We start from the raw sequence: 68,294 nt of genomic DNA, 5'->3' as shown, positions 1-68,294 counted from the left end.
TAAGCTTTTATCTCCCCCTTAGAGAAGGAATGTATGCCGTTGTCTGAAGGAGTTCTTATATTCCACTTGGTTGGAAAAGAAATAACAAGTAGTTTCTCTTTCTTCCTCACTGTGAGTGTGTGATTCTATTTAGTGTACCTCACATGTGTTTCATTCTTCTCTCCACTCGTGTTTACACTCATTCTCACAAGTGTATCACTCCTCTCATAGCTCCAAAATTCAGCTGTACCTGCAAGGAAAATCACCTTAGCCATCCTTAAGGAGGTCACATGTGGTGCAATGGAAGTTCGCAAATCCCCATCCTTGTTAAACTCGTCAGATAAATCTGAGTCATAATCTACAAGTTGCTAGTTTCCCTTTTTGGGTTCCAGATTTGAACTCTGGGAAGGTAAACAATGATCCAACGAATTTAGCATAAAGATCAAAGTTCCCTTCTAATATCTGTGAAGACATTTCCTTGTGACTCATCAGGTAATATCTGAATCATTGTCAACAAGTTGCCGATCTGCGCCTATGTCAGATCCACTATCCGCAGATGCATCCAGGGGATTTAAGCCTGGGGAGGTAGACACTGACCACTAATATATGGCTATTGGATCAGTATCCTCTCCTAACACCTGTAAAGGCTATTGGTCCATTAAAGAACCTTGAACAATCGAATCTGACCTTAAAATGGTCAAAACTCTTGTTTTTGTCAATTCCTCCTCTGTGTGTGTAACCTTTCCTTGTGCATCAAGAATTGTTTATGTTTGAGGTGGTGACACTACATCGGATACCCCGGCCGACAGACAAATTTCAATAGACGCACCCTGTTGAGAGGATGAATCTAGTAACTGTTTTTGTGCCTTTTCAGCCATTACATCTTTTTGAGAAGATGTATGGGGGCTAGCAGTTGTCTCAGTTTAAATACTACTCATCTTTGTAGGAGACAGAGCTGCTGGGTTGAATTCAGAACCTTCCTTATGTGGTGCACTAAGGCACTATCTCCCTCACGCTCATTCATACTTCATTTTAGTGGTAAGAGAGTGTTGGTTGGTTCTGTTTCTGTGTTTGTCTTTACAGTCTGGGATAGAAGTTGTGGGTTTTCAACCTCATGACTGTCAATGAAAGAAGGCCATTGGAGGCTGAATCGGTATCACAGAACATATGGCAATAGAGATAAAATGTACTTAAGATCTATAATGAATGAAAATTATACATTTAATCTTTTGAGAGAAATGATGTATAATAGTGATTTCAAAAGATTTTAATGAAATAAGAAATCACTAATGTAGAAAGAAGTTTGATTTTCTCCTAAAACTGTTCGAATACACAAGTCTGTTTGTAGACCAACATATAACACTATCAATATATCACTGCACATATAAAACAATATATTTGTGCCTAGTGATAAGAGAGTTATTAATATGATGACTCTCCTAGTTCATATTAAACTGTAACTTCAGTTAGAGTGCCATACCATGTCCTTGACGATTTCTTGAGTAGTACACTATCCCGGATTCCCATCAAGGAGGGTTTTTCATTTTTCTTATGCAGGATTTGATACTTCAGCTTGTCGAATAAAACATAGTAGCCCGTGTCACAGAACTGACTGATACTAAGCAGAATGTGTTCAAGTCCTTGCACAATAAACACATTTTCAATGATAACATTTCCAGCTTGCAAACAGCCATATCCCTCAGTTAAACCTTTGCTATTATCTCCAAAGGTAACCACTGGGCCAGCTTTCTCAATCACATTTGATAGCAGGGCTCTATCTCCGGTCATATGTCTTGACGATCCACTGTCAAGAATCCACACTGCCGGTTCCACCTATTTAATGCCCTGTAATACAAATTGAATTAGACCTTCGTCGGAACCCAAGCTTGGTTGGGTCCGGCATACTTGTAGAATTGGCCTTTATCAGGCAAAACAACATTCTTAATTTTTATGTTCTCAAATTTCTCAACGACTGGACATTTGACCTTGTAAACAGACTTAACAAATTTCTGTTTAGGCTTAGGCACAAATATCTCCTTTCGAGCCTTAGGAGGACTAGCAGTCTTAGACCTATCATGCTTCCTATTATTCACATGCTGACGAGGAGTAGTCTTATCACTAGAAACATGCTTACCATTAAAATAAGCATACATCAAATTAAAAGTACAAGACATACAATTAGGAACACCACATACTTTATGAGAGAGATTAACAATAGGCAAATTATGCATGGTAGACATGACAATTTTGTTATCCAACTCATGTGTGTCTGAGTTAGTCTCAGTTGCTTTCACAACTTTGACTGGAACTTTCGACACACTTGGCTTGGAAACAACCTTCTCATTAGCAAGATTTTTAGCACGTATTTCTTCTTGAATAATAAAGGAGGTCTCATCAAATGGTTCAGCAATTGATTCTTTATAGAGGGGTTTATCAACACCCTTAAGCACATGTGGTACTTCCCTACCTTTAGCACATACATGAGGAGGGGAGTTTATGCCTTATTCTCCAATAGCAACATTGTAATCAAAACTTATTCCAGATTTTTTATTAATAGCTTGCTTATTGTAGAACTCTTTAGCCTTCCAACAAGAATTAAAGTAAGCTTTAACCTTAGTCTCAAGACCGGTGATCTTGTCTTTGAGAATAGTTTCGAGTTGTCTATAACAGTTAACTCTATTCTCTAGAAAAGATACTTGTTCTTTTAACTTGTCTTGATTAATGTGCACAAGTTTTAATTCATTGACCTCTTTCTCAAGGTCTTTGATCTGTTGAATTAACAGTTCATTATCACGACGAGCACAATCTAAGGAACCTCCTAGATGATAAACTAATTCAGCATCAGTAAATTTTACCTCTTTTCTTGACGATGAAGTATTTCCATCAATAGCCATAAGAGCAAGATTCCCATCTTCTTCATCTTCACTATTAGTATCATCCCAGCTTCTTCCCTTTTTCCAGATAAGCCCTTTCAGACTTACTCTTCTGACTTGAATCATAAGAGTTCTTCCTTACTTGCTTTGGCTTCCTGCATTCTGTGGCAAAGTGTCCCAACTCATTGCAGTTAAAGCATCGAATGGTGCTCCGATCAACCATCCCTGTTTTGTATCCACCACTGCTGGTGTTAGAAGATGAAGATCCACCTTTCTGGAATCTGTTTTAGTTGGACTTGTACTTGAAGTTGAGATTTCTCTAGAATCTGACATTGGAGAATCTCTTGACAGTCTGGGCCATTGACTCATCTTCCAATTGCTCCAGCTCTTCCAAGGAGTAAAAATCATCACCGGATTGATTTGTAGTAGGAGGATCATATTCTACTACTATCATATTTTCCTCAGCATTGGAAGACTGTACCATTCTCTCTGACTGTTGAGATTGTTGTTGTTGTTGTTGTTGTTGTTGACCTTCAGCTACTAGAGCAGTAGACGTGCTGACCACTCTACCTTTTCCGTAGACTTCCTTCTGCTGAATCTGCTCCAACTCATAGGTTTTTAACACACCATAGAGCCTTTCTAAAGAAATCTCACTCAGATCTCTCGCTTCTCTTATGACAGTGATTCTATGTTCAAGATGAGTTGGCAGTGTTAAAAGGAACTTTTTGTTGACCTCCCTGATTGAATAATATTTCCCATTTATGTTCAGGTTGTTGATCAATGCATTATACCTCTCAAACACTTCAGTAATTCCTTCTCCTGGATTGGATTTAAAATGTTCATACTCAGAGGTTTGGATCTCTAACTTGTTCTCCCTAACTTCTTCTGTGCCTTCATTAATCACCTCAATAGTTTCCCAGATGTGTTTGGAATTTTTACAGTTCATCACATGTCTGTTCATCAAGGGATCAAGGGAATCAACTAAAATTAATTGAAGGCTGGCATCCAAGGAGGCTTCTTCTTTTTCAGCAGGAGAAAAATCCTCAGGCTCTTTTGCATAGGTTCTAGCTTTGGTAATTACAACATTATCTTCTATAACCTCTAGTTCAATAACCATCGGAATTTTTGGGCCCTTCATTAACACGTCCAGATATTTGGGATTTGCAATTTGTAAAAACAAGAGCATCTTCTTCTTCCACATAATATAATTTTCTTTATCAAACAGTGGAATTTTAACGGTTCCAACTTTTCGTGAAGTCATTATGAATTTTTGAAGAAATAAAATTCAAGGAGTTGAAAAATCACAAAAGTCTAGGATCTTGATTTGTTCGTTAATCAGAAGGCTCTGATACCAATTGTTAGGTCCCAATATGTTTGTAGAGGGGGGGTTGAATACAAACTATACCGTTTAATCGAATTTAATGCGGAATAAAAAAGTGAAACAAAATTCAAGTTAAATAAAACTATTATTAAACTTGAAAGGTATTACAACAATGGTATCGTTTACAAGGGATTAATCTCAAATAAATTATCACAAATCTAGAATAAATTCGACATGAACTTTTTCTATTTTTGCAATAAAAAGATCAAATGCTAGAAGCAATTTGAGATTAAGTTCTAGGGATTTGATCCGCTAGATAGTTACACAAGAACAAGAGAATGATTTCTAGTGGTTCAGATTTAACTTTAATTGCTAGAAATATATGATCTTGAATTGCAACAGTGAAGAGATGAAATGTTGTGTTTTTGTTTTCTGCGGCTGCTGCTTATTTTCTTGAGTAGTTGAAGATTGATTTAATATGTTGTGTTGAATGTCGCTGCTGTTGTCTTTTAATAATTCAATCAACAGAGATCAAATGAACTGGCAAGAAAATCGGTGAGACAATCTGTTGAACTAGCAAGACAATCGGCATGACAATCTGTTGAACTAGCAAAACATTCACTTGTACTAGCAAGACAATCGGTGAGACAATCATTTGAACTAGCAAGACAATCCCATAGCTGGTAGAACTTTCGGTATGAAAATCCATTTGAACTAATATGACTTTCGGTATGACAATTGATTGTCATGCTGAATTAATATTGAATATAAATTCAAAATCAATTCTGAAAATTCATAATATTAATTCAGAATTAATTAATCAATTAATTCAATTAATCAATAAATTAATCTTTGCAGATATAATTTATTTTCTTAATTAAATTATATGACTTAATTAATTAATAGAGAATTAATACTACTCTTGAGCAGCAACCACTCTTCTGAAAATCTTATGAAAATCACTAAAAATTATGAATCAATTCCACCACTTCAATGTTGACACTCGGTGTACTGTTTGGTTCATGAGTGACTAACTTCCGTGACGTTTCTTCATGTCTTTACTTTGAAAACTTGATTTTCTTCAGATTAAATCCCTATAATTATTTGATACCCTGACAAGATATCTGTCACTTGATTAAATCCACAATCTTGATTTATATCACTGAGGCTTGATCAATTTCTTGAACTTCTTCCAGTGAAGTAATTCCTCAAGTCTGTAGATGAACCTTGTTTCTGAATCCTTTGACATATGTTACTTTGTGAGATCTGTTTGACGATAGATCCACTATTTACTTGTTACATTCTTATTTGAGTTGAGTTAAATCCTCGAATAAACAAATAGGTTATGACATATGCCTTTCAGGTACATTATCTCACATTTAAGGTTAATTTTCTGATTTGTCACATGTTTAACTGAATTTATTTTTTTTTATAAATTGTGTAGGTACATGTCAGTCCTTACTATGTTTCAGGAACTTCATTTCAAAATAATGAGGAGAATCAGGAAAAATAAGGAGGCTATGCAAAATGCTGACATTGTCATATGCCCAAGAATAAAGGGTAAGCTTGACATTTCAGTTTAAAATTCTAGAATGTGGCATGCCAGTTGGGATGGGGATAAAAAATATATGATAAAATTTGGCACAAAGACAATGACTGTTAACTTAAAAGACATGACTTGTGATTGTAGGGCATGGGACCTAACAGGGATCTCATGTTCCCATGTTGTGGCTGCTATACATGATATGAGACATCAACCTATCATGTATGTTTCCAAGTATTACACCAAAGAAATGTACATGAAGTCTTACAATCAGTCCTTGCAAGCTTTGAGAGGAGAGGATTTTTGGGAGATGACAGACAAAATATTAATGTTGCCACCTGAAATTCCTAAGAAATTAAGAGGGAGGCCAAGAAGATTTAGGAGAAGAGAGCATTGGGAGGGGGGGTCCGAGTAGGAGTAAAGCTACAGAGGGAGAGCCTGGTTTGCCGAAACTAACTAGTGGAAAGAAAATGCATTGCAATTTGTGTAGACAAGATGGACACAAAAAGCCTAAGTGCCCACAGAACCAACAAAATAGGGGGGGGGTGTGAAGGTGGGAAACAACATGAAGGTGGTGAAGGTGGCCAAGAGTAAGGGGAATCTGAACAGAGACAGAAAAATGAGGAGAGGCCTAAGACTAAGTTGCCAGTAAGGAGGGCCTTACCAGGTATTGTCATTGAAAAACCAAGGGAGACATCCAAGGATAAAACATTAAGTGGGAAAGAGAATGGGAAAGAACAGATGAAGAACAAGTCTCAAACAAAGAGAAAAGATAGGCCCTTCTGGATGGCCGAAAAATGTCAAAAAAAACAAATTGGAACCGGTGATTGAGGATGAATATTTTGCTGGTCAGCTAGAAGACATCCTTGCTAACTATGATGATAACATTCTTTATGAAACACATGATGACTTGATTGAGGTTTCTAAAGAAAGTAACAAAGTGCCTAGCAACCTTGAAAGCTTGACTACTCAACCTACTCCAAGAATTCAGTCATTTCAGGAAATGCTTTTAGGAGCTTGTGGAGGTAAACTTTTCATGCTTAATCCTGGATTTGTGTTAACAGGTCATCAGTCAAATAGGACTCCATGTGTTAGTACTCCACCTTTTAAACATGGTGATGCACATATAGCTCCTACTATGGCAGTAGTTGGACCAAGTATAGAGAAGGCCATGAAACTTGAAGCATTACAAATAACTGGGGAAAGCCTTGCTGAAGAAGGTGCTGAAGTAGACAGTGGAGAAGAATGTGATGAAGAATCTGAAGAGGTAGATCATGAAGAATCTGAAGGAGAAGAAGAGGATGATGAAGTAATGTCTGGAGAAGAAGAAGAAAGCGATGAAGATGAGGTGGCACCAGAACCAAGGAGGAGCAACAGATTATGGTTGAAGACAGAGTTCACATTTAAAAATACACCTGATGATCATGTCAACCTTGATGATGATTAAGGGTTTTTAATTATGAACTTTATATTTTTGGGTTTAGTGTTATCAGTCCCAAATAATATACTTTTGTGTTAAGTATGGTCAGTTGAACCATAACTTTGGGATGGTTATAATTATGTCTTAAGCAGGGTCAGCTAGACCTCATTTTGATATGGTTAAGTATGTAAACTTATGCTTCACAATTTGAGACCATGTAATGACTGATTAAAGTTATATATATTATTAGCTTATTGCACATTAATCTTCATAATGCTACAAAGGTAGTTTCATTTCATTAATTTAAATATTGCTAGTGCATGGATATTGAACCATACTAATGCATTACAAATGCACAAATTTCATAACTGACCACACAATATAGAGCCATCCACTAACATACCTTAACTAAAATTCACACCACTAACATACAAAATTACATAATATAGAACCATCCACCATTCGCATTCTTCTTCTGCTGGGACTTCATTACCAGCACAGCAATCAACACCACAATTAAAAATCCAAATATATTTAGTATCTTCCTATTCTTGTCAGATTCACCTTATTCTCCCTATTCGTTTCCTTCTTCTTTGCTACTTTTTCTTCAAGCATCACTATTTTCTCTTCGAGCAACTCTATCTTTGCTTCAAAGTAATTTCTTCGATTTTTTAGGTGAGTGATAACTTCACCATTCCTTCCCCGAAACTTCGTATCATACCATTGAAGATAGTCATACCTGTTATCCTGCAAGTTTCAGATATAAATTATTTAATTCATTTTAAAAAATAAATAATTGACTAACATCATCTTTAATACTATCAGAAATGTCTTACTTGAGAGTGAGAACATGTATAAAACCTTCGTCCTGGATTTTTCAAGTACCAAGACGTGTACATTTTTCCCATATCACCACAATCGCAAATGAACCCAAAAAAAAAGTTTCTTGAGGATATGGGATGAGAAGATTTGGTTGTGTTTGTTGTTGTCATGAGACTTTCACACTCAGAATTGTTCCCAACCTACGGCTGTTAAAATTTTAGATGAGGTTTTAGAGAATTAAGATGAAGAACCCTAAAATTGTGAGTCTTCTTTTGTTCTGGGTTGTATGTATGTATATAAAGATGAGATGTAGCCGTTGTAATGGTCAGGTCAGCTACAACTCAACTGATTGGTCACTGCTTTTGCCACATCAGATCTGACCGTTAAGTTTTTAATTGACTTTTAGTAGTTTGAACTTTTTAATTAGATCGGTAACTAAGGTGAGTCAAAATTGTAATCAGTGACTAAACTGAGTCATTTAGCTGCAAATAAGTCATGAAGTTGATATTTATCCCCTAATAAATTGATCATGAGACAAAGTTCCGAGTTCATTAATGTGTTTTAGAATGTGTACTGCTGCATGCATGAGTTGGTGACTGTACGGAATCAGAATCCAGAACATGCGCTGCACTTGAGCAATGATCATCGTTTACATGTGTAAAATTACTAATCAGGCTTACAGACTCACAGGAGTATCATCGATATTGTTTATATGTAAATATTATGGGGTCGCAAATTTCATAATGCTGTTTCATTTAATTAATTAGCTCAAGACAAGCTAAAAGTTTATGCCGCGCACTAATTATATGATCGTTGAGTAAGTGCTGACTGCTCACTCGTACTTTAAAACCATTTTTAATTTCTTATTTAATTTGTGTACGTGTGTGTATAGTTTACAAAATCACAGTACTATAAATTCAAGATAATACAATACATCATTATAATATTCATGAGAGCCGAGCCCCCAAAATTTTCTTTCTCCCTTCACAAGTACTTGTTATAATAAAATTTCTCCATAAAAATTACAGGCTTTCACAATTTTCTCCGAGTTTTCTAATTTAAATGCCAGCATGTTAGTTTATTTACACAACATTTTTGCATCTATAATTTATATTTACCTTCCCCGCAAAAAATTATAGGATGCTTAACTATTTGTTAATAAAATATGAATAATTAAGCACCCTCTCACAAGGAATAAAGTAGTGAGAATCCATATGTTTTCTATTATTTCACAGGGTGTTATGTATAATTAAGTATGAATAATAAAATTATTATTTTTTCCGAGGTCAGGGTTTCAAGTACCCTCCTGCCCCATGCGGTTCCGCCACTGTTTGTCGGCTCATTTTATTTTATATGAACCATTTCTTTTATATCAATTATTTATTTTTAATTTTTTTAATTTTTTATTTAATTTAAATAAAAATAAATAGTAAATAAAACTTTAAAATTCTAAAAATATTATCTAAAATACAAACTCGGAATCTTTCATTTGAATGTAATATCATTCATAAAAATTGTGTAAAACTCAATATATAATACTTTTAAGAATTTCGACTAACGATATGGTGATATTTTTTATACAAATTTTTAAATGAGTGACTCATTTAAATCAGTTTTATAATTAGTGACTCGATATATGTCACCTACTTGATAATTAACTCTATTAAAAAAATAAGAAAATTGTAAATTTGTAGAACTATTATCACCATTCACCAAGAACAAAATATTCTCTGTAAAGTGCATGTCTAAAAAAGGCTTGTAAATGTTTCCACTTTGACATGAAGATGTGCATTTTAAAGGTCTACACAGTGTTTAAACTGATTAGTTTCAAATAATTGTACAAGAATATGTTATTAGTTCATCAATCTCTCTACATTATTGATAAATTTTGATTACTATAACATCCGATTTAGTTAACATGCCTTCTTGTCTCTAAGATCACTACCTCTTTTACAATTAAGTGGCCAACAAGTACACATGGTTAATGATTTTTTTAACAAATCCATTTAAGAGTGTTCATGTGGTTAACTAGTATAAGCTAATTAATGGCTTCCAGGTTGGTGTTCTGTGACTTGCAGCGAACCCCGGCCCTTTTTTGAACGTTTAACTGTACGTGCCCTCCAGTATCACACCATAGCCGATCACCGTGTTTGATGACATTATACATTTCACTAGCTAGATACAACGCGAGGTACGAATCAGAGCTAAATTTGAGCAAATTCAGCATAACACGGCCTAGTCAAACATTTTGCGAGTTCTTTCGGATGATTATACTAAAATTGTGATATATAGTATACAGAAATCCATGTGTTCGTCACTACATTAGGAGTTTATTGACAAAGTTAACAAATGATTATATAATTAAGAAAATATAGTTTGTTAATGAATTATTTGTATATGAGGTTAGAATAGGAGGGGGGGGGGGCTAAATGCACAATCGGAAAGGTCTACATGTTGGTGCTAATGTGTGACACAAGAAAGTGACCGATAAAAAGATGAATGTTTATGCATACTTGAGATTAATTAAATGATAGTTAAACTGTATTGCTCGACAAGCTGTGACCTCCAAAACTTTAAACAATTAAAAAATTAGAGAATAAAATGTAAATCTAATCTGTACAGCTTAATTCCCTTGGTCAAGTGTTGTATTCCAGTACTGTCACTATCTTGTGTGTCTCTTGCAACTTTGGCTCATAAATTATATGCCTGCTGCAGGCTGCAGTGTAAGGGCTATCAGCCCTGCATATGTATAAATAATATCAATTTGTACATAAACACCTCGGATCAGGTAATTGTTACAAGGTTGGTAAAAATGCACATAAAAGAGGGGGAAAAAGTTTGATGTATCATGGAGTATATTTCTCGTATCTCGCTATTGTGCGGATTAGCTAGGTAACCTACTGTATAGGTACTAGCTAGACTTCTTGGTTAATTAGGTTAACAGCATGTATTCTTACTGTTAATTAGTTCGATATCCGTGCTAAGGTTTGGTCATTTTTCGTAAATGTTTCTATCGCTTAATTTACCAAGATGTGACATGCAATTTAATTATTACTAGGTTACACGCTCGTGCGTTATTTGATTGGCGGTGCACGATTAATTGGTTTTGTAAGCTGAAATTGGATAAACAAAGCAGTTTTTCTCAACCTTTGAAAATATTTAACAAATTCGTTTCTGTATCAATATATCCCCAAGAGATGTAGTAATAACATTCACAAACCTACAGAGGTACTACTAAGAACATATACAAGATTATGCAATGTATACAAGATTATGCAATGTATACGTGGACTGTAATTTTGTCCGAGTGAGTCGAGTTTAATTAGATCGAACTGAGCCGTTTCGTTTGATTAAACTGTTCTCTCTCGTTTAATTTTATATTAAATCGGACCTAAAATGTTACTCGAACTCCACTCATTTAATTTTACGAATTTTGTGGAATCTTAAATGAGCCGGAAGTTTTTATCAAAATCGAACTGATTTAACTAAAAGACCAGAACCCGGTAAAATAAGTTCGAGTTGCCCGAATTAAATTACAGCCTTTTGTGCATGTACAGATGTGCAGTTTGCAAATTTCATAACTATGTAGTAGTGTGATTTATGAATAGTTTATAGATTATGGTGTGCGTACGTGTGTTCTAGAATGTTAAAAGAATGAGATTCTGGGAGTACCTAACACATTGCACGAACAACTAAATGTGTGTACATGATCGATCAGTTGTCTGTGTACATTTATTATATATGTAAAGAAGAGAAAGGAAGATGAGATGAAGCGAGTCAAGAAGAAAGAATCGAACTAACCTACTAGTCTACTACTACTGTCTGGATGATAAAAGTATATGTAGTTGGGACTTGTGATATAGATACGAATTAACAAGTACTTATATATGGTTGGGATTGTTGCAGGCAGCTGCTCTGAATTCTAATCTTCCTCCCCTCTCAGGCTTGGGCAATTATTGTTTCCAACTTGAAGCACATAGGATACAACTGCAGTAAATATATGTGTCTATTACAAATTAAGAGCGTGTATCCAAGTTTCAAAGAACAACAGTAACATATATGACTACTCTAATACAAATCAATTTAGAAAAAAAATTAGAAATCAAATAATTTTCTTTTAAAATTAATTCAAAATATAACACATATGATATGTAAATCGATCGTTGAGAGATGTAAAAAAATACATTGAAATCGGATTTTTTAAAAAAAAATACAGCTTGACGGAAAATATCAAATTAAAAACAGAGGGGAAAAGCTAAAATTGGGTGTGGGAGAGTGCAGGGTAGTTGGGTGATGTGATTTAGGGGACCATTAAATTAGGTAGATCTAATGAAATGATCAAATACAAACTAAAATTAAAATAGAAACTTAGAATTAATTTAAACCATTAGATTTAGTTAATCTAATGGTCCCCTAAATCACACCACCCAACTACCCTGCACTCTCCCACACCCAATTTCAGCTTTTCCCCCATTTTTAATTTGATATTTCCCGTCAAACCGTAATTTTTTTTAAAAAATCCGATTTCACTCTATTTTTCTACATCTCTCAACGATCGATTTGCATACCATATATGTGTTATATTTTGAATTAATTTAAAAAAAAATTATTTAGTTTCTAGTTTCCATTATAAATTGGTTTTATTGGTATAGTCGCCTATATATATACTCTTTATTATAAATTGGTACTCACCTTGTACTTACATGACATAAGTTAACTTCTATTCTCTATAAACTTTGTTTTTAACACAAATCGACTTCTATTCTTTTTAAATTTTATTTTCTTTTTAGTTAGTACTCATCCAATCGTCTATATACTTCATAAAATAAAAATATTTTTTAAATGATTTATATATTATATTAAAAATTTATTAAGTTACGTTAAATTAAGTAAAATAACTTACATTTATTTTTAATTTTAGAAAAACTACAAACTACTAGGTAAACTACTAACACGAATTGACTTATATTCTATGTAAACTTTATTTATTTATAAAATATATTAAAAATTTATTAAGTTACGTTAAATTAAGTAAAATAACATATATATACTTTTATTTTGAAAAACTACTAACTATAAAGTAAACTATTAACACAAATTGACTTATATTCTCTGTAATTTTATTTACTATAACATTATTTTAAAAATAATTAAGTAATATCAGATGACTTTAGTAAAATTTATTAACTTTTAAACTGAAAATTATTGATTTAACGATCGTATTTGTTGCTGTCCATAACGTTTATTTACTTTAAATTAAAAAATATATTTTAACAGTAACAGATTTATGGGCTGTATTTAGATTATATTAAGTAATATTAAATTAAGTTTAATAACATTTATTTACTTTTAATTTGTAAATTATTTTGTATCGATAATTAAGTAATATTAAATATACTATATTGAAAAGGTTAATTGTAAGATAATTATCAAATTATATTAATTAATATTAAATTATCTAAAGAACATATATTTGGTTCATAAGATAAAATACAATTCGTTTCACAAAAATAAAACTAATATGTTAGATTTCTATATCAAGTAAAACAATGCAAAACTAGTATTATAGTGGAAAATTTCATAAATGTTTCAATTTTTTTTAACCACATAACTATTTTTTGCAAGTAACAATTTAATATTTAATTTTAATATATTAATTTTAATTCGTGTTTAGCACGAATTATGAATAATGCTCTACAAATATTAATTTGATATTTTTAGTCTCGGGCCCGTGTTTCGCACGGGTTATCAACTATCTATATAATTAAGCGTGCCAAATCTTGGTACTCACTAGAAAATTATACAACTATTTTTAAAATTTTATGTAATAAAATCTCAACTGAAAAAATTAACTTTTACTCTCTATAAATTTTATTTTACTTCAATTTTTATTTGTTGCTGAACATACAAGCGTCAGTTTACTTTAAAATAATTATATTAGTAAGTTAAAATATCAGATTTATATAAGTAAATAATTAGGTGCATACATAACTAGAACTATACGGTGAAATTTTAGAATTATACTTAACTTCGATTTGTTAACTACATATTTTATAGCATTTTATTTATTATATTTAGACTCGTATTTTGCATTGATTATAAATTTCAATTTTATACATAATAATATGATACTATTATTTTTAAATTTGGACCCGTGCTTAGCAAGGTTACCAACTAGTATATATAAATATATAGGGGAATGAACTAAAATTAAAATAGAAACTAGGAATCAATCTAAACTATTAAATCTACCTAATCTAATGGTCCTCTAAATCACCCCACCCAAATACTCTGCACTCTCCCACATCCAATTTCAGTTTTTCCTTCTCCTTTTTTAATTTGATTTTTCCTAGTTTTTTTTAAAATCCGATTTCACTATATTTTTCTACATCTCTCAACGATCGATTTGCATAGCATATGTGTTATATTTCGAATTAGTTTTCTTAAAAAAAATATTTTATTTCTAATTTCTATTATAATTAATTTCTATTAGAGTAACCCATATATATATATATTTCCATGAATCTATACTCATTATATAAATATATGTATAATGGACTATTTTCATTTCATGTATGATATATATTATGATCAATAAAGTCTTCTGTTAGACCGAACAAGTTGTCAGTTTTAAGTATACTTTTCTTACTACTTGTAGAACTTTTACTGTTCTTACAATTATTAAACCCTGCCTTTTGTCTCAATCATATCGGTGACTGTGAGAGATAATTTGGGAATTGATTAATTATCAATAATGTTTCTTTTAGCTAATTGCACGCATAATAGCTTTTTATTGTCATTTAAACATACTTACACATCAAGACAAGTTTTGAACAATGGACATTCGTGAATATAGCGAGGAAGATTTCGGTGCTAGGTCAGCACAGAATTGCTTTTATTTGACAGGTTTTAGTCGGTTTTTAGTGTGAGCGAAGCTAAGGTTATCGGTATATATATGTACTTGATATTACCACACACGTGGAATAAAATAATGAAATAAGCAAGAAACATGAAATCAGAAAATGAGCTGAAATGATCGAAAATCATCAAGCAAATAGAAATGGGTTTGGTTTTCTGTGAGCTATTTTGTCCGTTCAAGGATGCTAATGGAATCTAAAATTCTGAGTATAATAATTGGGTTCAAAGCTTATAATACTACAATTTAAAACAAAACTTCAATGAAATTTGTAGGCCAATAAGGGAACCATATATAATTAAATATTATGTATATTACCTTCCACCTCTCCCCTCTAGTTTATATAAACACGGTCATGATTATACTTCTTGCAACAAGCTGAGAGCTACTTAACACCAATCAAACTAATTAGACTCAACTAAGAAAATTAAGAAATAAACCATCATTAAGATGACTGGAACTGGTTCTCCTTGTGGCGCTTGTAAGTTCTTGAGAAGAAAATGTGCAAGGGGTTGTGTATTTGCACCTTATTTCTGCCATGAACAAGGAGCTTCTCACTTTTCAGCCATTCACAAAATCTTTGGTGCAAGCAATGTGTCAAAGCTCCTTGCTCATCTTCCTCTTAGCGAACGCGGTGAAGCTGCAGTTACTATCTCGTATGAAGCCCAGGCTAGAGTTCAAGACCCCATTTACGGATGTGTTTCACACATTTTTGCGCTCCAGCAACAGGTAAATACTTTACTTAACATTTGTAGCAGAAAAATTTCATGCTACAATAATAGTAGTCAGTAACGTTAATTAGGGAGGTAATTAATAATTAATATATTTTCTTTGTTCTAATTACATTCAGGTTGTGAATTTACAAACACAACTATCATCGCTGAAGGAACAAGCAGCACAGAATTTTCCTAATATTGGCTGTGGCAGCACAAGTAGCTTCACTAGTGGAAACCCTAATGATCACATGTCGTCCTCGTCTTCCTACGGGAATTTGAAAATTCCTTGTAATTACACACAAGATCCTCAGAGTTGGAGTCATTCTGAAATTGCAAACATGATGCCCCAAATTGACGATTTGAATATTGTAAGTGTGAAGAATGACTATTGCGAAAATGCTAATTACATGAATACGGAGTCTTCGGCAAATTATCATCTGCAGGAAGCAAATGTATCACTTGCTAGTAATTTCGAAGGGGGTTCAAATTATTCAATGGATCCTAACATTTATGGTGATCATAATGTGCAAACAAGCAACCAACAGTGGTGTTTCCGAGAAGACATTGATGATCTTCAGTCAGTGGCCTTTGGATATGTTCAGTACTAGGTTTTTCACCAAATTATATAAATGTTGCTAATTGAGCTTTGCCATCCTGTTAGGCCGCAAAACTATAATATTAATACTACCTCAGTACCATCCCCATTCCATTATATATGTTCACTATTCAGATGTATTTTCAGATTTCTATATAATATAGTTTCATAATGTTTTTTTAATAAAAGTTTAAATATAAAATTTTTATACAGAAAAAAAATTAAAAAAATATTATGAAATTTTTTTTAAATTAGAATAAAAAAATGTGTTAAAGATAATGTATACTCCCTCTGTTTTTCTGTTTAATATATGACGTTTGACTTTGTGGCACAAATGTTTAGGAGGTTTAACCATATAATTAAAAAAAATCAAAAAATTCTTTTTATGAATAAAAGTTTTTATTTTACATATTTTTATTTAAAAAAAATTTTAAAAATAATAATTCTAACTATGTGATTAAATATCCTAAATATATGTAGCAAAAAATCAAACGTCATATATTAGAAAACAGAGGGAGTAGAATTCTAACGGGAAAAACTCCTCCTTGTCAAATTTTAAGTACCGGAAATTGCGATATTGTCTCATTCAACTCCTTTTCTACAATATATATACATGTGTAAACTGCAAAATTTAGTAAGCCTGCAGAAGTTTAGCTTGGCAGCTATAAATGATCATTAAGCGGGCTGAGAGAGTACGTATGCATGCACCCCACCCAACCCAACCCAACCTTGCTAGAGTACATTTAATTATTTGAGTGTGCCAATGATTAATTAATTATTTGAGTGTGCCAGTGATATTAACTAGTGCCAATGATCTTAATCACAGTAGCTGTAACTGTGATAAAGTTAAAATGGTTTATTTTTTTTGGATTTTTCTATTTTATATCCATATGTACGTGTTAAGGGTTAGTACTTTCTATTTTATATCCATATGTACGTGTTAAGGGTTAGTACTTGACCAGGTGTTTACAAAATATTAGTAGAGTTTATTAATAATGATGGATCTCGTACAAAAATCTCCACTAATAAAATTTTTACAACTCAACAATCACACTTTTTTAGCATGTGCCCATGAGTACAAACTAGATAAACCATTTTTTTTGTCAGAGTTAAAATGGTTTATTAAATGAAGTAAGTTAATGAAATGTTATATATAGAAAAGTTACTTTTATAAAAAATAAATTGGTCAATTTTTTAAAAATCGTCGATAAATTGCTGATAAATCAATTTGAAATATTTGACAAGATTCACTAAATCGTTGATAAAAAATTAGATATTTCTTACCAATTGTTTAGTGCTATACTGTTATTGAGAATTAAAAATGAAAATAATTTTGACTTATAGAATGTTCAGTTACCAATGAAATCGCGAGAAAAAATTCCTAATTATAAGACTGTAAGAAATTACTATTTGCTAGTCACACCGGACGTCCAGCCAAACTACGTAACCTATTTTTATTACAGAATCGGCTGGGGTTAGAATGTCCTAAATAACTCTAATTAACAAAGTTTCATCGTTAATATTTCGAATAGAAAAACAATTAAAAGAAATTATTATTTTTGACAAGCAGTGTTGATCACTCAAATATAATTGATAAATAATATATATCTATAATAAATAATCAACTCACCTGAAATTGTTTCACAGAAGTGTCTAAATTACATTTAGAACCGCATTTCTTAAAAAACGACATTGCAAATTGTAAATGGACAAGATATAAGATAACGGGGGTAGTAAAGCGAACACATATAGCCGTAAAGTTTGAAACTTGTGTACTTGTCTTGGACGTTTCATTATTAGGTAGTCTTTGTTGGAACTGAGATCAATGTCTCAAATTTTGTGTTGCCTTATTTTTAAATTACATATACATAGTATAATGGATTCTTGAAGTGTCTTTACTGCAGCAACGGCAGCCGTTTACTGCATAAAGTTTGATAGTAGTATATGAAAATAATGAACCACTCGGTGTTCTATTATATATGGTGGAGTCTTAAAAGTGGCTCTGGTAGACTGGCAGTACAAGGGGGCTCTAAAGCAGAAACGCCCATTGCCCTTTTATTCGTGTGCAAGTACACAATATAACATTATGTATACTTTATCACATGAGTACATAACTTTAAATTGTATTTAAAACATTTCTGTAACAATCATATTGTGTGGAAACGTCATTCGTGAGTCACTTATAATAACTTAAATCATTTTAGATTGTTGCATTATATAATGCAGAATTATATTTTTTTTATATAATATTGCATATATGATATTATAATATAAGATATAATATTTCAGTATATAATGCAAGATTACACGATTGGTCTGAGATATTTAAGTGGTCTTTACATAATACAACTCAATACGCCTTTAAAAAAATTATATTCTAAACTATTACTTATAAGATATTTAAATGATTAGCACATAATATAACTCAATACACGGTAGAATAATTCAATATTCTAAAACTATTACTAACGGTTAACTCGTGTGGGTTATTGGCTAGTAGCTTTGTTTAAGCTGGTCAGTTAGGAATGAGGATGATAGAAGTATGGACAAAAGGCTTTGATGAACTCATAATGAACACCGGAATAGAGGAGGGGCCACTTTGTCTATTGATTTGAGTACATGAAACCATTTTATACTTTAAATTGGTAATTACTATTATTTTATGAAAATATACTACAACTTATGTTGGGTGAACCTGAATAATTCTATAAACATATAATTTTCTAGAATAGAGACAAGAACCGTAATCATCATATTTAATTATTGAGATTAAACCGAAGGCGGAAGCGTACCTGAATCCATAAGCCTATAATTGTAACGATATCTGAATCTGAATAATATTCTTGATTATTGTTTTCCTCAACCAAGTACTCCTTAGGATTTCCCAATAGCTCTCTCTGATGGGTAGAAGATAAACTGATACGTGTACTTGATATATTGGAGACTTATAACCCTTTTTATATACCACCTACAGTAAAACCTCTATAAATTAATATAGTTGGGACCGGAGAATTCTATTAATTTAGAGAGGTATTAATTAATCGATAAATTAATAATTATTAATTTATAGAGAATTTTCGGTAGCAAACAAAATTAACTTTTGATTAAATTTTTATTCACATAAATTTAAATAAAATGAATTGTACAATTTATATTTTATACTTAATTCAATTAATTCAATGTATATGAATTTAGAAAGTCAATGTAATGTACAATATATTAGATTCAAAGTCCATGTAGTGTATAAGTTAAATTCATTGTATTTTACATAGAAAATATTCAATGTATATTAGGAAAATTCAAAGTACATGAATTAATTTAATTCATTGTATTTTACATAGAAAGTATTCAATGTATGTGTAGTCATAAAATATATTATATATACTGTATATACAGTACTAGATTGGGGGAAAAATTATACAAACAAAATAATGGCTTCTCATCTAAAAGGTGTCACAAAATCAACAATGACGGATGAAGCAAGAAAAGCATTATGTGAGTATAGAAGAGATTGCAAACACCATCCTTGAAAATAGTGTTGAAGATGATCTTGAAGACGATACAACACCGTTGGAGCCGGTTACACGTAAAGAAGCATTCAAGGCATCAAAAATGCTTAATAACTTTTTGATGCAACATGAAAGCACCACACCCGAGCTTTTGGATGCAATAAGGAAGATTAGGGATGTGCTTTATGTTGATTTAAATTATATGAAAAAGTAAACTACAATTGAATCATATTTTACAAAGATGTAATAGCTATATTTTTATGAATATAAGGGAATTATTAATTTATAGTTTTATTGGGACCATATTTTTATACAGGGTTTTCAAAAAATTTATTATCTTATTATCTTATCGAAATTGATCATTTTTTGAACTGACCCAAGTCGGGACCGGACAAAATTATTAATTTAGAGAGATTATTAATTAATCGAGTATTAATTTACAGAGGTTTTACTGTAATTAAATCTCCCATTATAATTTAATTGGGTCTGGTATTAGGTATCCACTTATTAGGTCCATACAATAAATTAAAATCTAATTGAGTTTCTTATTTGATCACTTAATTTAACCCAATATAATAAATAGCAAATATAATTGATATATTTATATGTAGCCCATAAAATGATTATTATTATTAAAAATAATAATTACAATCTCCCACTTGGGCTTCATACGAATCCAGAATCAATTATACAAAACTTTAGTGCGCAACTTTATGCTATTTATCGTCCTTAGATTTTACCAAAACAATTCGGTCCGTCTACTATATATGTATGATATTCTGGCGGCATTCGTCACAAACTTTACGTGACTAAACCTTCTAGGGTCATCACACAAATATATTCAACGATATGAATCAATGCCTGAATAAGTGGCATGGAAATTACATGTAATGTGATCTATATAATGTCTATTTCCAACTAGTCCTTAGGCAATCTCTAACGAGATTGATTCCAATTTTCTCAGCTCAATGTTAAACCACAATAAGAAAATTGAACAAAAGTAGAGTGACATTTAATAAAATTCCATCAACTGTATTCTGCAGAACATAAACAACTCAATGTTTATCACATAAAACACCAAAATACAAACTCCCACTAAATCAAAGTATCACATAAGGTAACACCCATATGAGCAGTATGCTCGTGAAAGACCTTAGGTGTTAACTCCTTAGTGAGCGGATCCGCAATCATGGAGTTAGTGCCAATGTGTTCTATCGAAATCTGTCCACTCTGAATCTTTTCTTTAACAACTAGGAACTTAATATCTATATGTTTTGCATGTGTAGTGCTCCTATTGTTGTTTGAATACTCCACTGCTGATTTATTATCACAAAATATCTTTAATGGTCTTTCAACACCATCAAGGATACGCAAACCAGTGACAAAGTTTCGCAGCCATAAAGCTTGATTGGATGCCACAAAACATGCTATATATTCTGCAGTCATGGTGGATGAAGCTATGAGCGTCTGTTTGGCAGACCTCCATGAAATCGCTCCACCAGCCAGTAGATAAACATAGCCCGAAGTAGATTTTCTTTCATCTTTGCATCCTCCAAAGTCAGAATCTGAATATCCAATGATTTCTATCTAGTCTTTTGTTTTCTTCAAATACCGTAAGACTCGTTTCACTGCCTTCCATTGCTCCATTCCCGGATTACTCAAATATCTTCCCAACATTCCAACAATGAATGCTATGTCAGGACGAGTACAAACTTGAGCATACATTAGGCTTCCCACCGCCGATGCATATGGTATCCTTTGCATTTTCCTTATCTCAAGTTCATTCTTGGGACACTGTTAGAGACTAAATTTGTCTCCCTTAGACACGGGTGTATCCATTGGTGCACAATCTTTCATGCCATACCTTTCCAGGATCTTTTCGATATAGCTTTTTTGTGACAATCCAAGAATACCTCGAGAGCGATCTCTATGTATCTGAATTCCTAATACAAAAGAGGCTTTACCAAGATCCTTCATCTCAAATTGATTATCTCAAATTGATTAGTGAGAAATTTCTTGGTATCGTGCAATAAGCCTATATCATTAGTAGCAAGTAAGATGTCATCAACGTATAAGAGAAGAAATATAAATTTGCTCCGACTGAACTTGTGATATACACAATGTTCCACCAAGTTCACTTCAAAATCATATGATGTGATTACATGATGAAATTTGTGATACCATTCGCGAGAAGCCTGCCTGAGACCATAGATGGACTTCTTTAATTTGCAAACCACAGTCTTTGGATCTCCAATGATAAAGTTTTCTGGTTGCACCATATAAATTGTCTCGCCAATGTTTCCATTGAGAAACGCCGTCTTTACGTCCATCTGATGTAGCTCTAGATCATAATGAGCCACAAGTGCCAAAAAAATTCTAAATGAGTCTTTCGTGGAAACCAGAGAGAAAGTCTCATTATAGTCGATACCTTTCTTTTGAGTGAATCCTTTAGCGACTAGACGAGCCTTATATCTTTAGATGTTACCACTCGAATCCCTTTTGGTTTTAAATACCCATTTGCAACCAATAGGTTTTGAGCCTTTAGGCAACTCGACAAGATCCCAAACGTCATTGTTTTTCATAGATTGCATCTCTTCATTCATGGCATCAATCCACTTTTGAGAGTTAGGACTCTGCATGGCTTGTTGAAGATTTACAGGATCATTTTCCCCAATTCCAATTCCATCTTCATGTTCTTGTAGAAAAACAACATAATCATCTGGAATTGCGTTCTTTCACTCTCTAGTAGATCTCCTTAGTGGCACTTCTTGGGATTCATGAGGTTGTTGAGTTTGCTCAATTGGTTCCTCATGGTGAATTTCAGTATTGTCTTGAACCGGAGGACCTTGAACAATGATAGGTATCATAATCTGATCATTGCTCTCGGCATAGTCATAAATAGGATCATGACTATCTTCTTCAAAGACAATACTTTTACCTATATCTTCCCTCCCAAAATCAACATCCTCAAAAATCTTGCATTATCAGTCTCAAAGAAGGATCTAGTAGCGGGATCATAAAATTTAAATCCGCGAGTACGTTCCGGATATCCAACAAAATAGCAACTGATCGTCCTAGAGTCCAGTTTCTTTTCATTTGGCCTATATGGCCTTGCCTCAGCTGGACAACCCCAAACATGTAAATGCTTAATACTAAGTGTTTTCTTAGTCCAAAGTTTGTAAGGAGTTCCGACCACTGCTTTAGTTGGAACCCGGTTAAGGATATAAATTGCAGTCTTCAGTGCATCTCCCCAAAGTGATTCAGGCAAGGAAGAATGACTTATCATACTTCTCACCATATCTTTAAGAGTACGGTTTCGCCTCTCAGCAACACCATTCATATTTGGTTTTCCTGGCATAGTGTACTGAGGGACAATTCCACACTCCTTTAGGAAGTTAGCAAAGGGTCCTGGACGTTGCTCATCTGATCCATCATATCTACCGTAGTATTTACCACCACGATCAGATCTGACAACTTTAATACTACTGTTTAGCTGAAGTTCAACTTCAGCTTTATACTCTTTAAATACGTCCAGAGCTTGTGACTTATCATGTATCAAGTAAAGGTACCCATACCTAGAGTAATCATTTATGAACGTGATAAAATATCGTTGACCGTTCCAAGAGGCCGTGGGGAAGGGTCCACATATATCGGTATGAACCAGTTCCAAGACACTCGTAGCTCTATTGACACCTAACTTTCTCGAATTTGTTTATTTTCCCTTAATACATTCAACATAGACTTGAAAGTCACTTAAATCTAAGGGATCAAGAATTCTATCATTCACAAGCCTCTGAATTCTCTGTTTAGAGATATGACCTAATCGCTTGTGCCACAACATAGCAGAATTCTCAGTTAACTTACGCTTTGTACCTCTTGCACTTGAGTGCAAAATTTCATTATTAAAAGCAACGGTATCAAGCATATAAAGATTATCAATCAAAGAACCAGTGGCAACCACATTTGAATTTAAAGAGAAACACACTTTATTATTTCCAAAAGAACAAGTGTAGCCATATTTGTTCAAACAGGAAATAGAAATAAGATTCCGTCTAAAAGACGGTGCAATAAATGTCTCAAATAAATCCAAATAAACACCAGTTTTTAATAATAATCTAAACGTTCCAACAGCTTCAACTGAAACTTTATTGTCGTCACCCACATAGATGAATCTTTCGGCATCAATTGGCGGTCGGCTCCACAGACAACCCTGCATAGATACACTTATGTGAGTAGTAGCACCAGAATCTACCCACCAAATATCCTTAGGTACAGAAGCCAAATTAACTTCAGAACAATCAAAGACAAAAGTCTTACCCTTCTTCAGACGCCAAACAGCATATTTGGAACACTCTTTCTTCATGTGTCCAGCCTTCTTACAAAAGTAAGAAGTTGTTCCCTTATCCTGCTTCTCTTGTAACTGATGTTTGGGTTTTCCATTTGCAATATCCTTACCTCTCTTTCTTTTCTTGTCATGAGAGCTTGATGTCAAGTGAGCACTCTCGGTCTTTTCTCGCAAAACCCTCTCTTCCTCTTGCACACAGTGTGAAATGAGCTCATTAGGAGTCCATTTTTCCTTTTGAGTATTATAACTCACCACAAAGTGTCCGAACTGAGGAGACAGAGAAATAAGAACCAAGTGAACAAGTAGCTCATCCGAAAGTTCTAACTTGAGTTCCTTGAGTTTGCCAGCAAGATTAGACATCCCAATGATGTACACCCTTATGTTCCCCTTTCCTTTATACTTCATGGTCACGAGTTTTGACAGAAGATTACTCGTTTCCACTTTCTCATTCTTAGCAAAATATTGCTCAATCTCGGAGAGGAACTTATTGGCACTTGTGCTCTCAGCAATAGAGCCCCGAAAGCCAGTTGGAATCATTCGCTTCATGATCTCCAGACACATGCGATTAGAGCGTTCCCATTTCTCAGTTTGATCCGTCTTGGGATCATCCGTAGTGGGAACTGGTTGTTCTTTCCTTAGCGCAAGATCAAGATCCATACACCCAAGAACGATTTCAACATTCTCTTTCCACGTGACATAGTTTGTACATTCAACATTGGAATCATGCTCAATTGAGCGGAAGCAGAATTAATAGAAGTAGTAACTGAAATAGAAAACAAATATACAACATAATGCTCAAAACTAGTATATACAATAATGTGATAAATTTTAAATATTGGTAACACCATCACAAGATACCTAGCGCAACATTAAATTTTAGTTTTTGGACAGAAAAATTAATTTGCAATTGATACTCTCCACGCAATAATCAAGTATTAACAGTTAATTTCTGTCAAATAATATGCCTTTTTTTGGACCGACTTATTATTCACACGAAAAACTTAATATTGTTACATACTTATTATCACAAGAATATATAAATTTTGGCCAAACATTACCTTCCTTTGGGCCGATAAAATTTGCATAAAATTAAATATTCTATCATCACAATAATATTTTTTAAATTAATTAATCTACACAAAAGAGGTCACTTTGGCGACATATTGCTTCAATCAATTAACTTAAAATATTTGACCACCTAAATTAATAGGTTAATAAAAATTTGCCAATAAAAAAAAATATAACTCACAAATATAATATAATCAACATTATTAAAAGGCATCCTAGTTGCTAATTGTAACGTTAATACTAACATAGGAAAAAACCTGCCTTTTAATTGGTTCAAGCAAAAAAGCTACTCTTATTTAGTCTCAACAATTTTAGTGCTTAAATATTATTCAAACAAGAACAATCCTACAATACACAAGCACTGCCAATTTTACAGACACATTTGATAATCAATCTCACTGCCAAAACCCGGTCAAAAACCTCAACCAATTAGTGCAAAAACAAAAACAAAACAACGCAGAAAGACAATCATAGCGCATATGTATTCAACTCGGAAAACAATAGCCGAATTAATTATAAAATACTAAACATCACAATCTCAAAACGAATAGTATCGCACGAATAATATCCCGATAATCAAAAATACGAAGCGGCTCTGATGCCAATTCATAGAATTTAATAATTCTATAAATATATAATTCTTTAGAATAGAGATAAGGACCGTAATTATTGTATTATCAAGATTAAACCGAAGGCGTAAGTGTACCTGAATCCATAAAGCTATAATTGTAATGATATCTGAATCTGAATAATATTTTTGATTATTGTCTTCCTCAACCAAGTACTCCTTAGGGTTTCTCAATAGCTCTCTCTGATGGGTAGAAGACAAGCCGATACGTGTACTTGGGACTATAACCCTTTTTATATATCACCTAATTAAATATCCCATTATAATTTAATTGCATCTGGTATTAGGTATCCACTTATTAGGTCCATACAATAAATTAAAATCTAATTGAGTTTCTTATTTGATCACTTAATTTAATCCAATATAATAAATAACAAATATAATTGATATATTTATATGTAGCCCATAAAATAATTATTATTATTAAAAATAATAATAACAGAACCTACTCATTAGGCATGCAACATCCCCGAGCAAGTGTTTTCCTCAATTATTTCTTTACAGATATTCATCCTCAGCTTGTAGTTTTAAGGATTTCAAAACATAACGCAACAGCACCACACAAGAACAGGAGGATGCTAGACTAAATTTTAATCAATCTTCAAAATTAGTAATGATCTGTCGCTAGTTGTTATCATAATTTGGGTTGGGGATCCTAGTTTACACCAAAAAACGCGAATAACTTGTTCTCTAGTCTGCTTCCGAGTATGTTTAAGATGGGGAAATGTGGCTGGAGCTGCTAAACCATATCCTATATACTCACTCCCTTCCGAGTATAATTTAGTGCAAAGCAGTATATATATGTGGTTTGGTCAGGTGATCAATTATGATATTAGATGAAAACTAGTTAAGCAACCCAATTAACTTATTACTGGGTTATTTTACAAATCACACAAACAAAAAAAGATATGATACTTTCTTATTGTCATACCCATGGTTGTAAAAATCGGTAATCGGCACTAATCGGTTTGGGTACCGATTAAGGATTAATCGGTCGGGGATTAATTGGAATAAAAATCGGATATATTTAAATATTTTAATAATATTTAATATATTTACCTTATTTATTATGAAATATATAATTTAAAAATAATTTATAAATATTAATCGGATTTCAAAAAATAGATCGGCCAAATATTTTTTAAGGATTAAATTAGCTCATTTTGTTGAGTGTGGCTTTTGTACATGCAGTAGACCTCATCACTATAAAGAAAAATCAAGTCAAACTAACATAAATTTAGGCCTGCATTTCTTAATACTCTCTCGTTATCATTTTATATAACCTCTTGTCATATTTCGATACGCTCAGAAGAGATACTTATATATTATATATTTTTAATTTTTTTATTTTTTATTATGTATAAAATCTAAAATTTGTATTTTTATACAAAACAAAAAAGTTGAAAAAATATAATGCAAAAATCTCTCTTTCGAGCATATCAAAATACGTGAAAAAATTAAAAAATAGAACGAAGGGAGTATTAAGTAATTCAGGCCCAAGTTCAAGGGGTGTTGAGTTCTTATATTCTTATTTGTATTTTTATACAAAACCAAAAAGTTGAAAAAATATAATGCAAAAATCTCTCTTTCGAGCTCATTAAAATGCGTGAAAAAATTAAAAAAATACATATAACGAGGGAGTATTAAGTATTCAGATCCAAGTTCAAGGCTCAAGTTCAAGGTGTGTTGAATTCTTATATTCTTATTATAAGTGGGGTACTTGTTATTTATTATTGTATTTTGAAATTTAAAACAGACCAAAGATATACACTTAAAACACTAGTAACGAATAACTTGATTTATATAAAATGCATTTCATAATTAACCTGCCGATTACATTAAAAAAAGGGTGATTAAAATTTGACGAAAGGATTGCACGCTTGTAATAAAATTACTTTAAAAACCAAAAAAGGAATTCCTTTGCGACAAAACACGTTAGAATGTAGGAACTGACTTAATGCACACACACAGATCACATATACATGTTAAAATTCAGATTTGAGCTTTGAGACCTTTCAATTTATCCATATAGATTATAATCAGATCGCCAGAAACAATAAAAATGGCGAGAATGGAAAGCTTGATAGGACTGGTGAATAAAATTCAAAGAGCTTGCACTGTATTGGGTGATCATGGTGGAGAAGGAATGTCCCTGTGGGAAGCTCTTCCTTCTGTTGCTGTTGTTGGTGGCCAGGTCTGTCTTTCATTTTCTAAATTACTCTCTTATTATTTCAACATGCAAATGCATCTTTATACATGTTGCATGTTTTCTATTTTCTACAGAGTTCTGGGAAATCCTCTGTCTTGGAAAGCGTTGTTGGCAGGGATTTCCTACCCCGTGGATCTGGTAATTCATTCTTTTCATATTAAAATTTGATTCGCGTGTCCTTTTTAACAGTGCATAGATGAATAATATGCATGTTTGTAATCCAATATTTCTCGTGCAATGCTACGTATCCCAAAATATTTGTTGAAATGTGTTCGAAATTATGCAAGGCTATGCGAATGGATGTAAATTGTTATGTACTACAACTTATCGATATGCGAAATACGGGTAAGTAATTAGAACATGATAGATAATTTTGGTACATATTTTGGTAATTGTTTTGGAACATGTAACATTACTCATTGGCATTTGCTTTACTTGCGAAGAGTGTCTCTGAAGCAGATTAATTACCATGGAGTATCTTAAGTTCAACCATGTCAAAAATGTGTTAAGGAACTAGTACTATAACCATGTAAAATATTCCTTTTGACATCAAGCAGTTGGTATATGGACATTACCATAGTGTCTGATAACCCTCTAGCATCATTTTTACTATCTTGTTTTATTTCTTATTGAATTAGGTAGATATTAAATTCATGATCATTTGTCAGTTTTGATCTGTTATGGAAAGTTTGTTTTCATTGTTAATTTTTCAAATGTAAGGCATTGTAACAAGAAGGCCACTGGTTTTGCAACTACATAAGGTGGAGGGGGGTTCAGAATATGCAGAGTTTCTTCATGCTCCCAAGAAAAGGTTCTCTGATTTTGGTATGTTTTATGTAATCGAGAAAGGAAATGCTCTCATTATCAACAAGAGTTTCCTTATTTCTTCATGTTCTGCTTCCTAAATTTTTTTCGTTATCGGTCATGTCTATATATATTCAGATTACTTTCCAGCTACTGAAAATTGCTAACTGTCCTTAATCAACTATACATGAAATTGTTTTAATCCAAAATGCAGCTGCTGTGCGTCAGGAGATTTCAGATGAAACAGATCGTGTAACAGGGAAATCCAAGCAAATTTCCAACCATCCAATCCAACTTAGCATATATTCTCCACATGGTAAGTATTGCTAGGACATCTTTTGTAAAAATAGCCCTAATCTCCAAGAACAACTCTTAAACACCAATACAAGTTATTGGCCAGTATGCATTTGGTGTGATATCTTCCCCTATTTTTCTTCATTATGCATAATTGTTATAATCCGTATAAATTATAATCCATTCTTCTTAACCCGGTCTACTGTTTTTGACATTGAATATAAATGTCATTCTATTATCTTTGTCTGGTTGAATACTTGTCTGTTCATTTAGGTTAACTCCTTTAGCACATTTTTTGGTTACAGTTGTGAACTTAACCCTCATTGATCTTCCTGGGTTGACAAAGGTTGCTGTAGGTAAGCACGATGGATTTACTTTTTCCTATTCAGAATTCGCAGCTTCCCTGTTTATGACAACATAATGCAAGTTAACGGAATTTGCAGAGGGACAGCCAGATACAATTGTTCAAGACATTGAACAAATGGTCCGTTCTTATGTTGAGAAGGTGAGGATGTTATACTTAGTATAACCAACAGCAGCTAGGCGCGGAGCTTTGTAACATTAGTTAGGACCACTCACTAAATACACAAGGATCTGTTTCCCCTTCAACTTCAGTCCACTGCTTTATATTGAGCTAATGTAGGACCTTTCTGATTCGTGCAGCCCAACTGCATTATTTTGGCCATTTCGCCTGCTAATCAAGATATAGCCACTTCTGATGCTATAAAGCTTGCAAGAGAAGTTGATCCTTCAGGTATTCACTACCTTCCTTGTATCAATCATTAGAGAACTACTGTATTATATTTTTTTTTCTCTCTCAAAAATTTAACTTTACTGAAATGCCGATATATAAAAATTGATATAACTGATTCCCCATTATAAATCGATGTTATCAGGTGAAAGAACATTCGGAGTGCTTACAAAACTTGATTTAATGGACAAGGGAACAACTGCAGTAGATGTATGGACTCAATATTATTCATCAATTTGTTGAAATATAAAAGAACTTCCAATCTTTGCTCATCTTCCAATATTACCATCTTTTACATGTGTACTGTGTTGCAGCTTATCTACTTGTAGGTTTTTCTTTAAGACCAGATAAATATAAAAATATTTATTTATTTAGGTTCTTGAGGGAAGGTCATATAGACTTCAACATCCATGGGTTGGAATTGTGAATCGTTCACAAGCTGATATTAACAGAAATGTTGACATGATAGCTGCTCGCCGCAAGGAGCAGGAATATTTTGAATCTAGCCCGGACTATGGACACTTGGCGCATAAAATGGGTTCAGAATATCTTGCAAAAATTTTATCACAGGTTTCTCCACTACGCTTGAAGCATTTAGTTGCGGAAACTGGACAAAAAACCATACAGTTGTGATATATTGTACATCTAAACATTGACATATATGTATCTTTTTGTGAAAATCAGCATTTGGAAATTGTAATCAGGCAACGAATACCTAGCATTATTGCTCTAATTAACAAGACAATCGACGAGCTTAATGCAGAGTTAGACCGCATTGGCAGGCCGATTGGTTCTGATGGAGGGGTATGTATTCAACATGGCTTACACATTAGAAAGACTGGTTTAATTTAGGTACGGCTCTGATTTGATTTCTATTGCACTTACAGGCGCAGCTATACACCATCTTAGACATGTGCCGTGCATTTGATCGTGTATTTAGAGACCACTTGGATGGAGGGTAATGCATTATTCAAGTTGTTATCCATGAGTTCATAACAAAGATTGTTTTCTTATCTATCAAATTTGAAATAAAATTTGCATAATGATTTACAATTTGCACTCTTTTTAGGCGAGCTGGTGGACACAAAATATATGGAGTCTTTGATCACCAACTTCCAGCTGCCTTAAAGAAACTCCCATTGGATCGCCATCTCTCTGCAAGTAATGTCAAAAAAGTAGTTTCTGAAGCAGATGGTTATCAGCCCCATTTGATTGCTCCTGAACAAGGATACAGAAGACTAATTGATGGATCTCTTGGTTATTTCAAGGGCCCTGGTGAAGCTTGCGTTGATGCTGTAAGATTTCTATTTTGCCAAGGAAAATGTTGCAATGCATATATCATGTGGATCATTTTTCCTTAATTAGGTTTATGACATGGACAGATGACTTACTATTCCACATTTTTTAGGTTCACATGGTTCTCAAAGAACTTGTGAGGAAGTCGTTGATGGAAACACAGGTATTCAATCTTTACACGGTGTCAATACTTTTGCGTGAAATAAGAGAGGATACATAGTTGTATTCTACACACAATGAAGAAATCTCTCTTGCATATGTGAAAACGTTTTCTTTGAGGAGAAAGGTATGGAATACGTTGGGGGTTTATACATTGTCATTTTCATTTAACTGTCATTTGATGGTTGATACAGGAACTAAAGCGATTTCCAACACTTCAATCCGATATAGCAGCTGCTTCAAATGAAGCATTAGAAAGATTTCGTGATGAAAGTAGGAAAACAGTTATAAGGCTAGTGGATCAGGAGTCTAGTTACCTGACAGTCGAATTCTTCCGAAAATTGCAAAATGAACCAGAAAAAACTCAAGAAAAAAATGCAGACAAAATTCCGAATCAGAATGCTCCAAATTCAGAAAGATACACAGATGTTCATTTTAGAAGGATAGGTAAGCAATCCACATTATATTTTGTACACTAGTCGGAAAGTGTACTGTCTCACTTACACAACAGAGATTCCAAATTGTTAAACCTGTAGCAAATTAAGAATCTAAATATCCAAAATCTACTACTATTTACAAAAGCTCCAAAGTAAGAATTTTTGACATGACATTATGATATCAAAATGAGGGAGTTGGGTCCCTGTGTTGTATTAACTTGGGTGTTTTTGTAAAATAAAATAAGCACAAATGGGGTATTTTCTGTGGAACAGCAGGAGTAAACTATTAAATTGATAAGTTTATTCCATGAAGTCCCGAGCCTGAGTTTAATGAACTTATTGGTTTATAAATATCAGGATCAAATGTCTCTGGTTACATTAATATGGTTTGTGAGACCTTAAGGAGTTCTATTCCAAAGGCTGTTGTTTATTGTCAAGTTCGAGAGGCCAGACGCTCGCTGCTGAACCACTTTTACGCACAAATTGGAAGAAAAGAGGTAACTCTACTCTTCATCAGTATTCAGCAGATGCTATGCATGTCTGTGTTTTACCTTCTTCTGTCTACTACCAATTTCTAGGCTTCTTCGCGATTTTAACCCAATAAATAAATAAATAATAACCCTCTCACCTCTGCCTCACAAGTTATCAGTTTAATGTCATGACTAATGTGCAAAGAATGGACAAGAATTATTTGACATATGTTTTGTTTAATTCTTCTGGTATCCTGATCTTTTAGAAAATATAACATAGAGATCATCAAATATTCATATTCTTTACGTGCAATATGATCTCGCTGATATGTCCCTGCGCGCACACAAAATTAAGTTGTCTGAGCTCTTCCTCAGTCACAGTATTTGTCATACACAATGTGTATGCTGATACACATAATTGTACTCACACAGAAAGAGCAGCTTGGGAAAATGCTCGACGAGGACCCTTCCCTCATGGAAAAAAGAGAGACTTTAGCCAAGAGACTGCAGCTATACAAGTCTGCAAGAGACGATATTGATGCTGTTGCGTGGAAGTAATAGCATGCCTTGTTTCTCCGCGTAGATGCAGTACATATTCTTCATCTTAGCAAGTTGTTTTTTGTTAATAATGGAAATCCAGTTGGAGCAAGAAGTCATGATTAGTTCATTTACATATCCATTCATTACTTCATTCTTTTATGAACAGATTATTAAGCCCGTATATGTGCATTTTGTATACTTGTGAACATTGGGTTGCAATAGTCATACACATGATATGATGAAGATTAAAGACATTCAAGTAATATTAGTTCATATAACTTCTAAGCATTTCTGTTTCCGGTCTTCTGCATTTACTTTTGTAACAACAAATAAGAAAGTAAGAAAACTAATGTCACTTTAAGAATGTGTTAATAGATAGCTTGTAGACAGGCTGTTACATATTTACTTGCACTATGCCAGGACCGGCCCTGTCTACCACCGTCGGTGGTTCTTCTACTCCACTTCCTGTCACGCTGTCTATTCCTCACTCAAACTATAATTATTAGATCAGGGACCTCTCCTACCACCTGTGAAACTTGGATTTCCATTCAAACTCTTTTTAAGGATCATGTTAATGCCAAATACATGCAACTTCAACTTTCTTTCGATCAAGCCTCAAGAGGATCTCGTTCTATGTCTGAATACCTTCATTTTAATTGATTCACTTTAATTTAAATTGGACCTTTTTACGCTCCATTATTAATTATTTGATGATTTGATAAGGTTGACTATAGTTATTTAGGACTCAAATATAAGACTAAGTATTCATTTAGAGCAATTCCAAGACATAACTATATTTGATCTTATAGTTATAATATAAAACCAAAATCATAAAATTCCATTGCAATGTATGTATAGCTATACATTGATGAATAAATGTCTAAATTGATAATTAGTCCTATATATGGAATCAAAGATAACTATAACCATTCTTATCACATCATCAAATAATTAATAATGAATTGCAAATTATTCCACTTTTAAATTAAAGTGAATGAGTCAACAAAATATTACTTAAATATGATTTTTTTTTTGTTATAAAATAGAACTAGCATTGGAGTATAAGAGTTATTTTAGCACCAAAAAACACATTTCATGGGAAATTATAAAAATAGCTATAGTCATTTTATATTTAATATTAGACTTGCTCTTATGCATTTATCTATCAATGTATAGTTATGCATTAAAGTTAAATTTAATAATTTTAGTCTTATAATATAAATATAAGACTAAATACACTTATGCAACATGAAGGCTAAAAATCATTTATCCACCTTTGAAGAACTACAATCCTTTTAAGTTGCTCACGAGACTCGCATTCAAACCGACTAATATAAATTCTAAAAATCAACCTCTAAGTGGTGGATATCCTTCAGGAAGAGGCAACTTTCACGGTAGCCAAAATACCTAAAATCGAGTAATTACAATACTAAAAAATATTCTGCGTGCCTCTATCGTGGTGGTGGATTTTGTGGCATTACGTCCATCTAGATCTTATAAATATTATGTTCGTTTTCTGGATGATTTTATTGGTTACATGTGAATTTATTCTTTAATCACAAAAAATTGAAGTTTTTGGGTCTTTCGCGACCTTTAAAACGTTAATGCAAAATCAGTTTCATACAACAATTAAGCAATTTCAATGTGACGATAGTGGTGAATATCTCAATCACAAATTTGAAAAATTATTACGCCAGGAGGGTAGATGGTTCTAAATGTTGTTCGTACTTTATTGTTTCAATCATCTTCACCTTTTTAATTCTGGTTAGAAGCTATACAAAGTGTCATTTATATATTATAAACAAAATCCCTCGTGCAGCCTTCAACTGCCAAACTCCTTTTGAATCGGTGGACATATCTATGTTCAAAGTATTTGGTTGTCTTTATTTTCCCCATATAACTAATCCCATCCCTGGAAAATATGAATCTCCAGCCAAAACTTGCATTTTTATTGGTTATCCTTCTAACGAAAAAAGATTTCCATGTTTAAAACGGACAACATCCTAGGTGTATATATCTCGACATGTTACCTTATTTGAAGATATTTTCCCATTTTCTCAACATCATTCACGTGATACATATGTGAGGATATTTGAATTTAATCGTTTCGAAAATTTTGAAAATCAACCTAAGATAATATATATTCCTTCTCCATCAACTCACAATAACCCTAAAAACTCTTCATCATCGACTCAAAATACACTCCAGGTCTCTCCACAAACGGGCCCAAATAGAGATGTTTCCACTACCCAAACTCCATCCAAATTTAGCTTCATCTCAATCTACATCTACCAGCACTATACTCTACTCAATATTATCAATCACCACTAGATGATCACGCGTATCAATGCCGGTATTACTAAACCCAAACAGATACGTTTGCTCTTAGCTCAGTCCACAACACCTGTAAATATTGAACCACGTTCCTAGCTCTACTTGATAATAACACATTTGAACTGCTTTCACCTGTTTTTTTGTAATGTCATTGGGTGCAAGTGGATGTATCGCTTGAAACGTCATTCTGATGGTACTATCGAGCGTCATAAAGCTCCATTAGTTGTCAATGATTACAATCAAGAAAAATGAGTAGACATTGACGAAATTTTCAGCCATATTGTTAAGTCTGCCATAATCTGTACTGTTCTTTCAGTTGCACTCTCTCATAGTTGTCCAATTCACCAATTAGATGTCAAGAATATACCTTCTTAAACGGCTCACTTGAACAAGTGGTTCATATGAATCAACCACCTGGTTTCATATGAAACTCCAATTATCCTGATTATGTTTGCAAGTTAAAGAGATCAATTATGGCATCCGACAATCTTCTCGTACTTGGAACCAAAAGTTCATTTCTTTTCTTCTTCATATTAGGTTCAATCATTGCAAAATAGATTACTCGATGCTTGTCTATAAAGGTGTTAATGGTAGGGCTATACTCCTCGTGTATCTTGATGAAATTATTCTAACAATTTCTTCTAAAAATCTCCTTCATCTTATGATAAGTCTCTTTACAAAGGAGTTCTCAATGACTAACATGAGTGACTTACATTATTTTTTAGGCATTCGGGTTGAGATAAATAAAAGTGGGTTAATCTTGTGATATGCTAACTATGTCATTGAAATTCTTCTCAGGGCTAAAATGCAAGATGGAAATTCCCCTCCCACTCCTCTCACACAAAAGCTTTCTCATCCACCATCTTCAATTCTTTTCTACAATTTTATCATTTATCGAAGCATTGTTGGTGCTCTCCAATACCTCACTTTCACACAACCAGAAATAACCTTTATTGTAAACTAAGTTTGCCAATGTATGCATCAAACGCATCTTACGATATGTTAAGGGTACCTTATATGCCATTCAACTTATCAAAGGTTCATTAGACCCTCTTGTTGCTTATAGCGATGTTGACTGGGCTGGCTGCCACGATACTCGCTGCTCTAGCTCGGGCTATTGCATCTTTTTAGGAAACAATCTTATTTCTTGGGCATTAAAGAAATAACACACAGTGTCGTGAAGTAGTGCTGAATCTAAATGCCATGCCTTAGCTGCTGTCGTTTCAGAAATATGCTGGCTACGTTCTCTTCTTCGTGAGCTCCATATTCATCTAAAACTCTCTATTAAAATATATTGTGATAGTATCTTTGTCACCTATTTGGCTCGAAATCTGGTCAATCACGCTCGTACAACGTATTTGAAGATTGATCTTCACATTATACATGAAAGAGATCTTTGGGGTCACATTGTTGTATTACACATCTCTGCGAATAAGTAGTTGACCGACATTTTTATGAAGGGACACGCACTGGTCACTTTATTTGTTTGAGTAATAGTTTTGAAAGTAAAATGCACGTTGTGTGCCTGAACTTTACAAATGGTGCAATACGTGTACCTCAACTTTAGAAATGGCAAGATGTGTACCTGAACTTAGGAGAGAGGTGCAGATTTTGTACTCTTGTTATGTCTCTGTTCACACTGTTTGTCTGCAGTTTTTTTTGTCATTTCACTGCATTTGTATTATTGATATAAGGAGCAATGACATTGTCTTGATCAGTTTTGCTGCCATCTCCATTAGTGTAAGAGCAGTATTTCCCTCCTAATCAATGTCTTAAACTTGTTGTTTTGTTCCTTTTTTTTGTTCATTTCAATGACATGGTGTGTACGATCGTCGTTAGATAATGAAGTCTTTCACCCACATGAGACCCCCGATTATAGTCGTGAGTTATTCATCCCATCTTTGATTTTATTGAGCTTAATATAGGTGTAAATAGTAGTGTAATGAGCTGATTGTATGATGATAAGTGAAATTTATATCCACTTGAAACGCTTCATATCGGCTTAAGTTGGTGTTTTGGACTCGAGTATTTGGTATTTTTGATGTGTTTTGTGTTGAGTCGTTGCAGGGCACTAGTCAGGAGGTGGAAAGGAGCTTTACAATGATCTTATGCTAATAAGAGGTCAGGAATGGAGTTGCGGAAGATCGCACGAAGAATGGAGTGCCAAAAGAAGAAACTGTAGAAAAAGAACAGAAGGACAGGGCGCCCGTGCTTGGTCAGGCGCGCCCGCGCCATGTATTACAGTAGGTCAGCGCGCCCGCGCTCCAGGATTGCGCGGTTGCGCTAGTACAAAACTGCAGAATCCTGTTTCTACTCTAATTTGAAGATTTGGAGAGTATAGGTGATCCAGGGGCTTATATATAATGAAAAGAAGACATTTTTAAAAACAAAAAATCCAGGTAGAACATTAAGAAGACCTATAGCACATGAGACGGCTAAGAAGAAGAAAAATTAGTTCATTCTTTTGTATTCTTCGATTTAGGCAATACTTTTGGATGCTTATTTTTGATTTATTCTAAACCCTAGTACTTCATATATTCATGCATAGTACTCTGAACTTATTTATTATCATGTTTTCATTGGAACCTATGGTGACGATGCGTTCGATCATGAACTAATCGTTGTCATGGGTTCTAGCGGATTTATTTATGGATTTTAATAGTTGATTGTTTTAATTCTTTAGTGTGTGGTGATTTATGATTTCCTAGTTTAGTTGTGCTTATTCGTCTTTGATGCGTAGCTAACATCTAAGATTGTTTGTTAATCTCTACTGAAGTGACAGTGAATATAGAGGTTTAGAACTTGCCATGCTAGCATAGGTTTATGTATGAATTGACATGCATAATTCGTAGTGTAATTTTAACCATCTTACACACCCTATGTAATCATAATTGATAACTTGTTCTTAAACCATTGTGTTTTTAAATCTTATAGACATATATGGTCTAAGCATAATTGGTGTCTACTCAGCTTCTATCTTGATTGTGGATGTTTAGTAGTAGGGTATACGTATATCGAAAGATAGCGTATGCTAATATCGTGTTATCTGATTAGTTATCATCACCATCGCATACTATTGATAAAGACATAAACTTTGAATGAAGTAATTAATGAAGTTAGAATCCTATGTTTTATTCTCATATAAGTAATTCACTTTTAATCTCTTAGTTAATGCATGCTAGTATAATCTCTTAAGTAGTTAATCAACTCAAATTTGTTACTTGTCTTAGTTGTGAACGATAATCATACATTGTTGCATAAGTGCATAATCTGAACTTAACCTGAACCAGTCTTTATGGGAACGAACTTGACTTAAATCTTATATTACTTGTGATCGTGTACGCTTGCGTGTATTTTCACGTGTGTTTTATCGCAAACAAGTTTTTAGCGCCGCTGCCAGGGATCGGTGTTATATTTAGTTTATGTGCTTGTCATCAGTGGTCGTTAAAGTTCACTGATTCAGATTATTTTCTGTTATTCCCTAACATTACAACAAGAATTACAGAAGGGGGGTTGAATGTAATTCTCGCTTCTTTTTCAAGATTTTTAAGACAGTTCTTACTTGATAATATATAAGTGTTTGATTTGCAGAATGCGGAATAAATACTTTAAATGAATCAAAACACAAAGTAATAAAAACACAAGCTTTTAAAACTTTCTGGTGAATTTGAAAGTATCCACCATATATATATATATATATATATATATATATATATATATATATATATATATATATATATCGAGTGAGAACTCTGTGAAACTTGAATAGCTCACAGCTGCTTACAAGTATGAATAACTAAACTTACAGAGAAATGCTACAGAATACAGCTTGAAAATGTTTCTCTGAAAATGTGTGTGCTTAGTTCGATAATTGTTCTACTTGCTACACTTGGTTTATATATCACCAAGTTTACATGACAATAAGATAAAATAATAAAATAAAAAATATCTAGTCTAACTCCATGCTACTTCACTACTCTATTCCAGCATCTTTGAATATCTTCATAATAGCATGTAAATGGTAATGCTTCTTTGTTCTCAAATCCCTGCTTAACAGGCTGCAACATTCCTTTTGCAAATACCCAATGCATGTGACTGTGTTGTCACTGTCAACAGATATTTAATTTGATCATCCGTCGGGTACATGCTTGTCATTCGTCGGGTAGCTTTGTTGATCATCCGCCGGGTAGCTTTGTTGATCATCCGTCGGGTAGCTATTTGTCACTTGACTCCATTTCACTTATGCAAAATTACAAGACATCTCATATTTACAATTAATCAACCTATTATGCATATCTAGTAGTAGTCAACACGACTCATATGCTCCTACAGAATCTACACAAAGTTGTTTACAGAAATGTGCTACAATACTTATTATTACATAAGCTATTCACTCGATGAATGTCAAATCATCATCCGTCGGGTCTATATTGAATCATCCGTCGGGACTATATTTGGTCATCCGTCGAGTGCTACAAAATTCACTAAGTTAAATCTACTAAGGTATTTTATTTAATTTATCATCAAGTTCACAACATATTCCTAACAATCTCCCCCAATTTATGTCTACTGGAATTGTAGGCATAAATTAAGAGAAACTTGATGATAACAAAACATCCAAAAGATACAGAATAAAAATAGTAGATGAAACTGATAAGTGCTGCAACATTTACTGAAAATTGAACAAAGCCAAATATACAAAGAAGTTGCTCACAATCATTATCAAGGTGCTCCTCTAGTTTGAGCAGATAAGTCTATTTCCTTGATTGTCTGGGTTTCTTCCCAAGCCTCATGTTGTTCTCTTCTATCTGATTTTGGAGTCGTCTGTGGAACTCAAGTTCATCAACTTCTGAGAGATCTAGCATTTCTTGCATTTCCAATAGAGTCTCATTGCTAGAGATACTCAAATGGTCCTCCAATATGAAGAATCTTCTTACTCCCTTTTCATCCCTAAATTCCATCATCCAATAGGGTCTCAAATGCACTCTTTTTCCCGTGAAGGGAATTGACAGAGTTTTTGGTAGTGCATCTTTGGCTCTATTACTCCTTAGCTCCTCAATCTTCTTTAGAACTAATCTCCTTGCAGTCACATTGTATCCAAAGTTCTTTTTGAAGGATGCGTAGATCTTTATTAGAACAGATTGGCTCTCTAGAAGAATCCTGTGAAGTGGCCAGATTATCTCTTTTCCTCCCTTATATTTGAACACCGGCCTTTCATGAAAATGTCTGTGAGCATCAATCCCTCTTACTTCTTCCAATTCATCTAAGTAGAGGTTTATGTCAGAGAACTCCTTGATGTCACAGATGTATAACAAATCTCCCTTGTTGACTGTAGATTGAGTTTTGGTTAGGGTCTTCGATCTGAGAGTCACATGCTTTACTTTCTTGCTTGCTCTAGTCTTTGTCTTCTTTGGCTTGTTGAAGATATGAAAATTTAGCTCAGTAATTGGAAAACTATCCCAGTCTACTGGCTCATCCTTAGGAATAATGGGCTCACCATGAATGTTCCTAGTTGGATCCACCACCTTGAATTCTTCAAATACCATTGAGGGTTTCGATGTCTTAGTTGAAGTTGTAGGCTTTTTGGGAATATAGTCTTCCATTTCCTCATCACTAAAGTCCAATTTTCTTTTGGAGTGGAGCTTGTATCAGAATTTTCTTTTATGTTGTGGTTCATCTTGCACTTTTTGATCTTTAGGTTCAGCAATTACAGATGGTTGTGCAGAAATTTTAGTTGTGGTCTTTACCAGCCTTGAAGTTTGGCCCAGATAACAACTTGCTTCTTCTTTTGTTTGAGTTTCTTAGCATCCAGAGCAACTTGCTTCTTTTCTTGCCTAATTATTTCCTTCTCTTCCCTTTTAGCTTCCACAAATATAGGGTGTCCAGCCACCACACAAATTTCCTTACCATTTCTGTAAATCTTGGCTAATCTTTTTTTTAGTGCTGAATATGCTGGATCTTTGTAAAATGCAATTGACCTAGCCAACAGCTTCTTCTCATCTGGCCTAGGTGTCTCATACCCAATATCCATAGGATTTTTGTTTGAGAACTTTGAGTATTTCCTTTTAGGATTTATGGTCAGATTTGCCTTTGAAGATTTGATACAAGATGTTTGGCCTTTTTCCAGATAATTCATACTCATTTCATTTACCGAAATATTCTTGACTTAAGAGTGATGAATGAATGTTTTGTCTGGCTTCTGAATTGGCCCAAACTTTTGTTGAATTTCTGCATCTATCTTTCTCCAATTATCATCTAGTTCCTTCTCCACAGCTGCAATATCAAGTATCTTAGGAATTGACTTTGATTCAAGCTTAGCAGCTGCTATGTGGATCAGATCAATGTTTTCCTATACTGGTGGATTTGGTAGAGTAATTTTTGGAACAATTACTTGGCTGATTTGTACATTTACCACTTTCTCCCCCTCACTAGATGGCTCTTCTTGACTGACTTGAGATAATGATTTCTCCCCCTTTTTGTTATCATCAAGTAGAGTGGAGGAAGAAGATTGTGCAGCCACCAGTTTTTCCAGCAGTTGAGTTTGTTGTGCTCGATGTAGATGTATAGCTGTGAGAGAAGCTTCCATAGCAGTCATCCTTTTGTCCAAGGACTCCACCTTTGTGGGAAGATCAGAGTTCTTCCTTAGCTGCCTCTTAATATCAATCATTGTAGCTTTTGGAAGTTTAGCATCCAATCTATCAGAAATATCCTTCTTCATTTGATCAACCTCATTTTTGATAGAAGTGACATTCTGACTATGTTGAAAGCCTTGGATTTGTTATAACTGAAGAGAAGCAAGGTGTGCCTGTAGGAGCTTCTTGGTGCTGGCATTTGTTGTTGATTGAAGAGCATATTGTGTCTGACTGATGAGTTGAATGAGGGTGGTCTTGAAATAATGTTCATTAAATTTCTTTGAAAATGCCCAAGTTGGCATACCAGATCTGGAACTAGGGCCTACTTCTCCCCCTATGTCCAGTGACTCCCCTTCACTATCATCATCCTCATTACCAAAGAATTCTTCTGACCCACCAGCCTCATAATCTATGTCATCACCAACTGTAGAAGGCATAGGTGTGATGTCATCCTTTGCTCTTTGCATGGATTGAGTAGTGTGCACCAAATTGAGCATCCTTTCTGTATTTTCATTGCCATGTCCAGCCAAAAGTTGATATGCTGGAATAGGATGAGTAAATGCCTCAGCATCCAAAGAGGTGGAATCTATAACAGCTTGACTATGCTGAGATATTTCCTCTCTGTTTGCTTCATTGACATTCATTGACTCACTAACAATGATGTCCACCCTTATTTTTCATGTACCTGCACTTCTCTCATGATCTCTCTGTTCTTGCATCAAGGACTCCCCTTGGCTTCCCACCCTCACACCCTCACCTTCACCATCTAAGGTGGGACTCCTCTCACTCACTTTTTCCAGACCTGAAGAAATGGTCTGCATTAGATCACTCATTTTCTCTCCTTTTTCCTGGGAGCAACCTAGACTTTCACTAAATTCACTCCCTTTCCTTAGTCCTAAGAGTTATTGCACTAACATTAAGTCTTTTGCACTTGTAAGAATTGAGGAGATTTGAAGTTGTGCAGAGACACCCGACGTATGATGAATATCCATCGGGACAGTAGTATGGCTATCTGACAGATGACTGGTGTTAGGCTTATCCATCGGGATACAATCACTACTCGATGGATGATGAATATCCATCGGGATAGAAGAAATGAATGAGTTTGGAGTGGAGACTATTGTAGACTCTGTGCAGATTGATGAATATTTAAGCACAGATGTCTCAACAGACTCAGAAAGAAATGGCAAGTGAGCCAACAAATCATCTAAAAGATGATGCTCACTTGCTTGGATTTTTGGCTTCTCCAAGAGAGTTAAAGATGGAGAATTTGGAAGTGATGTATTGATCATGTCAATATCCAGTGAGTGTGTGGGTGAATTCGGTGTTTCAGGTGCTTCAATTGTTAAGGATTTTGGTTGTGACTCCACATTTATTGGAGTCACGTCAATCTGACTTTGAGAAGGTGCAGTGACTGAGTCTATTACTTCAGTTTGCACTGTGTGTTCCCTGTGCATCCCTAGTTGGTTTAGATTTCTTCTTTCTGGCATAAGTTTGGGGTGAGCTAGTGTCCCTTACCCTCTTGGCCTGTGCTCTTGGCTGAGAGTTTTGTCCAATAGTCACATCCTTTTGGGAGGATGCAACTAGTAATGAGCTTAAGTCCTTTTTAAGCACTGCAGTTTGTTGAGAAGCTGCAGTGTGGCTAGGCTGAGAAACACTCACCTCTCCAACCTTATTCTTAGGGCATCTTTGATTTTCACCCTATCCCTCACCTTTCTTACCCTCCTTCACACTCCCCTATTTGGTTTTAGTGGATTTTACAACTGGTTTCTTTTGAAAGAAACCAAAGGGGGCTTTCTTAGACTTGGATTTTGAAATTTATGGTTTAGTAGCTTGGGTAGGCATCTGTTGGATCATTGACACAAATGTCATTGTTACACTAGAAGGCAAAGAAATGTGTGAGGTTGGAAGAGTGGAGACAGTATAACTTACCTCACTTACCTGAGGTCCCTCCATGATTGGAAAATAAAGGAGATGCACCTCTTTGTGGTGATTTATCATGTTGAGATCTGCAATGATCCTCCTTTCTTGAACCCAGCAATTCAATTTGTTGGTTGGGTTCTCAATTTCAATATTCTCAATGAGATGGTTAGCAAGCATCATAAAAAATCTAGCATAGTAGACACCCTTACCTCTCTTATTCAGTTCTCCTAACTTATAGCCTAACTCAAACAAGACCAAGTCACTGAAATTAAAGTACTTATCAGTAACTAGCATGTAAAGCATGTTAAGCATAGAAATGTTAACAGAATCAAAGTTACTAATCTTACTAGAAAATACCTTAGTTACCACATCACACAAAAAGCTCCATTCCTTTCTAAGACCTAACCTCCTAATTTCACTTAACTTAGAAGTGGAAAGTGCATAGCCCATGGAATTTAGCATGTTAACTATATCTGTGTCTGTTTATGGAACTGTAGCAGTATTATCAGGAATTTTAAAGCATGCTTTGATAATGTCACTATTAATACAAAACTGTTTACCTTTGAGAGTGAAAGTGATGGTCTTGTCAATAGAGTTGTACACTACAGTTGTCCATATCTCCTCTACAACCTCACAGTAGATTATGGGAGATTCCAACATCGCATATTTGAGTTTACAGCTTTTCACAAAATCCATCATTTTGTGAAACTCTCCAGACTGTTGAATCTCCTTGTTTACAAGAGCTTTGAAGTTGTTATTTTCGTAGATATATCCAGTTTGAGACATAATTTTGACGACTGGTGCCATTGTTAGAGACTGAGTAATTTGCAGATAAAATATTTGCTTTGGAGAAGAAAGAAAGTTAGAGCAATTGAATTGAGAATGAAAAAAGAGTAGAATAAAAATGAATTATGCTTTTATACTATCTCAGTAATAAACTGTCAAAAATAATAAAGTGAAATAAAGTGACCAATCAAAATAGCCCAAAATAGCCGTTTAAAAATAAATAAACTATAAAAATTATGCCACTTATCTGTCGTGTCATGCTTACAAACTGTAAGTATACTCGATGGATAATGAGCGGAGATTTAACGGTTAAGATTAAGACAATTCGATGGATGCGGATAAATCAGTTATCCGTCGAGTTATGGAATAATCCAGAAAAGTAATTGATTCTTGTTAACAAGTAACATTCCGACGGATGACCAAACCCGATGGATAATGAGCATCCGTCAGGATGTAAATTTTGACTTAGCCAAAATTTCATCCAAAGCTTAAAAATCAATTAATTTTTTGGCTGCATTAAAACTTGTAAAAATATTTAAAATAATTCAAGAATAATTAAGCATACCTAACTCACTTACCAACCTTGAAAAGGTGGATTCATCAAGTGGCTTGGTAAATATATCTGCAAGCTTCTTTTCACTTGGAACAAAATGAAGTTCCACAGTACCATTCATCACATGCTCTCTAATGAAGTGGTACTTGATGTCTATGTGCTTTGTTCTTGAATGTTGCACTGGATTTTCAGTGATGGCAATTGCACTTGTGTTATCACAGAAAATGGGAATTTATATCCACTTGTAGACCATTATCCAACAATTGGTTTTTCATCCACAAAATTTGTGCACAGCAACTACCAGCAGCAATATATTCAGCTTCAGCTGTAGAAGTAGAAACTGAATTTTGTTTTTTACTGAACCAGGACACAAGCTTGTTCCCTAGAATTTGATAAGTTCTTCTTGTGCTTTTTCTGTCTATTTTACAACCTGCATAATCTGCATCTGAATAACCAGTTAGATCAAAACCAGAATCTCTAGGATATCAAATGCCAAGTTTTGGTGTTCCCTTGAGATATCTGAAAATTCTCTTAATAGCTACTAGGTGAGATTCTCTAGGATCAACCTGAAATCTAGCACAAAGACAAGTAGCAAACATTATATCTGGCCTACTAGCTGTTAAGTACAAAAGTGAGACAACCATGCCCCTGTAGCTTGAAATATCCACAGACTTTTCAGTAGTGTTTAATTCAAGCTTAGTTGCAGTGGTCATAAGAGTTTTTACAGATGTGCAATCCATTAGATCAAACTTCTTTAAAAGGTCATGAATATATTTAGTTTGACTAATGAATATTCCATCACTAACTTGCTTAACTTGTAAACCAAGAAAGTAAGTTAGTTCTCCCATCATGCTCATTTCATACTTACTTTGCATCAATTTGGCAAAATTTTTGCAAAGTTTTTCATCTATGGATCCAAATATAATATCATCTACATAAATTTGAACAAGTATATTAGAGCCATTAACATTTCTAAAAAATAAAGTTTTATCAACAATACCTCTTGTGAAGTGATTTTCCAAAAGAAACTTTGTTAAAGTTTCATACCAGGCTCTAGGTGCTTGCTTCAATCTATAAAGTGCCTTCAAAAGATAGTAGACATAATCTGGAAAATTTGGATCTTCAAAACCAGGAGGTTGACTAACATAGACTTCCTCCTCCAAATCTCCATTAAGAAAAGCACTTTTGACATCCATTTGATAGACCTTGAAATTGGCATGGGCTGCATAGGCTAAGACGATTCTGATGGCTTCAAGTCTTGCAACGGGAGCAAAGGTTTCATCAAAATCTATTCCTTCTTGTTGACATTAGACCTTAGTAACCATTCTACCTTTGTTCCTGACCACTATGCCATTTTCATCCATCTTGTTTCTGAATACCCACTTGGTGTCAATTAGATTCTTTCCTTTAGGTTTGGGTACCAGCTTCCATACCTTGTTCCTTTCAAATTGGTTTAGCTCCTCCTGCATAGCTAAAATCCAATCAGGATCCAACAAAGCTTCTTCTACCTTCTTTGGTTCTTCCTTAGATAGGAAGCTACTGTATAGACATTCTTCTTGAGTTTCTCTCCTTGTCTGAACTCTAGAAGATGCATCACCAATGATGAGCTCAAAAGGGTGATCTTTAGTCCATTTTCTATGTTGAGGTAGATTAGATCTAGATGAATAGGCCTCATTGTTGTCTTGATGTGTGACTGAGTTTTGATTATTAGAAACTCCCCCTAAGTTTGTGAATCTTTGATTTGAGAAAGGGGAACTTTCTGTAAGTGATCTATTCTGACTTTCAGCTTCTCTTAATGTTCCGACGGATGATGCACTTTGTGTCCCGACGGATGAAGCTGATTGTCTCCCGACAGATAAGGCAGATTGTCTCCTGACGGATGAAGCATTTTGAAACTCGACAGATGTTGAATTATGTGCTTCATTAGTTGTAGATTTTTCTGCATTATCCTTATTCACTGTTTCTTGATCACTTTCATCATCACTGTCATCACTAACCATCTCCACATTATCAAACTTGAGGCTTTCATGGAAATCTCCATCTTGCAGTCCTTCAATCTTTTTGTCATCAAACACAACATGTATTGATTCCATAACAATGTTGGTTCTTAGATTGTAGACCCTATATGCCTTTCCCACAGTATATCCAACAAAAATTCCTTCATCTGCTTTAACATCAAACTTCCTATGTTGATCAGTTTGATTCCTCAAGATAAAACATTTGCAGCCAAAGACATGAAGAAAATTTAGAGTTGGTTTCTTGTTCTTGAACAATTGGTAGGGTTTCATACACTTTGCTTGATTAATCAAAGAAATATTCTGAGTGTAGCAGGCAGTATTCACAGCTTCATCCCAAAAATATGTTGGTAACTTTGATTCTTCAAGCATTGTCCTTGCAGCTTCAATAAGAGATCTATTATTTCTTTCCACTACTCCATTTTGTTGTGGAGTTCTTGCTGCAGAAAAATCATGCAAAATCCCATTCTCTTCACAAAATGATCTCATCACAGAATTCTTGAACTCTGTTCCTATTGTCACTCCTGATTCTTCTTACTTTAAAATCATGATGATTGTTGACTTGCCTTATGTGATTGATGATGATTTCACTAGCTTCATCTTTAGACTTTAGGAAATATGTCCCAGAGAACTTTGAGAAATCATCCACAATTACTAGGCAAAATCTTTTCCTTGAGATGGACAACACATTTACTGGTCCAAATAAATCCATGTGTAGCAATTGCAAAGGTTATTCAATTATTGAATCAAGCTTCTTTCTGAATGATACTTTGATCTGCTTTCCTTTTTGGCAGGAATCACACAATCCATCCTTAAAAAATTCCACTTGAGGAATGCCTCTAACCAGTTCTTTATTGACAAGCTCATTCATGGTCTTGAAGTTTAGATGGGACAACTACTTGTGCCATAGCCAACTTTCATCTTGACTTGCTTTACTGAGAAGACAAGTCACAGATTCTGCATTAGATGAGTTGAAGTCAGCTAGATACACATTTCCTTTTCTCACTCCAGTGAGAACCACTTTGTTGCTTCTTTTGTTTGTCACAACACAAGCTTCTGAATTGAAGGTTACTGAATTGCCTTTACTCACAAAGCTGGCTGATACTCAACAAATTGTGCTTGAGACCATCCACTAAGGCAACCTCTTCAATGATGATATTGTATTTTGAAATCAAGCCATATCCCGCAGTATAACCCTTGCTGTTATCTCCAAAAGTAATACTTGGGCCAGCTCTTTCCTTGAACTCTGTGAGCAGGGTAGAATCTCCAATCATGTGTCTTGAAAAACCACTATCCAGGTACCAAAGATTCTTTTTGTTTCCCTGTACACATCAAAACCAAATCAAGTTAATTTTGGTACCCAACTTTCCTTGGGTCCTTCCTTGTTAGCTTTCTTCTTTGGTTTCTTAGGTTTAATTTCATTTGACTTGGGAATTTCTGATTCATCCTTAGTCATTTGAGTTGGACCTTTAAAACCATTCATTAGAACATAATTATCATGCACATTTTGATTAACAGGAAAAGGCATGTTGTTTGCAAACATGTTATTCCAGTAAGGCATGCTAAATGGCATTTGTGGCATACTAAATGCAGCATAATAAGGATTAGGTGCAAATGGCATATTAGCAAATTATGCATTCATATTCTGAGTACACATAGCATTCATAGGCATGTCAGTCATGTTGGGAAAAGAGTGAGGCACAGACATGGGAGTAGGCATAGCAAGTTTGCAATTAACAGACAGGTGATTAACATTACCACACTTAACACAGATTTTTCTTGGGGCATATTTATCAGGTGTGTAGTTGTTATGCTTGTTAATTCCTACTTTCCCATTTCTATTATTTTTCTTTTTAGTTTCTGTTTTAACCTCAATCTTTTCTAATCTGTCATTCAATTGCTTGATGGACAGATGACCAACATTAACTTTCTTATCTTTCTTCACTTGACTTGATTCTCTTGGAATAAAGTTTTTGGAAACTGATCCATATTTCTCATTCAGCTTGGCAAGCTTAGCATTGCTCACAGGTTTACTCATAGCCGAAAAATGTGGCTCTTTGTCACTCGATGGATAATCCTTTTGATTATTCGATGGATGATTTTCATCATCCGTCGAGTCCACATCTGTCAACAATCCTTCAACCAAGTTGGATTCCAGCTTCTCCTTACTCTATTTCTAGGCTACATCACAAAAGGACTCAATACCTTGAACTTTAGTGATTTGAGCATGGACAACTCTGGATGATTTCCATGCTTTAATCACTTCATGTTCTCGTTCAAGCTGCTTCTTTAAAATCTCTTCTTTCTTCAAGGACTCAGTTAATTCATCCTTAGCAATCTTACATTCAATTCTCAAATTTTTAAATTTAATAAACTGAGACTCTAGTACATTATTCCTCTCACTTAAAAAAATTGTTTTCTTTAATTTTAGCATTTTCCTTAGTGAGGGACTTAAGTGTAACACGCAAGTGATATAATTATATGGACATGTCATTTATTACATCATTACACTCAGCTTTAGATAAATGTGCTAGGTTAGTGGTGATTACCTGATTACTTGAAGAACTTTTTCTGTTTCATCAGATTTGGCCATCAGGGGTAGGTTGACATAGCTTGTTTCTTCATCTTTATCCAAACCATCTGCAACCCAGTCATTCTCCTGTATGATGAAAGCCCTTTCCTTTTGCTTGAGCAACTCAAAGTATTTTTGTTTATAGTCAACAGGCTCAAACTTCTTCTTGCTAGGATCAGACTTTCTACATTCACTTGCAAAGTCCCCTGCCAAGCCACATTTGAAACATTTGAATTTGGATTTATCCACCATGTTTCTACTTGGCTTGGCTGCTCCAAAATTCTTTTTGAATTTGAGCTTGGCAAATCTTCTGGATAGGAATGCTAGATGTTCATCAATATCATCCATATCATCTTGGCTCAAATGATCTTCATTTTTAGCTACCAGCCATTTGCCCTTGCTTTCACGGACCTTTGATGTAGACTCAACAACTTCTACCTTCATCTCTTTCTCCTTCTCTAACTCAGCAACCAGTGCTATGGACCCTCCTTTCTTCCTTCCTTTCTCCATCCTCTCATCTTTCTCTATTTCAATCTCATAAGTTTTCAGGATGCCATACAGTCTTTCCAAGGTGAACTTCTTGTAATCCTGAGAATTTCTCAATGAGACTGTCATTGGTTTCCATTCCTTTGGAAGAGATCTAAGGAACTTGAGGTTAGAGTCTTTTTATTGATAGACTCTTCCATGCAACTTCAGAGCATTTAGTAGTTTTTGAAATCTACTAAAAATATCAGTGAGAGATTCACTATCTTCACAATGAAAGTGCTCATATTGCTGAATTAGCAGCTACATCTTATTCTCCCTTACTTGCTCAGTACCATCACAAATAATCTGGATAGTGTCCCAAACCTCCTTGGCTATTTTGCAGTTAATGATGTTATCAAACATATCACCATCAACTCCATTGAACAATAAATTCAAGGCCTTCTTGTCTTTCCTGACTTGCTCAATATCAGGGTCTGACCATTCATGCCTTGGTTTAGGAACAGATGGCTCATTACCAGTTGCAGCTCTCATTGGTACATGAGGACCTCTCTCTATGCAATCCACACAGGCCTCATCTTGGGAAAGAAGATGTAGGTGCATCTTCACTTTCCAGTGGTGATAATTATCTTTATCCAGAAAAGGAATCTTAACTCCAACATCCTTCTTGTTCATCTTGCTTGAAAGGCATATGTCATAACCTATTTGTTTATTCGAGGATTTAACTCAACTCAATTAAGAATGTAATAAGTAAATAGTGGATCTATCGTCAGATAGATCTCACAGAGTAACATATGTCAAAGGATTAAGAAGCATTGTTCATCTACAGACTTGATTACTTAATTCACTGGAAGAAGCTCAAGAAATTGATCAAGCCTCAGTGATATAAATCAAGATTGTGGATTTAATCAAGTGACAAAGATCTCGTCAGGGTATCAATTAATTACAAGGATTTAGTCTGAAGAAAATCAAGAGTATCAAGGTCAAGGCATGAAGAAACGTCACGGAAGTTAGTCACTCATGAACCAGACAGTACATCGAGTGTCAACATTGAAGTGGTGGAATTGATTCATAATTTTCAGTGATTTTCAGAAGATTTTCAGAAGAATGGTTGCTGCTCAAGATTAGTATTAATTCTCTATTAATAAATTAAGTCATATAATTTAATTAAGAAAATAAATTATATCTGCAAAGATTAATTTATTGATTAATTGGATTAATTGATTAATTAATTCAGAATTAATATTAAGGGTTTTCAGAATTTTTATTAGATTAAAATCTATTATTAATTCAGTAAGACAATATGATTTGAACTACTATGACAATCGGTATAACAATTGATAGTCATACCGAAAGTCTTGCTAGTTCATTCTGATTGTCTTGCTAGCTCTAAAGATAGTTCTACCGATTGTCTTGTTGAGCCAAGGGATTGTCATTGCAGTTCATTTCCATTCGGCTGTTTTGATAAAAGAAGCAGAAGATATTCATTCTGACAATCATCCAAAAAAACCAAGTCAAGAACACAGCAGAAACAAAAGCAAAACATTTCATTTTTCATCTGCTTTATTCAAGATCAAAATTCTAGATTGTAAAGTTAAATCCAAACCACTAGAATTATTTATCTTGTTCTTGTGTAACAATCTAGCGGATCAAAATCCCTAGAACTTAATCTCAAATCGCATTTAGTATTTGATCTTTTTATTGCAAAAATAGAAAAAGTTAATGTCGAATTTATTCTAGATTTGTAATAATTGATTTGAGATTAATCCCTTGTAACATATACCGTTGTTGTAACACCTTTCAAGTTTAATAAAAGTTTTATTTAACTTGAATTTTGTTTCACCTTTTTATTCCGCATTTTATTCGATTAAACAGTATAGTTTGTATTCAACCCCCCTTCTACAAACATATTGGGACCTAACAATTGGTATCAGAGCCTTCTGATTAACGAACAAATCAAGATCCTAGACTTTTGTGTTTCTTTCACTCCTTGAATTTTTATTTATTCAAAAATTCATAATGACTTCACAAAAAGTTGGAACCGTTAAAATTCCACTATTTGATAAAGAAAATTATATCATGTGGAAGAAGAAGATGCTATTGTTTTTACAAGTTGTTAATCCCAAATATCTGAAAGTGTTAAAGAAGGGTCCAAAAATTCCAATGGTTATTGAACCAGAGGTAATAGAAAATGATGTGGTGATCACCAAAGCTAGAACTTATGTAAAGAATCCTGAGGAGTTTTCTCCTGCTGAAAAAGAAGAAGCCTCCCTGGATGCTAGCCTTCAATTAATTTTAGTAGATTCCCTTGATCCCTTGATGAATAGACATGTGATGAATTGTAAAGATTCCAAACATATCTGAGAAACTATTGAGGTTATTAATGAAGGCACAGAGGAAGTTAGGGAGAACAAGTTAGAAATCCTAACCTCTGAGTATGAATACTTTAAATCCAATCCAGGAGAAGGAATCACTGAAGTGTTTGAGAGGTACAATGCATTGATCAATAACCTGAACATTAATGGTAAATACTATTCCATCAGGGAGGTCAACAAAAAGTTCCTTTTAACACTGCCAACTCATCTCGAACATAGAATCACTGCCATAAGAGAAGCAATAGATCTGAGTGAGATTTCTATGGAAAGGCTCTATGGTGTGTTAAAGACTTATGAGTTGGAACAGATTCAGCAAAAGGAAGTTTACGGGAAAGAAAGAGTGGTCAGCACGTCTACTGCTCTAGTAGCTGAAGATCAACAACATCAACAATCTCAACAGTTAGAAAGAATGGTACAGTCTTCCAAGGTTGAAGAAAATGTGATAGTAGCAGAATTTGATCCTCCTACTACAAATGAATCAGGAGATGATTTTTATTCCTTGGAAGAACTGAAGCAATTGGAGGATGAGTCAATGGCCCTGATTGTCAAGAGATTCTCAAATGTCAGATTCAAAAGGAATCCCAAGTTCAAGTACAAGTCCAACTACAACATATTCCAGAAAGGTGGATCTTCATCCTCTAACACCAGCAGTGGTGGGTACAAAACAGGGATGGTTGATCGAAGCACCATTCGATGCTTCAACTGTAATGAGTTGGGACACTTTGCCACAGAATGCAGGAAGCCAAAATAATTTAGGAAGAACTCTTATGATTCTAATCAGAAGAGTAAATCTGAAAGGGCTTACCTGGCAAAGGGAAGAAGCTGGGATGATACTGACAGTGAAGATGAAGAAGTTGGGAATCTTGCTCTCATGGCTATTGATGCAAATACCTCATCATCAAGAAAAGAGGTAAAATTTACTGATGCTGAATTAGTTTATCATCTAGGAGGTTCCTTAGATTGTGCTCGTCGTGATAATGAATTGTTAAATCAACAAATCAAAGACCTTGAGAAAGAGGTCAATGAATTAAGACTTGTGCACATTAATCAAGATAAATTAAAAGAACAAGTATCTTTTCTAGAGAATAGAGTTGACTGTTATAGACAACTTGAAACTATTCTCAAAGACAAGATCACCGGTCTTGAGGCTAAGGTTAAAGCTTACTTTAATTCTTGTTCGAAGTCCAAAGAGTTTTACAATAAGCAAGCTGTTAATCAAACATCTAGAATAGGTTATGATTACAATGCTGTTATTGGAAAATTAGGCATAAACTCCCCTCCTCATGTCTGTGCTAAAGGCAGGGAAGTACCACATGTGCTTAAGGGTGTTGATGAACCCCTCTATAAAGAATCAATTACTGAACCATTTGATGAGACCTCATTTATTATTCAAGAAGAAATCCGTGCTGAAGATAATGCTAATGAGAAAGCTATCTCCAAGTCAAGTGTGTCAAAAGTTTCAGTCAAGGTTATGAAAGCAACTGAGACTAACTCAGACACACATGAGTTGGATAACACAAATGCCATGTCTACCATGCATAAGTTGCCTATTGTTAATCCCTCTCATAAAGCATGTGGTGTTCCTGATTGTATGTCTTGTGCTTTTAATCTGATGTATGCTTATTTTAATGGTAAGCATATTTCTAATGATAAGACTACTCCTCGCCAGCATGTGAATAATAGAAAGCATGATAGGTCTAAGACTGCTAGTCCTCCTAAAGCTAGAAAGGAGACATTTGTGCCTAAGCCTAAACAGAAATTTGTCAAGGCTGTTCACAAGGTCAAATGTCCAGTCATTGAGAAAGTTGAGAATATTAAAATTAAGAATGTTGTTTTGCCTGATAAAGGCCAATTTTACAAATATGTCGGACCCAGCCAAGCTTGGGTTCTGAAGAAGGTCTAATCCATTTGTATTGCAGGGCATTAAACAGGTACAACCGGTAGTGTGGATTCTTGACAGCGGATCATCAAGACATATGACCGGAGATAGAGCCCTGCTATCAAATGTGGTTGAGAAAGCTGGCCCAGTGGTTACCTTTGGAGATAACAGCAAAGGTTTAACGGAGGGATATGGCTGTTTGCTTGCTGAAAATGTTATCATTGAAAATGTGTATGTTATGCAAGGACTTGAACACAATCTGCTTAGCATTAGTCAGTTCTGTGACAATGGCTATAATGTTTTATTCGACAAGCTGAAGTGTCAGATTCTGCACAAGAAAAGTGAAAAACCCTCCTTGATGGGAATCCGGAAAGGAAATCTGTTCGTAGCTGACATGAACTCTGGAAGCAATCCTGAAGTCAATTATTTCTATGCAAAGGCATCGTCAGATGAGAGTTGGCTATGGCACAAGAGACTTTCTCATCTCAATTTCAAAACAATGAATTCTCTTGTCAAAAGAGAATTGGCCAGAGGTCTGCCTCAGCTGGAATTCTCCCCAGAAGGACTATGTGAGGCTTGCCAGAAAGGAAAGTCAAAGAAAGTAAGTCATAGAGGCACTGACACATCTTCCATAACTGGTGTTCTGCAATTATTGCACATGGATTTATTTGGACCAGTTAATGTCCTTTCGATGTCAAAAAAGTGTTACTGTCTTGTGATAGTTGATGACTATTCCAAGTATACGTGGGTTTTATTTCTTCACTCTAAGGATGAAACACCACAAATTGTGATTGATCATATCAAGATGATTGAGTTAGATTCTAATGTCTCTGTTAGAGCCATAAGGTCAGATAATGGAACAGAATTCAAGAATTCACTTCTCAATGGATTCTGTACAGACAAAGGGATTACCAGACAATTTTCAGCGCCTAGAACCCCTCAGCAAAATGGAGTGGTAGAAAGGAAGAATTGTACATTGATTGAAGCTGCAAGAACTATGTTAAGTGAATCAGGTCTTCCAATGTACTTTTGGGCTGAAGCTGTCAATACTGCATGTTATACTCAGAATCAAACTCTAATTAACAAAGACTTCATGAAAACTCCTTATGAGATTTTGAATGAACAGAAACTTTCTATCAAATACTTTCATGTATTTGGTGCCAGATGCTTCGTGCTCAAGGATGGAGATGATCGTCGTGGTAAATTCGAGGCAAAGGCATATGAGGGTATTTTTGTTGGATATGGAAGAAGATCATACAGAGTGTATATCATTGATCAACACAAAGTAACTGAAAGTGTCAATGTTACATTTGATGACACTAAACTCCCTAGTATCCAAACTAAAGATCCTTCTGAGAAACTGAAGTTTGATGATATGTCAGATTCAAAATCAGAACATGGTCAAGAACCTGAGGTTGTTGCTGGTGAAGAACCTGTTAATCATGATGATACTCAAGGTAATAGTGATGGAAACTTTGACAACAATGGAGATACCACTGCTACTGACGGAGAATCTTCAAGTCAACATGGCAACAACTCAGGGGGAGATGCTGAAGGATCATCTAGTAGGACACAACATCCCAATGAATTTCAAGGCGAATCATCAAGATCAAATCTTCCAAGACAGACTGTCTGGAATAAAGCTCATCCTTTTGAGTTGATTATTGGTGACCCAGATGTTGGAGTCAGAACTAGATGTGCTACTCAAAATGAGTGTCTGTTCTCAGGATTTCTTTCTGAGATGGAACCTAAGAAGATTGAGGAAGCACTGACTGATCCAGATTGGGTGATTGCTATGCAAGATGAACTCAATCAGTTTGAAAGTCAACAAGTCTGGAAACTGGTACCTAGACCTACACACAAGAGAGCTGTTGGTACTCGGTGGGTATTCAGGAATAAACTAGATGAAGATGGTGTGGTTATAAGAAACAAAGCAAGACTGGTAGCTAAAGGGTATTCACAAGCTGAAGGCATTGATTATGATGAAACCTATGCTCCAGTGGCTAGACTAGAGGCCATCAGGATATTTTTGGCATTTGCAGCATTCTCTAACTTTAAAGTTTATCAAATGGATGTCAAGAGTGCCTTTCTAAATGGAAAGCTGGATGAAGAGGTATATGTAGAGCAACCTCCTGGTTTTGAAGATCCAGATCATTTGGATTTTGTCTACTTTCTTTTCAAGGCTATCTATGGACTCAAACAGTCTCCGAGAAAATGGTATGACACTCTCTCTGAATTTCTTATTGAAAATAGCTTTATTAGAGGTGTCATAGACAAAACTCTCTTTTCTAAAAAGCATAAGAATGATACAATATTAGTCCAAGTCTATGTGGATGATATAATATTTGGGTCTACTAATGATAATCTCTGTAAGAGATTTGCTAAGTTAATGCACAACAAATTTGAAATGAGCATGATGGGAGAGCTGAAGTTCTTTTTTGGATTACAAGTAAATCAAAGGTTAGATGGAACTTTTATTTGTCAATCCAAGTATCTCAAGGAACTCCTCAAAAAGTACAATCTAGAGGATTCTGCATCAGCAAGGACTCCGTCAACTACAGCTGTCAAGCTTGGACCATGTGAAAACTCCATTAAGGTAGATGTCACAAGCTACAGAGGTATGATTGGCTCATTACTCTATCTTACTGTAAGTAGACCAGATATTATGTATGCTACATGCTTATGTGCAAGGTTCCAAGCGGATCCTAGAGATATTCATCTCGTTGCTGTTAAACGAATCTTAAGATATCTTAAGGGAACACCAAATCTAGGTATTTGGTACCCTAAAGAATCTGGTTTTAACCTTGTTGGATATACAGATTCAGATTACGCAGGAAGTGTTGTTGATAGGAAAAGCACCTCAGGGAGTTGTCAATTCCTAGGTAGCAGGCTAGTCTCATGGTACAGCAAGAAACAGCAAACAGTTTCCAACTCAACGGCCGAGGCTGAATATATTGCTGCTGGAAGCTGCTGTGCTCAGATCTTGTGGATTAGGAACCAGCTACGAGACTATGGCTCTGTATTGAACAAAATTCCTATTTTATATGACAATACAAGTGTAATAGCCATCACCAACAACCCTGTGCAACACTCGAGGACAAAGCACATCGACATCAGGTATCATTTTATTAGAGAGCACGTCATGAATGGTACTGTTGAACTATTTTTTGTTCCAACAGAAGAACAAATAGCAGATATTTTCACTAAACCTCTTGATGAATCCACATTTACCAAATTAGTTGGTAAATTGGGTATGTTGAATAGCTTTAGTGATTAAACTTGTGAATATCTGAAATCTGTTCTTGAGTGAATTTATAAATGAATTTTTCATAAATGAAAAATTCATTTGCAAATTTATTTTATCATTTTCCAATATTTCTTGCTTATTTCTATGTAATTTTTATTATCTCATCTGTTTTATTTACTCTACTTGTTAATTTTAAATATCTCAGAATATTTTATTTTCACTAAAAATATTTTTCTATGAATTTTACTTTCTAAAATTCAACAGAAATCTATTTTTGGAATGAAAATAATTAATTCTGAAATATTGTCTTTGTTTTTTGTAAATATTTTCTGAATTTTTACTATTAATATAAGACTTTATTTCAGTTTTTCATATTTGTTAATATTTTCTGTAAATATTTAATTGTCTCTCTACTGAAATGACAATCGGCAAGACAATTGAAATTATCTTGCTGAAAATCATTTCAGTACATATATATTTATTTATGTGTGTTTATTTTGATTTTAATGTTGCTATGACAATCGGCAAGACAATTGAAATTGTCTTGCTGAAAGTCATTTCAGTCTAATTGTGTTTTATTTTGTTAATCAATATAGTTTTATACTGGCAAGATAATCGGTATGACTATCAATTGTCTTGCCAGTTATAAACTTATATATAAATATTTTCCTTTTATTTTATACTGGTATGACAATCGGTATGACTATCAGATTGTCATACCAGTTATATATATTTAGTATTTATTATTCTTATTACTTTATTTCTTCTATTTTCTAATTTGATTTTGCCAGGTATGACAATCGGTATGACAATCCCGGATTGTCATACCAGTTATACTACTTAGTCAATGTTTTTTTTGTTTTGTTTTGTTAGTTTACATCTCTCTCTCTCTCTCTTTTATTTTAAAATATCCGTCTGTCTCTCTTCGACTCTCTCTCTCTCTCTCTCTCTCTCTCTCTCTCTCTCTCTCTCTCTCTCCGATTCAACCACAGTCACCATTGTTTCTTGCTCGAGTTTTTACTCAGCACACTCTTCTGATATATACATACACTTGTATACATACAGGAGTGAAGTGCTGCCCAATTTTATTTTTTTCAGTTATTTCTATCAATCATTTTCCCCCCAAAACAATCTGATTGTTTTTGTGTCTTGTGTTTTTGGTATTTCAATTTGGTTTTGTGTCTTGTGAGTTCTTCAGATCTGTTATTGCGAATTAAGAATTTTAACGAGATACATTACTTTCTAAATTTTTCGGATATAATTGATTTAATTCAAATTATTAAATTTTTTATTTATTCGAATTTTCTTAATATTATTCTTAAAATTCTGAAAGTGTGTGTTTTATTATATTTTTAATGGCTCTCAATTTCCAAATTGTCGCACATAATCAGGATGGTTATTTTAATCCAGATAAATGTGATGTAGAAAAATTTAAGCCGTGGATTAGATTTTTAAATGACCATTCGATTGTTAGCTCTGCTATTAAATCAAATGTGATTTTAAATGTTGATCTGCTAAGACTGATTTGCACAACCTCTACTGTGGCCGATGATTTTAAATCTTTTTCATTCACCGTGGCAAACACACAGTATGTGGTTGATGAAACAGTCGTCAATCGAGCTTTAAATTTTCGTATGGACAATTTCTGTAATTTGCCCTCTGAAAATGATATTTTAAACTTTTCCATGCTATTCACTATCAGGGGGTGATCAATTTAACCAAACTTTCAAAATCCAATTTGGTGTCTGAATGGGACATTTTCTTCGATACACTTTCTAAAGTGTTTGCCAACTGCACTAAATCCAACTTTCACAACATCACTTCCACTCTGCAGTATATTGGTCTTGCGGTTGTTTTCAATCAAAGGATCAATTTTGGCAAACTACTTTTACCCATTCTCTTGAGACGTCTCACTACTGCTTTACGTGATCATTCTACAAATCGTAGGGTCTCGTGTTACTATGCTCGTTTTCTCATGCTTATAGCAGATCATCTTCTCACACCTGAGCATAAGGCTCTGTTTGCTAACTCAGCAGTAACCGAACCCCCTCCTGTAAGCAAAAAGATTTACACCCGCCAAGACACAACTTTCAAATTCATGCAAGTTCCAGTACTTGTATCTGCTTTCATGGCCACTTATATTCCCTTACCTATTTTCAATCTTCCCGGTCATGAACAGCAAGCTCAACCTCCAGTGGTTCAAGCCACCCAGGCTCCTCCAACATCAGATGCTCTTTTATTACAGGTAGTAATTCCTCACTCTCACTCCATTCCTACTTCTGTTGAAAGACCCCCAGTGGTTGATAGGGCTGACCATGAAGTTGTAGAACCACAGCTTCAATCCCAGGTCATAGAGACAAACACAGTTTCACAATCTATCTCAACCTCTCCCCCACTGTCTAAAATGTTACCCAGAAGGTTAATAGGAAGTAGTGTATTGGTGGATGTGAATGAACCCTCAGCTCTGCCTCCTCCGAAGAAAAGAAGAACATTTACTGAGGCATCTGAAAGCCCATCCTTGTCCTCCTAACAGGACATGGACTTTGAAATGGCCACTAAACAGTTACTAGAAATATTCTCTCAACAGGATGAATCTATTGAAATTCGCCATAGGGCCATGGCATCTTGTACTGAGTCAAGCACAATTCCATTACTCACAATGGAACCATACATACCCACAAATGTTACTCAGGACACAGAGCGAGGAGTGCACATAGAGTCGGTTACAGTGTCTGCCATAGTTACGACAGAAGAGAAGTCATATGCTTCTGAGGGAAAATCTGACTCTCAGCCACCTTTAATAGAGTCATTTTCTCCCCTCCCAGATCCAACACCTCTGGCTCCCTCACGGGATTCTCCACTCGCAGATTTATCTGGAGAAAGTGGAGGGCAACTCGGTCAATATATCCCTGAAGCAATTCAGACATCTATTTCACATGAAATGATAGGTTTGACTGAGGATCGGGACTCACGAATTCCCATTGCACCACCACTGACCTCTCTTGAAGAGGCTAGGGTGATTTTAAATGCAGGTACAGAAGATCAGCCTCAGAAAGACTCCTCACGAGCAATTATATTGAGAGATACACATGCACGTGAGATGAGTGAATTAAACAGGAGAGATATTCAGATGAGCACACACACAGACACAAACACTGAAAATCTGTTAGCTCAAATTGCTAATCTCAAGGAACAAGTTGCAAAAAGTCAGGCTGAAGCTAAATCATTCAAAGCACAAGTGGTTGAACGGTCTTCTTCTTCCACCTCTATCAATAATCAGCTGGCTCTTATCAGGACTGAAATATCAGATTTGAAGACATCTGTTGTACCAAAGCTTAACTCAATCCAGGAATCTCCAACGTTATCAGCTGACGACATTTCAAACTTCTGCTCACTACATATAAGAATGACTTCTCTTGAAGACTTGGTTGAAATGAATCATTCACTGGATTCCTCCAGATTTCTGAAGATAGAGACGGGTATGGAACATCTGAATGAAGGGATGAAGCACCTGTACTACATGATCAAAAATTCTCACTGCCCTAATGAAGAACAAAGGACTTTCTTTGAAGGGTCGTCTAGTGGAGGCTCAGGCTCGGGAGGTGATGGAGGTCATGGAGGATCTAAAGGAAAGTCTGTAGAGGATTCCTCAACTAAGGGGGAGAAGAAAGGAAGAAGTGATAAGGGAAAAGAAAAAGAGTCATCTGCTGGAGGCACAGGGAAGCCTGATGATATCTACTATAGTGGAGAACAGGATGACTTTGATATTTGTGACGTTCCCACTGAACCAGTCTTGGAAGATAAAGATGGTTTCTTTGAAGCTGAGGAGGAAAGTGATTTTGGAGAATGGGAAGAGGAAGCTCCAGTGGATCCTCTGTTTGAGAAAGAGTTTCAGCAGCAGCAGTCAGAGATGAAAAGAAAAGAAGCTGAACTCAAAAAGGTCTCCCAGATCATTGACATGAGGAAAGACATACAAAGAACAGAAACTCTTCAAAAGCAACGTCTTCATGACATTAAGGCTCAAGAAAGGAGAAGAGATGTCAGACTGAAGATTGGTGAAAAATAGGATGAAGCTAGGAGAGTACTTGATATGCCTCAGCTGAGCACAAACAATGATAGACAGTTTCTACATCTTCTGGACAAGCTGGAGATCTCTAATCCAAACAATGACATGTACATGAATGCTATAAAGACTGAAGTCTCAAGGATCATAGCTGCCTTTGACAGATCCCTAAATGAGATGAGCATATTTGTATATTGTCAGAGCGAAGGATCTTTCAAGGTGTCACTTCATTTGTTTGAGAATCGTTCTTTGTCAGAGATTTGGGTTCTTCTCAACAAAGTCAAAAGAAGCTCAGAATTGAATGAAGTTCTTCGAGAAAGGCTCAAAGAGTTTGCCAGCAGGGCTAGTCCTCAAGTGGTCAACAATCCTCATCAGGTAAGATTCTTTAAGTCTGACTGTCTTCAAATCTGCCAGCTCGATTCACAATCTCTTAAAGACTACTCGGCTAAGCATCTGGTCTGGATGGAACATCACTTAAGAACTGCTGGATATTCATCCATGTTGAAAACTCAAGCAGCTGATCTGATTCAAGCTTATTGTGAAAAGAATATGAAAAGGTACAATCAACTCAAGAATAAGCTAAAGATAGTTGGAGTTCAACCAGTCAGGCCAGACAGCTTCACTTCAGAAAAGGATCGTGTCTTTGACAAGGAGTTGCTTCAAGATTTAGAAGAAGGTGAAGTAAGAAGAGAAGACAACTGAATTCAATTAGCTCAAAACTCAATGTAATATGATTAGAGCTTTATGAATCAAGATAGACTAATGTAGTTATATGTTCAGGCTAGAGGAACATCTATCTTATATTCACTTATAAATTTCTTTTGGAATCTGGAAAATGTTAAATATAATCCAGAACTTTTCTGCTATTTACTTTGCATTACTGTTTATATCTTTTTCTTATTTGTTAGTTGAGTTATCCTCTAGGTATTTGTTGTTATTGTCTAACAAGCAAATAGGGGGAGATTGAAAGGCATATGTCATAGCCTATTTGTTTATTCGAGGATTTAACTCAACTCAATTAAGAATGTAATAAGTAAATAGTGGATCTATCGTCAGAGAGATCTCACAGAGTAACATATGTCAAAGGATTAAGAAGCATTGTTCATCTACAGACTTGATTACTTAATTCACTGGAAGAAGCTCAAGAAATTGATCAAGCCTCAGTGATATAAATCAAGATTGTGGATTTAATCAAGTGACAGAGATCTCGTCAGGGTATCAATTAATTACAAGGATTTAGTCTGAAGAAAATCAAGAGTATCAAGGTCAAGGCATGAAGAAACGTCACGGAAGTTAGTCACTCATGAACCAGACAGTACATCGAGTGTCAACATTGAAGTGGTGGAATTGATTCATAATTTTCAGTGATTTTCAGAAGATATTCAGAAGAATGGTTGCTGCTCAAGATTAGTATTAATTCTCTATTAATTAATTAAGTCATATAATTTAATTAAGAAAATAAATTATATTTGCAAAGATTAGATTAATTGAATTAATTGATTAATTAATTCAGAATTAATATTAAGGGTTTTCAGAATTTTTATTAGATTAAAATCTATTATTAATTCAGTAAGACAATATGATTTGAACTACTATGACAATCGGTATGACAATTGATAGTCATACCGAAAGTCTTGCTAGTTCATTCTGATTGTCTTGCTAGCTCTAAAGATAGTTCTACCGATTTTCTTGCTGAGCCAAGGGATTGTCATTGCAGTTCATTTCCATTCGGCTGTTTTGATAAAAGAAGCAGAAGACATTCATTCTGACAATCATCCAAAAAAACCAAGTCAAGAACACAGCAGAAATAAAAGCAAAACATTTCATTTTTCATTTGTTTTATTCAAGATCAAAATTCTAGATTGTAAAGTTAAATCCAAACCACTAGAATTATTTATCTTGTTCTTGTGTAACAATCTAGCGGATCAAAATCCCTAGAACTTAATCTCAAATCGCATTTAGCATTTGATCTTTTTATTGCAAAAATAGAAAAAGTTCATGTCGAATTTATTCTAGATTGGTAATAATTGATTTGAGATTAATCCCTTGTAACAGATACCGTTGTTGTAACACCTTTCAAGTTTAATAAAAGTTTTATTTAACTTAAATTTTGTTTCACCTTTTTATTCCGCATTTTATTCGATTAAACGGTATAGTTTGTATTCAACCCCCTTCTACAAACATATTGGGACCTAACATTGCTGTTTGTTGTGATCTTTACATTCTTTGTACTTCAAGAGCTTGCTCTGATACCAATTGTTATTCCCTAACAATACAACAAGAATTACAGAAGGGGGTTGAATGTAATTCTGACTTCTTTTTCAAGATTTTTAAGACAGTTCTTACTTGATAATATATAAGTATTTGATTTGCAGAATGCGGAATAAATACTTTAAATGAATCAAAACACAAAGTAATAAAAACACAAGCTTTTAAAACTTTCTGTTGGATTTGAAAGTATCCACCAGATATATATATATATATATATATATATATATATATATATATATATATATATATATCGAGTGAGAACTCTGTGAAGCTTGAATAGCTCACAGTTGCTTACAAGTATGAACAACTAAACTTACAGAGAAATGCTACAGAATATAGCTTGAAAATGTTTCTCTGAAAATGTGTGTGCTTAGTTCGATAATTGTTCTACTTGCTATACTTGGTTTATATATCACCAAGTTTACATGACAATAAGACAAGATAATAAAATAAAACATATATAGTTTAACTCCATGCTACTTCACTACTCTATTCCAGCATCTTTGAATATCTTCATAATAGCATGGAAATGGTAATGCTTCTTTGTTCTCAAATCCCTGCTTAACAGGCTACCACATTCCTTTTGCAAACACCCAACGCATGTGACTGTGTTGTCACTGTCAACAGATATTTGAATTTGATCATCCGTCGAGTACATGCTTGTCATCCGTCGGGTAGCTTTGTTGATCATTCATCGGGTAGCTTTGTTGATCATCCATCGGGTAGCTATTTGTCACTTGACTCCATTTCACTTATGCAGAATTACAAGACATCTCATATTTACAATTAATCAACCTATTCTTCATATCTACTAGTAGTCAACATGACTCATATGCTCCCACAGAATCTACATAAAATTGTTTGTAGAAATATGCTACAATACTTATTATTACATAAGCTACTCACTTGATGGATGTCAAATCATCATTTTTCGGGACTATATTGAATCATCCGTCGAGACTATATTTGGTCATCGGTCGAGTGCTACAAAATTCACTAAGTTAAATCTTCTAAGGTGTTTTGTTTAATTTATCATCAAGTTCACAATATATTTCTAACATTTTCTTACAAGGTTTAATTTGTTCGTGTGTTTCAGGTACTCTAGAGAGCGTGTATGCGAACACGTTCTCAATCTCGTAAGGAAACACTAGACGAAGTGGAAGAAAAGGTTGAAGAAGTTCTTGAAGAAGTTGAAAAAGTTGAAGAAGAAGTAATCATTGCAATGGGAGAACCAGCAGCAGCAATGAAGGCATTGATGGATTATTCTAAACCAAAGATCAATGACATTCAATTCAGTATTATCCGGCCACCTATCACAACCAATACCTTTGAGATCAAGCCTGGCACAATTCAGATGGTGCAGAATTCAGTCCAGTTTGGGGGTGCTCCAATGGAAGATCCCAATATGCACCTTAGGGATTTCATCGAGATCTTCGACATCTTCAAGTTTAATAATATTTCTGAAGATGCTGTAAAACTGAGAATTTTCCCATTCTCTCCGAGGGATAAAGCTAAGAGCTGGTTACACTATTTACCAGCTGTTTCTATTGCGACTTAGGAGGATCTTGCTCAGAAATTCCTTACTAAATTCTTCCCTATGGCAAAGACAGCTACAATCAGGAATGCTCTTACTCAATTTGCATGACAATCAGGTGAATCTCTATGTGAAGCTTGGGAGCGTTATAAGGAGATGCTTAGGAAGTGTCCCCATCATGGAATGACTGACTGGATGGTGATCAATTGCTTTTATAATGATTTGGGAGCACAGTCAGGACCGATGCTCGATGCAACATCAGGTGGAGCTTTTATGGGCTAAGAGCTATGATGAAGCTTATGAGCTAATTGAGATGATGGCTGCGAATGAATATCATAATCTAACTCAGAGGCTACCACAAGGCAAGGTAGCAGGAATTCTGGAGGTGGATACAGCTACGGCTATCGCTGCTCAGCTAAAAGCATTGACGATGAAGGTCGATTCTCTGACCAACTATGGTGTTCATCAGATAGCCAGTGTTTGTGAGCTTTGTGCAGGATCGCATGCGACGGAGCAATGTGTAATATCTAGTGAATCAGCTCAGTTTGTGAGCAACTTTCAGAGGTCGCAGCAACCAGTTCCTGCCACTTTCCTACAACCAAAATCATCCTAACTTCAGCTGGAGCAATAATCAGGGTGGTATGCAATAGCCATAACAGTCATACCAGTAGTTTGGAAACAAGCAATTCAATCCTCCCAGTTTTCAGCTGCAGTATGCACCAAGGCAGAAATTTCAGCCACAGGGAATGCAACAACAATCTCATGGAGGTGTCGGTCAATCTTCTAATGAAAAATCTGAATTGGAGGAGTTGAGACTTATGTGCAAGAGCCAAACGGTTTCAATCAAAGCTCTGGAGAATCAAATAGGGCAGATTGCTAACGCCTTATTGAACCGACCTCAAAGAACTCTTCCAAGTGACACATAGGCTAATCCAGGCAAGAGAGAAGTTAAAGAACAGCTTAAGGCAATCACCCTGAGGTCTGAAAAGGTCGCGAACCCCCAAAATCATCAAAACAAAGATTCTGAATTTTTTCTCTAGAAGGAGGGTGCGCTCGCGCCCTATAACAGCTGTTAGGCACAAAACACATTCACGCAAGTATACGTGTTCGCAAGTAATATAAAATGATTTCTAGTTCGTTCCCACGGAGACTCAGACTAATTATATTTAATTAACTCTTACTCACCAATGTATGATTACTTCTCAATGTCAAGACAATAACACTTAAGGTTGATTAACTAATTATTAACTACAATTAACTATGAGAATAAAACACTTAAATTAACAATATTAAACACACATAAGATCACAACTTCATTACTACTTCATTCAATAGTTATTGTTATTACCCTTAGCATGTAACGATGATGATATTAATCAAATAACCAAAAACTGAAAAAAGCCAACTTTCGTTGTACGAGTACCATTCTACCAAGCATCCACAATTAAGATAGAAGTTGAATAGGCATCAATTATGTTAAGACCCTATATATCTACAGAATTTGACAACATAACGATTTAAGCGCAAGTTATTCATTATGATTACACAGGGCAAGTAAAACGGTTAGCGTTACCCACTAATCATGTATACAAATACATGAACCTATGCTAGCATGGCAAGTTCTAAATCTCAAGATTCACTGTCGCTTCACAAGAGATTAACAGGATATCTTATATGTTCACGACGCACATAAGACGAATAAGCACAACCTATGCTAGATATCATATAATCATCACATACCAAGGTATTAAACAATTAACTAAAGAAATCCATAGTAAATCCGCTACGACCCCATGATCACGATTAGCCCATGATAGAACTCATCGTCACCATGGGTTCATATGAAAACATGATAATAACACGACAATATAAACTAATAAAATACTTATTAAAACCAGAGTACGTCACAAGAGTATTAAGGTTCAAAGTAAAGAAAACTAGCATCCACTGTTACAACGACTAAAAGAATCACAAGATAATGTATGCTTCCTCTTCTTCGTTGCGGTGTGTTAAAACGGTCTTCTTAATCTTCTCTCCTTGCTCCTTGCTTGATTGATACTTAATTGTTTCTTCTTTTTGTGAAATATCTCTGAGGATTACTTATATAGAAGTCTACAAGAATCAGCAGTCTCAGAAGCCCAGTAGAACACGAACGAAAAATCCAGCATTAAAATTCTCGACCCCAGGCGGCCACCCCAGCTTTCCAAGAGGGCGCCTCAGCTTCCAAGCGGCCGCCCCAGATCCCAGGCGGGCGCCTGGCATGATTCTGGAAAAATGATTGTTTTGCTCCTGATTTTGCTGATTTCTTCGCACAACTCCACGCAACCGATTCCAAGTACTTCCTTAGGCTTATTATGATGAATTCTTCCTACATATGCAGGTTATACCCTGAAATGCAAAAACACTAGAAAAACGCGTCAAATACACAAAATACTTAATTTCAATACATCAATTCAAGCCATTATAAGACGTTCTAAGTGGTATAAAATGCCACTTATCACACCCCCAAACTTAAATCGATGCTTGTCCTCAAGCATCACAGACTCAAAAACAAAATAAAAATATGCATGAATGCAAACTACATGAAATGCAATGATCCCCATCGCAATAACTAAACCAACCAACACATGACATCTCAACAAATGCAATTAGGCGACTAAAGATCCATCAAATCACGCAAGCTAACATATAACTAGAAACGTGGTGTGTGCGAATGCTTAACAAATATGCTTCGAAACTAGATCAATGATCATAACTCAATTATCCTCAAGGCAATCACATGATTATACGAAGAATAAATTCTAGACACAAAATGACTTATAACACTTCAAGATCACCAGAGCTTATTACGAAATCATGTTTTTATTCAACACAATAAATAAATGCTTATTTGATCGTGCAATGAGTGAGGTCCACAAAAGACTTATGCAAT

General features: G+C 34.7%; 2 protein-coding genes and 1 non-coding gene across 3 annotated transcripts; 2 read left to right on the top strand and 1 right to left on the bottom strand.

Annotated features, from left to right (window-relative positions):
- The first annotated feature begins 15,264 nt into the window (after window positions 1–15,264).
- LOC141687085 (LOB domain-containing protein 17-like) lies at window positions 15,265–16,313 on the top strand. The gene is made up of 2 exons (XM_074492242.1): window positions 15,265–15,603; window positions 15,725–16,313. The coding sequence occupies exons 1-2, from the start codon at window positions 15,325–15,327 to the stop codon at window positions 16,196–16,198; spliced, it is 753 nt and encodes a 250-aa protein (XP_074348343.1). The 5' UTR covers window positions 15,265–15,324; the 3' UTR covers window positions 16,199–16,313.
- An 11,363-nt stretch (window positions 16,314–27,676) lies between these two features.
- Window positions 27,677–32,872, top strand: LOC141684714 (phragmoplastin DRP1C). Its single transcript, XM_074489807.1, has 16 exons — window positions 27,677–27,929; window positions 28,019–28,082; window positions 28,665–28,769; window positions 28,963–29,064; window positions 29,348–29,398; window positions 29,486–29,547; window positions 29,706–29,796; window positions 29,939–30,003; window positions 30,169–30,363; window positions 30,478–30,597; window positions 30,681–30,751; window positions 30,863–31,088; window positions 31,202–31,252; window positions 31,443–31,695; window positions 32,043–32,182; window positions 32,588–32,872. Exons 1-16 carry the CDS (start codon window positions 27,798–27,800, stop codon window positions 32,711–32,713), a joined length of 1,854 nt encoding a protein of 617 aa, XP_074345908.1. The 5' UTR covers window positions 27,677–27,797; the 3' UTR covers window positions 32,714–32,872.
- Window positions 32,873–65,440: 32,568 nt separating this feature from the next.
- Window positions 65,441–65,547, bottom strand: LOC141688400 (small nucleolar RNA R71). Its single transcript, XR_012561844.1, has one exon. It is a non-coding gene; the product is annotated as a small nucleolar RNA R71 (small nucleolar RNA).
- Window positions 65,548–68,294: the final 2,747 nt, after the last annotated feature.

The sequence above is a fragment of the Apium graveolens genome, chromosome 9 (genome assembly GCF_009905375.1).
Source record: "Apium graveolens cultivar Ventura chromosome 9, ASM990537v1, whole genome shotgun sequence".
NCBI lineage: Eukaryota > Viridiplantae > Streptophyta > Magnoliopsida > Apiales > Apiaceae > Apium > Apium graveolens.
The sequence above is the reverse complement of the archived record's forward strand: the minus strand, read 5'-3'. Positions and strand labels throughout refer to the sequence as shown.

What these genes read in the sequence shown, in the direction of transcription:
- LOC141687085 (XM_074492242.1), top strand. Translation starts at nt 15,325, where the DNA reads ATGACTGGAACTGGTTCTCCTTGTGGCGCTTGTAAGTTCTTGAGAAGA. An exon ending in TTTTTGCGCTCCAGCAACAG is followed by an intron (nt 15,604 to 15,724) that starts GTAAATACTTTA and finishes AATTACATTCAG; the next exon opens with GTTGTGAATTTACAAACACA.
- LOC141684714 (XM_074489807.1), top strand. Translation starts at nt 27,798, where the DNA reads ATGGCGAGAATGGAAAGCTTGATAGGACTGGTGAATAAAATTCAAAGA. An exon ending in TTTCCTACCCCGTGGATCTG is followed by an intron (nt 28,083 to 28,664) that starts GTAATTCATTCT and finishes TTCAAATGTAAG; the next exon opens with GCATTGTAACAAGAAGGCCA. An exon ending in GAAAAGGTTCTCTGATTTTG is followed by an intron (nt 28,770 to 28,962) that starts GTATGTTTTATG and finishes TCCAAAATGCAG; the next exon opens with CTGCTGTGCGTCAGGAGATT.